This window comes from Callorhinus ursinus, unplaced genomic scaffold (assembly GCF_003265705.2).
Source record: "Callorhinus ursinus isolate GAN/ISIS: 27379988/994484 unplaced genomic scaffold, GSC_fseal_2.0 scaffold13, whole genome shotgun sequence".
Classification (NCBI taxonomy): Eukaryota; Metazoa; Chordata; class Mammalia; order Carnivora; family Otariidae; genus Callorhinus; species Callorhinus ursinus.
This window is the reverse complement of record NW_027397075.1, coordinates 15047191-15115201: the sequence shown is the minus strand read 5'-3', so window position 1 is coordinate 15115201 and position 68011 is coordinate 15047191. Positions and strand designations below refer to the sequence as shown.

The 68011-nt window shown below is 63.1% G+C and overlaps 3 protein-coding genes across 3 annotated transcripts; 1 reads left to right on the top strand and 2 right to left on the bottom strand.

Moving 5' to 3' along the window:
- Positions 1-14153: 14153 nt before the first annotated feature.
- On the top strand, positions 14154-21143 carry SSTR5 (somatostatin receptor 5). Its single transcript, XM_025877431.2, has 2 exons — positions 14154-14194; positions 18694-21143. The coding sequence occupies exon 2, from the start codon at positions 18744-18746 to the stop codon at positions 19839-19841; it is 1098 nt and encodes a 365-aa protein (XP_025733216.1). The 5' UTR covers positions 14154-14194; positions 18694-18743; the 3' UTR covers positions 19842-21143.
- A 6607-nt stretch (positions 21144-27750) lies between these two features.
- On the bottom strand, positions 27751-34693 carry C1QTNF8 (C1q and TNF related 8). The gene is made up of 5 exons (XM_073900265.1): positions 34676-34693; positions 34313-34371; positions 33478-33585; positions 29307-29517; positions 27751-28644 (listed from the first exon to the last, which is right to left on the bottom strand). The coding sequence occupies exons 1-5, from the start codon at positions 34691-34693 to the stop codon at positions 28132-28134; spliced, it is 909 nt and encodes a 302-aa protein (XP_073756366.1). The 3' UTR covers positions 27751-28131.
- Positions 34694-34723: 30 nt separating this feature from the next.
- TEKT4 (tektin 4) lies at positions 34724-40657 on the bottom strand. The gene is made up of 6 exons (XM_025878013.2): positions 40027-40657; positions 38043-38113; positions 37501-37644; positions 36759-36981; positions 35954-36108; positions 34724-34995 (listed from the first exon to the last, which is right to left on the bottom strand). Exons 1-6 carry the CDS (start codon positions 40555-40557, stop codon positions 34779-34781), a joined length of 1341 nt encoding a protein of 446 aa, XP_025733798.1. The 5' UTR covers positions 40558-40657; the 3' UTR covers positions 34724-34778.
- Positions 40658-68011: the final 27354 nt, after the last annotated feature.

Sequence of the window (68011 nt, the reverse complement as noted above, 5' to 3'; positions counted from 1 at the left end):
GAGAGCCCAGAGCCCAGAGCCCAAGCCGCCCTGCCTGGGGGATCAGTTACAGTGGTTGCAGATGCTTGGGGGATGAGGGCTGAGGGGGTGAAGAGGGAAGGAGGGAGAAGGAGCTAGGGGGAGGGCCAACATGGGGGAGAGCACAGGGCTGAACCCTGCCCATGCCCCCCACTCCCCAACGTGTGACACCAGCACTCCCCCTGGATGCGAGGCCGCATGGACACAGTTCCTGGGGCTGCCCCCGACCCCCAGGGCTCACAGAAAGCTGTCCCCTTGGAGCTGTTTACTCCCGATGATGTCTGGGCCTGAATCTGCTCAGACACCATGGCTGACCCCACCCCTGGTGCTGGAAAAACCCCTCTCCGGGGCAGTGCACATCCACTCCAAGCAGCTGCCCCCGAGCCCCTTCCCGAGGCTGACATGGGCTGACCCGTGTCCTGGGGCTGAGCAGCGCTGGGGCAGGTCTGGGGGCAGGGCAGAGACGGGGCGGCCTCAGGGAAGGGCACTGCAGGGATGGGGGTGCCTGGGCAAAGTGGGGGATGCTCACAGTTGTTGTCAGTGCCCAGGCAGGTCAGGGGTCCAGGAGGAGGCTGCCCCTGTGTGGCATGGCATGGTCACTGGGGGTCCCTTGGCTGGGGCCACACCGGCATCCTGCAGGTGCTCAGCAAATGCTCTGAGTAAGCAAGGATCAGTGCAGTGAGCACTGACTGCACAGCCTTGTGAACTTACTCCTGTCTTGCTTCCTGCAGCCTGAGTTTTGAGGGTCCCCACCATGACCACAGGCCAGAGCCTCCCCAGTGGCCACCTGACCACAGAAGGTCAACACCCCAGCTCCCCTCCTTCAGACCCGAGGCAACTGGGCAGTCAGACTCTTGCATGAACATCTCTACTCCTCTCTCTGCTGAGGAGTGAGTCAGCAGACCCTCCAGACCCACTCCAGCAGTGGGGGCATGCCCATCCCCCCAAGGGCCCGGGGTCTGCACAGTCTGGCCTGCCAGCAACCCCTGGCATCCTGGGATGCTGGGTGTTGTCCACCTGCCTACCTGGCCACAGTCCCGGATGGCCAGTTCAGTGAGGGACAGGCTGGTGGTCGGGGCCAAGGACTCCCTGGCCAGGCCAAATGGGGCTGAGCGGCCGGTTTTTGGGATTTGGGGATTTTGAACCAGCTGCTGTGGCAGGTGTGGCCAGCCCGGCTAAGCAGAGTCCACCAGCCACTGGGAGGGTCGCCAGCCAGCTGCCGGAGGGTGTGGGGCAGCCAGGCTGGCCACTCGCCCAGGCAGCAAAGCCAGCAGAGGGTGGACGGGGCTGGGGGCTCCAGGAGGGCCTTGCACCCCAGGTGGTTCCCCACCCCTCCCCACTGGAGCAGGGATGGCAATCCAACTCCTCTGAGTCCTGGGTCTTGGTCTGAAACCCCAGGTTCTCAATCTGGATGACGTGGGAAATCCTAGCCAGAAAGCAGAAAGGACACCCCCACTCCCCAGTCTTCAGATCTCAGAACGGACTAGATGGTGGCCCCGGTGTGTGAAAGCGTTTGTGAACGGCTTGCGCCCCCCCGTGGCAAGTGCCTGCTTTGTTCCGAGGGATTCTGCGGCTGGGGGCCCAGAGATCCGGGGGCCTGGGCCTGGGGCTGGTAGCACTGTGCTGCGGTCCACTGAGAGCACAGAATCACAGGGGTTACTGCACTGTCCCTCAGGGGGACACTTGTGGTAGTTATCAAGAGTCCCAGGCAGAGCACGTGCTTGGTGGGGGCAGTTGGGGGAGCTGAGGAGAAGGGGACAAAAAGGAGGCTTCCTCTGGTTGGGGTCCCCAAATCTGGCCCCAGAAGAGGGTCTCAGTGGCAGAAAGCAAGCCTGGGAAGGGTAGAGGATTTAGGAGCACTTGGGCCTTGGGCAGCTTGCCAGGCGTTAGCAGCCCTCCTCCTGTCGTCAGGTGGGCCCAGCCCTCCCCCAGGTGACAGGCCCCAGCTGTGCCCCATGCAGAAATGGGAGCACCTTCGGGAGGGGCTGGGGCCTGGCGGTGGACTAGTGGACGCAGACCTTCTGCCAGGTCCCCCTCCTCTCCTGGTGTGTCCGTACCACCTACAGCCAGGGCTCCTGATGCCCATGGCACTGACCCCCCCAGGGAAGGGCTTGTCCACCGACCGCTTGGGGAAGGGGGAGGCGCTGTGGGGGGCGGTGGGGAGGGACGCAGAGGCTCTCGGAGGTCTGGGGAGGGACAGACTTGGGCCCAGGGGCAGAATCAGGGCAGGGCTGTCCTGGAAAGTAGGGGCGGAGTGGACAGGTGACCGTGACCCGATGTGGCCGAGGAGGACGCTGAGGCTCAGAGAGGTTGAGCCAGCAGCTGAGGCCACACAGGAGCTGCCAGACCGTGGGCATGGCGGCGTGGCCGTGGGCCGAGCCGTGGGCGGGGCTGGAGTCAGTGGGCAGGGTCGCGACACACTGGGTTGTGCTTCGGCGGAGCGGGAGGGAGCGGGAGGGAGCGGGCGGGACCCCCCCACCCCGACCCTGAGCTGTCGAGGTTCCGCCCTCGGCCCCGCCCTCCCCGTGGGGGCGGTGTGGCTGGGGGCCGCCTGGCTCCTCCACCGCCCGCAGGCCCGGCTCCCGCAGTGACCAGCAGATGGTGCCAGAGGCCGGCTGACTCCAAGATCAGCGGGCTGGGGCTGAGCGTGCCCGCCTCCCAGGTGTCCCCCAGGGTCAGGGCTTGTCAGGGGAGGGATGGGATGCGGCCAGGGCAGCGGAGCAGGGGCAGTTGGGGGGCAGCCCCTGCCCGGGGACCAGCGGTGTGGGCTTCGGACCCTTGCTCTGGCACCCCAGGCTGCCAGTAGGTGGTCAGTTCCCCTCAAGGAAGGTAGAGTGGGGTCTGCCTGCTCCCAAAAACCCCAGGGGAGGGGAGGTGGGTCCTGACTGCCCTGCTGCTGTACCTTCTGCTCCCCCCAGTGCCCAGGTGGGGGTCCTGGCAGGGAGGGAGGTGTTAGGAGGAGGGGGAGGGCTGGGGCATCCTCTGCCCCCCGAGGCCAGGACAGATGGAAGGAATGCAGTAGAGGACACGGGAGTCCCAGAAAGAGGACCCTCACAAGGGGAGGGTGTCAGAGGAGGGGCTGATGGGCTGGGAACACCCTCAGGACCCCACTGAGAGAGGCATTGGGAGACAAGGTGGAGATGGGGGCTGGACCCTTGCGGCTGTGCCGCCCCTCCCCCAGCCGTGTCAAGAGCTTCTAATTGGTCCTTGGCTAATTGCCTTAATTTGCTTTTCAGTCAGTTTTCACAATGTCAGTTTGATGGAAGCATAGGCAGGGCTGGGGAGGTTTTTGATGGTTTTGAACGTTTCCTAGGGACACCTGAGCAACCCCCTCCTGCATCTGGGCCCACACCCTCCCCTCAAATGCCTGGTGTGAAGGGGTCAAGGCTGAGCCCCAGGAAAGTGGGCTGATGACTCTGGATGCCCCCTTCTGCCTACCCTGTCCAGCCAGACCCTGGAGGGTGGTTCCCAGACCTGCCCCCTCAGACTACAGGCTACTCCTCCAGCCAGAAACCCTGCCTGGCCACCCACATCCATCAGGGGGTGCTGGGGAGGGGCCATGCTGGGCTGGGGCCTTTACACCTGTAGCTATCCTAAGGGTCACAGATGTGAGCACTCAGCACGGGCATTTCAGGAGCTCCCACCACATATTTCCTGATGCTCCTCACTCTCCTGGTTGGGTCTAGGTCTCAGCTCATTGCTAATATTCCATTCAGCATGCAAACTCTTTGTTCTGCACCTCCTCCTCTGCTTCTCACTTGCTTTTCGGGGGTGGTGAGGTGTTGTCTGGGTGATCTGCTCAGGCCTGTCTCTCAACTCCCTTCCTCATTTAACTCTCCCACATCTATGCTATTGTGTAAGCCAGTTAATGTTAACTGGCTTCTCATCCTAAAGGTTCTATTTGGTTGTTTTTCACATCTGGGTCTTTGTTCATGCTATTACAGTGGGTTTGATTTCTACGTTTATCTTGTTAATCGTTTTGTGCTGGTTGTATGATTTCTTCTGAGTGTTCTGCTGTCATTATTTCTAGTTCTTAAAGTGCCCCCACGGTGTGAGCTCATCTTCATCAGGGATCGTTTCTTCTGGGGTGGACACATCTGGCTTTGCTGGAACCTGGGTGGGCTCTGTATCCCCTGTCCCTACTCACGGAGCTGCTGGGGGTGCCCCGAGGCCAAGCCCCCAGGGAGAGAAGCGGTGGCACTCTGGTAGAGGTATCGACCTCAGCGTCCCAGTCAGAATTCAAGCCTGTTGCTTATCAGCTGGGGCAGTGGGCAAGGCCCGTGCACCTCTAAGGCCCGTCTCCTCACCTGTAGTATCTCTACCACCTGTAGATGGTCCAGGCACCTCCCTCATGGGATAATGGATATGAAAGTCTCAGCGTGGAGCTGGGGGCTCAGAGTAAATACTGGTTCTTCTTATTGCTGGTTACTGTGGCCAGCAGTCCCTCCCACCCCCACAATCCCCACAGGCAGGTCGAGAAGGACCTGAGACCCCAGGGCAGAGCTGAACGAGGTAGACCTTGAAGAGCTGGTCCTCAGCACCCTGTCTCAGACAAGCATGCCCAGCACTGGGGGGTGACCCTTGCCTGGTGACACTGGTGGCGTGTCCCCTTCTCAATGGACAAGACCCCTGTGCAGCCTGAGTGCCAAGGTGGGGGAGGGTTCCAAAGCCCAGGCAGATGGGGGTGGGGTGGGCAGTGGGCAGCCAGACTCAGAGCTGGTCTAGCCGTTCCTAATGAAGTTAGAGACTGCGGCTCCTCCATGCCTCCAGAAAGCCACTGAAGGGCTCACAGAGCTAATGTGTGAATGGACTGTCGATCAGCCTCTGGGGACGCTGCCCAGCCACCCAGAGGAGGCTTCCCCATGCCCGGTCACTGTCGACCACCAGCCCAGGGCTTGGTTCTCGTGGAGTGGATAGCAAAGCTGGTCTGGCCCTTGGAGTGGGGGCATCTCAGGGGTGCCCCCTCCTCTTGGGACACCCTCCAAGCAGTTCCCTGGGGAGCCCAGCAGCCTGGCAGGTGGGGGTGGTGGGCATAGCCCCTCCCCGGGGCTTTATTTCCACTGGGGGATGGGCTGATGCCCCCACCCCACCCCCAGCATCCCACGTGATCCCTTGGCAGAGGTGGATGCAGGGAGTAGCTCTGAGCCCCAGGGAGGAGCTTGCCAATGAGCAGCCCAGCCCAGCAGCCACTGCAGCCAGAGGCTCTGGTACGCAGAAGCTGGGGGGTGTGTTCCCCAAAAGATACGTCTGAGTCCCCTCCCCTGTAACTGAGAGCATGTCAGGTCTTTGCAGATGCTATCAGGGTACGTCAGGGTCTCCCTGGATCAGGGTGGGCCCTGCCCCAGTGACCAGTGCTCCTGGAGGAAAAGAGAGCCCTAGACACAGACTCGTAGGGAGGGGGCCCTGTAGCGACAGAGGTGGAAGTCGGGGCTAGGGGGAGCAGGTACAAGCCAGAGATGGCCAGAAACAGGGGTGAGGCAGCAAGGGTCCTCCCCCGGAGCCCCCAGAGGGGGCATAGCCTGCCGACACCTTGATTTAGACTTTTACTCTCCAGAACCGAGACAATAAACCGCCCCCTGGTTTGCAGTCCTCGGTTATAGCAACCACAGGGGTGTAACCCAGGGGAGCCCCTCTAGCCCCCTTGCCACCGGGCCGGCCAAGACTCCCATCCTGACGCATCTCACAGTGAAGCCCAGGGCTTCCCCCTCCATCTCCTGCCACCAGCAGCTCAGCTCGGGCTCCTCCTGAATCAGCCGAACATCAGTGGCTCTGAGAGCTTGCAGCCTCCATGCATGGACCTGTCAGGGACACAGAGCAGCTTCCACTGGCCTCCCGGAATTCCTGGCTGCATGGTGTCTGCTCCCAGGGCCCCACGTTCTCCTGTCCTCTCCAGGCTGTGGACCCCAGTCACCCATCACGCAGCCTGAACACTGGTCACCCATCATGCTCTGGACCCCGGTCATCCATCACGTGGCCTGGACCCCGGTCACCCATCATGCTCTGGACTCCAGTCACCCATCATATGGCCTGAACCCCGGTCACCCATCATGCAACCTGGACCCTGGTCACCCATCATGCTCTGGACCCCAGTCACCCATCATGCAGCCTGGAGCGGGGAGCTGAGGGGACATGCTTGGGGCCTCTGTGGGGGTCCCAGGTCTCTGCGATGTGAGCCCAAGTCCTGAGGGCAGCATCCCCGTGTGGCGGCATCTGATGCGGTATTTTCTTGTGGTGGGAATTCCTTCTTCTTCAGGAGGCCTGTTCTGCTCTCAAGGCCCCCAACCAGCCGGATGAGACCCACCCACAGCACGGAGGGTCCTCTCCTTTACGTACAGCCCCTGGCTGGAGATGTTAGCCCAGTGATGCCTGCAGCAGCGTGGGACAGAGTAGCTGGAGACCAGAGCCTCCCGGGTGGACGCAGACAACTCACCACCATGGCTGGTACGGCTGTTCGTTCTCATGACATTTATGATTTCTGCTTCACAGATGGAAGCGCTGTCCTGCTCAGGGCCCCGCCAGGGCCCCCCAGCTGCGCCTGTCCCTGGGCATCCCTGAGGAGACCGGGATGCTGGGCAGGGAGCAGGTGCCCACAGAGACACAGCCCACTGGCCCGGACCCCCTGCAGGCCGGCTGCCTCAGAGGAAGGGCAGCTGCAAGGACAATGTGATGCCCCAGACGCACCGGGAGGCTCACAGCGGTTACACGTGGCCCAGGCCCGGGGCGTTTGTCCCTGGAGCTTGCCAACAGCACGTGTGAACCTTGCAGTGCACATAAAGAGCTTTTCTCCTGAGAAAATCAGGAGCTTTTTGCGGGGCCTGTGTTCTCAAAGGGCAGCCACAGGCCGGAGTTCAGGGGCCCCCCACTTAGTGGGGTGCAGGTGGCCTGGCCCCATACCTCTGCTGTCTGGGCGCTGAGGAGCTGGTCCCTCACCTTGTTCCCTGCCCGGCCCCCACGCACGAGGCACATACGAGCCTGCATTTGCGTTCCTCCGCTGGAGACGTGGCCACCTGGCTGAGGGGAGCTGAGGGTGTGCAGCGCCCCCACCACCGTCCCTGCGACCGTCAGACCCCACACTTGGCCCCTGAGCTAGAGCAGCGTGCAGTCCTGTGTTCGTGCTGATTAATGACTCCTCGGCTGAGGAACTCTGTCTCTGATGGCCATGTGACTTCCAGATGTAAATGGACGAGGTACGTTGATGAGTCACTCAGTTCGAACATGTTAGAAAAGAGAGTGTTCCGCTGGCATCCGATGAGCAAAATGAACTTTTTTGTGGATGTAAAAGTTGACTGATGTGGACAAATCAAAGACGCATGCTCCTTTTGATTTGCCCCAGGTGGGAAATCAAGCAACTCCCAACAGGCTTCATGTGTGTCAACGCCAAAACCCGGATATTGTGGAAACCAGCAATGTGCGCCCCGGGGCAGTGTCGGGGCAGGGGGACGGGGTGAGGGGGTGCAGGTGCTCCTCTCCCTGCCCCACCCGGGGCCAGCATGGCCCCCTGGCAGTCTCCTGAGTGGCTCCTGTTCTGGCAGCCAGCCACCCGCTTACTGAAGCGCCTCCGCGGGGTCCTCGGGGGCAGGGCAGGGGCGGAGGCCGCTGGAGGGGGCTCTGGATGGCGACAGGGACAGAGCAGGGCCGGGTCATCCCCGCTGGAGACGCTGGCCAGCCCACGCCAGCCATTGCAGACACAGAGCCCACGTCTTGCTGGGTTCCGGCCAAGCTGCAGCCCTGTCCTGGTGTTTTCATTTGGTTACTTAATGCTGCTCTAAGTCAGGACACATTAAAGGTTTAAATTATTAGTGTGAATTGTGCCATTCATCTCTATCCTTGTAAACGCGGCTGCAAGAGCCGTGCCCCGGTCAGCGACATCACCTGGCTCGCCCCCCACGCACCTGCGTTCTGTTGTTAGCCCGTGGCTCCCACGTGCCCGGTCCGGCCTGCGTGGGCAGGAAGGGCCCGGGGGCTGCAGGCGCTGTATCTCCCTCTGCTCTGCGTCACCAGGTCACTGCGGCTGGCACCCTAGTGAGAAGGGAGGCCACGGGGTCCCCGGCCCCTCGGTGTCTCAGAGCACCGCAACCTGCTTCCCGTGTCCCACGGAGGGTGGGGGGGCCCGGGCTCACTCCGTCGCATACATCCCATGCTCACCGTGTGGGGTGGGGGGAAAGTATCCCCACAGGTGTAAGTCCAGCTGGGACCTCAGGACGTGACCTCACTCGGAGACAGCACCTGGGCCGGTGTCATTAAGGGTCTTCAGGTGAAGTCATCCCAGGTTTAGCGGGGAGAAGCAAGGACTGGAGTCTGCCCAAGAGCCCTGGGGGAGCACAGCCCTGCTGATTGCTGATTTCGGACTTCTGGCCTCTGGACAGCGAGAGCACACGTCTCTCTTGTGTTGAACCCCTGTCGGTGGCCCTTTGTGCTGGCAGACGCCAGTACACCTGTGTGCCCAGGGGCATCAGGGTGCCACCCGCACGTGGGGCGAGGGGAATGCCCCAGGTCAGCCCCCCAGCACCACTGTGTTGTCAGATGTCACTTAGAAAACACTGGTTCAAAGATCAAATTAGGAAGGACCAGCCCCCTGTCTCTACTCCAACATTCCACTCCCAGTGCCCCGGGCACTTCCCTTCTGACCCGGATGTACCCGCACACGCAGCATCCCCGGGCCCCAACTCAGCTCTGACACTGCGCAGCCGCCGATCGCAGGGATCCCGCAGGCTCAGGGCCCAGCCCCACCAGAGCGCCCCCGCTGCAGATGCCAGTCCAGGCTTCTGCCTGACCAGCTCTAGACCCACAGGGGAACGGAGAGGCCGTTCATTTAGAGCTGCCCCACCGAGGAGCCAGCCCCCATCACCCTGTCCATGTCCATCCGGCAGAGACTCCAAGGTGCGCTGGGGAGCGGGCAGCGTCATGAGAGGAGAGTGGGCACCTGCAGATGCATTCTCATGAGGGCGGGGTGGCTGAGGCCTCCCACGTGATGGGTTTGGGGACACATGGGGTTGGCAGAGTGGGGACAGCATCGCATCTCCGAGGTGACTGACTGCACCATTGTGTGCAGAGGCTGTGGTTTGAGTTGGTGTGGGCGCCTTACGGGTCAGAGTTCTCCTATCACATGTGGCTGGCTGAACATCGGCCTTCGGTCTGTCATCCCCAGGGGGCTACCCCCAGACCCCTGGAAGAGGTGCCCTGCCGGCAAGCTCCTCCTTGGGCCTAGAGCTTGCCCTGTGCCTATTTCCTTCGGGTGTTTCCTGTCCCTGACCCCCGGGAGTTCAGGGTGGTGGAGGTGGACACCTGTCCAAACCCCCTCGGGGCCCGGAGACCCACCCCAACTCCAGAGCAGGCTGCTCTATGCAGCCTGTGGGTGGGGAGGGAGAGCCACAGTTCTGCCTGGTCACATGGAATGTTCTGGAGCCAGCTGCCTCTTGGCCTCTTCCCCAATGGGGTGTGTCGTCTATCCCTCTCCTTGTCACCTGGGTTCCAAGGTCAGGTCACCCCCCTCCATCTCCCTGTACCCCCTCGGCCAGTCGGCAGGACAGGCTCTGGTCTTTGCCATCGGGCAGGGCTGGATGCTGGCTCTGCTACCTTCTCCTGGTGCCTGGTGGTCATTTTCTGTGTGTCCAGAAAAGCAGTGTTCGCCTGTTTGTTCCTGAAGCCCCAGCCCCCGGAGCACCTCTTGGCTTGGGGCGGACGCTTGGCTAGTCTCTGCTGGATCCGTGCTGCTGTCGGTAAGCGGGGCAGTGATAGTCCCCACTTCATGTCGTGGCTAATTCTGGAAGCTCACCCCCTTCCTCCTCCCTGTCATGGCGCGTCTTCACACCCCACCACTGAGTCAGAGCTGACAGCCGTGCCCAGTGCCAGGCTTGGCCCTGCCCCAGGATCCGGCGTCCAGCACCCAGGCCAGGTGGCCCTGGAGATGGCAGCATCACTCCCCCACCCCCATCCGCCCAGGCTGAGCCCACGGCCCACGGGCTCGGCACAGCCGGTGGGGAGGTGGGGGAAACCAGTCCTGCCTTATGGGGAGTCTCTGGCAAGAGTGGGGCTGCCGAGTCATCCTGAGAAGCTGCTCCCAGGAAATCCAGGCTCTGCCAGAGCTGAGCCCAGGCCTGGGCTCTCAGGGACTTGGCCTCTAGGACATGGCGGGTCCCAGGGTCTGCAGGAGCCACACGCATGGCGCGACAGGCTAAGTCCTGCCCCTCCTCGCCCCTGCAGAGGCCCTCCACGCGAGGGACAGCAGGCTGGCCTGAGCAAGCCCCAGGCTGTGTCCAGAGACTCGGACCCAAGCTCACCGTTGCTCTGCGCCCAGCCAAGCCCCTTGCCCTCCCTGTTTCCCTGCTGTCTAAGGAAGAAGCACAAGGCTCTGCCTCCTGCTTCCAGCCCACAGGATGGAGCGGGTTCCACATGTGCTGGGCAGCTGGGCCCACCTGGTGTCTGGCCACCTTCTCTCACGGGCCCTGGCATATGCCCTCCATCAGGGGGTTCGGGCATGGGGCCCCACCGTGACTGTGCAGTGTCCGGGGAGGCTGTGGCAGAGCAAATCCCAGCTGGTCCCGACTTGACAGGCTCCAACTCCTTACCACCAGGGGCTGGGGCCCCAGCTGAGTCCATTAGGGTGCAGGGCTGGCCCGAGGCCTCACCTGGCCAGTGCAGCCCCCTGGGAGGGAAGAGCTATCTCGATGGGGGTGGGGCCAGGTGGGGGACGTGGGGGGTTCTCACCAGCGCCAGATGCCAAGTCTCTGGGGTGCATTCCACCCAAACACCTCATCTTCCTCTTCCCCTGAGCCGAGCCAGGCTGTTGTCCCTTTACCAGGGGCTGGGTCTCTGTTCCCCACTCTGTACCCACCCCTGGATGGTGCCGGGTACAGTGTGATGCCCAGTAAGTGCCCACGGGGTGAAGCCTCCCCCTCTGAAGGCTGGGGTAGCCTGGGAAGCTGCATTCCAAGTGCCTTGTCACATGGTGCCCACTGAAGCCCAAGACCGTGGCCAGAAATGGCAGCCAACCTCAAACCCCTGCAGAAAGCCTGGTGCCTCTCGTGAGCCCGCAGGGTGGTGGTGGGCAGAGACTCGCTCACCAACACTCACAACCTCTGCATCCAGGACAGACATCACCAAGGGGATGTGGTCTGGGAGCAGCAGGCGACAGAGCCACAAAAAACCTGGGTGGAGGAGCCAGGGGGTCTTCCTGGAGGAAGGGGCATTTGAGTAGCCAGGTTAATTAACTGGGGTGTGCTGAGCAGGGATACGGCTAGGACAAAGATTCAGTGGTGGAGGCGGCATGGCCTCCAAGGGGTGGAGAGAGGGCCCTCCTGGCCAGAGGACAGAGAATGCCTCACGTCTGCCTCCCGGGGCCCGCCCCAGCCCGGGGACTTTCCTGGGGACACACACAGGGGCCTCCAGGGTATCTCCAGGTGAACTGGAGTCAGCCTCCGTGGCTGGTGAATAATCACAGGGAGCCTCAGGGCCGGTGGCCCAGGCGGGGGCCAGCGCGGCTGTGAGGGGAGGGGAGGCAGACTCTGTGTCCACGGCTGCAGCCTTGGCTCCTACACAAGGGGGATCACAGGCCATGGCAGAGCCCATAGCCAGGATGGGGGTCCCCATGCAGGGGGGACACTGGGACTGTCCCTGGGGAGACCATCGGGCCATTGCCCTGTTGCCATGGCTCCTAGCTGCCACTAATCCTCACCCTTCTCGCCAGTGCTGGGCCTGACCTCTGCAGAGTGTACCCAGCTGTCCCCTCACTTGCTCCTCCTGGGGACGCATGCCAGGAGCATGGGCAACAGGGGAGAAGGAAGGTGGACAGGCCACCTCTCTGGGGCCCTTTTTTCTTTCTCATCGCAGCCCTCAGCAGCACCTGGGTGAGACCACCCAGGTGGGGGGCTGCCGAGGCATCCCAGCCTGACGCCAAGCACCCACCCACCCACCCACAGGGCTGCATCTCTGTTGTGCGCCAGGCCCTGACTCGCCCACGGGACCCTGCACCCCCAGGACAATGAGATCGAGGAAGCTGCTTGGGGAACCCCAGAGCTTTTGGGGGCCTCTTGAACTTGGGATCTGGCTGGCAGGAGCTGGATGCAGCCCATGGCTGAGACGTGAGCCACGAGGATACTGGGAAGAGGCTGAAGGGAGGGGTCAGGCAGATGGAGGGTTTTGGGGGGCCTTGGAGGGGTTCTCAGGGGATCTGCCTGGAGAAGCTGCTACTGCAGGCTGGGCAAAGGGAGCCCAGGTATCTCCAGAGAAGGTGGAAAGGCAAAGGGCTTACATGGGGCAGATTCTGGGGAAGGAGCCCAGGACCTGGCCTCTAACTCCGTACCCACCATGGTGCCTGGCCCTGGCCCAGGGACTGTGCAGGGAATAGACTCTGCATGGGGCAAGATGGTTTGAGCTCTAGGAGCCAGGTTTCACAGGACATGGCTTACAGGTGACCCCAAGGGGAGCACAACCTTACCCCAGGGCACTGCCACGGACCTCCATGGGCTGTGACCCAGAGACTCCCTGAGCTCCACGCACATGGAGGACAGAGCTGACCATTCGGGCTGGAGTGGCCCCTGAGTATGTTCTCCAGGTCACGAACCCAGTGGTCTCCACCATGCTTAGACCCCCCCCCCCCCCAAAGCCCTTCCTTTAGTCATTCTCAGCATCAGATCACACCCCTTGCTGGGGCCTGGCCCTAACATTTTGGCCCCTTTCCCACACTGGCCCCATTGATCACCTGAACAGCCACACGAACATGCCAAGTTCACTCCTGCCACAGGGCCTTTGCATCTGCTGTTCCCTCTGTCTGAGTCTGTTCCTCACTCACTAGAGTCAGGCCCCTCCTTACAGAGGCTGTCCCTAGCCTTCCTGTCCCCACCACTGTCTCTTCCTCTGCACCCTGGTTCTTTGCACACGGTATTTATAATGATTTAAAAGCACCCCCATTAAATACCTCTCTTTGCCACTCTGGGAGCTCGTGGGATAGGCCTTGCCTGTTTTGTCCACAGCGACCTCTGCATCATCCAGGGCAGGCTGGGCACCCGGGAATGCCAAGACCGAAACAATTCCAGAGGGTTTGTGCGAAGCTGCTGAGTTTGCAACAGGCCACACACATGTGCTCATGTGGTCCCCTTCCTAGCTGGTGAGCCCCACAGGACATGTAGCCCGGCTCTAGCTCGCCACCCCCGTCCACCCACGGGGCCCCCGCACCGGCCCAGGGGGACATCGGGACCTCAGCTTCGGGGCAGGCTTTGGGCAGGTACTGAGTGGCCAGGACCACATTACCTCCCATGGCCATGGGTTCCCGCAGGACATCAGGAAAGAGCAGCCTCCATGTGGGCAGCTGTGTCTCCATCGGAAGGCCAGCAGGGATCCACAGTGGGCGGACGGGCCTGTGGGGACTGTGGGCGAGGGCTGCAGCCTGTGGGAACGGGTCCCTCTCCCAGGCTCCATGTTTCCTTGGATGGGTGTCTGGCTTTGCATCTACAGGGGTGAGGTCTGTGTGGTCCCCTTAGGGAGCTGAAGGACACAGGAGATAGCCTGGGGTGGCAGAGGGAGGCCACCTCCTGAGCATGGGGTCTGAGTCTGGCTGGGGAGGGGGTACTGTGTGCTCCAGGGAGCAGCCCAGCCTCCCCAAATAGAGCCTGCATGAAAACAGACCCTAGGTGTGAGACCCTGCCTCTGTGTTTTGATCAGGTGACTGTGATCCCTGAGAAGGGGAGACCCTACAGAGTGAAGACAGCATCCTGGGAATCCCCAAACCATTCAGCCAGCTGGGGCCATCTGCTGCCCCTCCATCGTCCTGACCGCCATCTCTGGCCCTGTTCATTCCATCCGTCAGACGTAGGCCTCCAGCGCTTCTCCCGAGGGAGGACCACTTCCCCATCCTTAGACTTTCAGGAGGGCGCTACCAGGGGCCCCTCCTGCCCTGCTGGAGGCAGGACCCTCCAAGCTCAGGTTTGTGGCCAGGGCAGACAGAAGAGGGGTGCCGCTGTTCTAGGAGTGGATGGGGCAAGCGCTGCGGATGAACGTGCGTGGGCTTCGGGGAAGGACTGGGAACAGACCCGCGGGGGGGGGGCGCGGGGAGCCTACTGTCCGCCCCGCCCCGCCCCCCACCCCGCGCTCGCCCCGCCTCCCAGCCGGCGCCCCGAGCCCGAGCCCGGAGAGCCGAGCCGGAGCGAGCGCAGCGCCGGCACTTGGCTCCCGCCGCCGGGTGAGTGCCACGCGCCCCTGCCCTCCGCTCTCGCCGGGGCCCCGCGCAGATCCCGGTTATCCTCTGGGGGGCGGGCGGTGTCTCACTACCCTGCACGAAGCCCCGCGCGGCCCTGGTCCCGGGTCCTGCCGCGCGGCCCCTGCCTGAGGCTCCCCCTGTCCCCCGCGCTTTCCCTGCGTTTCCCCGGGGCTCACCTAACGCCGCCCCGGGGGCCTCCCCTGCCTTCCCGCCGCTCTCCCCGGTCGCTCCAGCCCCTCCCGCTCCCTGGCTTCCCTCACCTTTGCTGGACCCGGTGCACCGGGGTCAGGGCCGAAGCAGCGGGGAGACTGGGACAGCCGCTCTGCCCCCCGCGCCGCCGCGGGGCTTGCCCCAGGCTGGCGGAGAGTGGGAGGCGCGCCTGGGGTGGGTTCGTTAGGAGACTGTGGCTTGGGGGGGTGGGTGTGGGAAGCGGAAGCAGAGGGAACTGGAGGCGCGGGGCGCGCGGGGAAGCAGGTCCGAGGGCGCGTGCGCGCGGGGGCCGGGGCGCGGGCCAACCGAGGTGGGGTCTGCCATGGCGCACCAGGGGGAGGCGGGCGGCGAGCTGTGGGACCGAGGCAGGAAGAGCCGGCCCAACTTCTCGGGGTCCTGGGAAGGGAGCCCCCGCATGTCCAGGGCTTGGCAACAGTGCTCTGGAGTCCTCGTAGTCCTTAGGCAGAAGGGAGCGCACGCCCTGAAAGTTCGCCTGTGCGCTGGCTCCCTACCCCGGGGCCGGGGCGCCCTCGCCTGCCCACCTGCCTGGCACACTGTCCCAGGCCTGCAAGCTGACCTGGGGTCCTGAGGAAGGGCCAGGAGCCCCAGCAGGCCAGAGAGTGAGGCCGTTCTACAGAGAACAGTTTCCTGGGTGGGGGGGGGGAAGGACTGGGGAGCCTCAAGTGGACAGTGGATGGAGGTTGATAGCATCAACACAATGACCCTCCATGGGTTCCTGGTAAAATGACCCAGATTTCCCAGAAAGTGTGCTGGAGGCGGAATATGACCTTGGAAACATCTTGCAGGGCGCGGAATCCCTGCTGGGACTGAGGAGGGGGCTGCACTGGCCAGCCTCCTTTTGCTGCACCGTGCCAGCCGGCGCCCACCTTAGTCTCCCCGCCCCCCGCGGCTCTCCGTGGGGGAGGCAGGCCCCCACCTCACCCAGTGTTTGCCCCTGCCCCACTCAGGTGGGGGGACTCCCAGGTGAAGTGCGGATCCCAGGGGCACTGAGCCCACTCCAGGCTGTCACTGACCCTGGGTGGAGGAGGCAGGCACTCTCCTGCCGGCCTCCTGGGGGGGCCAGTCTGGAAGAGGCTGGGCAGCATGCAGCACTGAGGCCCCATCCCCATCCCCAACCCCAAGCCCCTGGAAGCTTCCGGCGCCCTTCTTGGAGCGCAGGGCAGGCCCCTTTTCGGACACTAGGGAGGAGACGCTGGGCTGTCTGGGGCAGGGGGATGGGAGCCGTTATTTGGCGCCCACTGCGTGGCAGGCACTGCACGCAGCAGCTTGCTCACCTGAGCTTATTTCACGCCATCCGCGACTTTACCTCTGCTGGGGCTCAGAGAAGTGGGCCAGGGTGTGGGGCGGGGTAGGGGGTCTGCTCCCTGGGCTGCGTCAGTGCGGACCTCTGGGTCAGAGAGCCCCGGTGCTGGCCCATGGCTGATTCCACATCTCCCCCCTCCGCTAAACCCCCCACTGGGAGAGAAAGGGCCCCAGGGACAATTTTCCACGAGTGTAATTTCTGTGACTAAGAAGATTGCCGCTTCTAAATAATGGCTCCTGTAGAATTATGTTCCCAGAGGCAGGCGCCACCATAGCGGCCTAATTTTGTTCCCTACCGCTGTGCAGTCTGAGGAACTGGGGGGCTTGGGGAGTTGGCAGAGCGCCTGGAAGCAGATCTCAGAGGAACCCTGAGCAGCCTCTTTAGGGTCAAACTCATGTTCAGCTGCCACATGCCAGGGACCCAGGCCCTGCACCAGAGATGCATCTGAACTGAGTCACCCCTCCCTCCACGGGTGAACTGAACACCTTTGGGGGGCTGCTGCTTCTTCCCCACCCAGCACCCTGGGGTCCCACGCAGAGTGAGCTGACAGTCCCTTCTTGAGTTTTTGTTTGTTTTTTTTTTTCCAAAATGTGAGCAGGGGTCTGGGGCAGAGACGAGCAGGCTGATCTCTACCTGTGGGAGCGAGCCTGTGGCCGGCCCTTGCCTAAAGGTCCCCAGAAGGCCCTCCTTCCAGCTGGGCACCCAGGGAAGGGTGGGCCCCCCAAACCCAGAAACGCCCCTTCCAACTGAGGGACCCCTGGCTTTGTCTGGAAATGCAGTTGTCCCTGGAGATCACATCTTGCCCTGTTTGAGTTACTGTCCCTCACCTCACCTCTGGTCACCATGTCACACTGGGGCGCTCAGCACCAGGAGCAGCAAATCCAGCCCAACACGGGCAGCCTCTCCTTACGCTTCCTGGTGAGCCCCCTCCCGGTGGGGACCCCAGCATGACAGCGTTTCTCCCCGGTGCTTGGCGTCCGGACACCACTGGTTCCTGCTGTCCTATTCCAAGTTCTGCCTGGGTTTCTGCCTGGTCTCCCGCCATTCTGTAGGATTTTCTCAGCATCCTTGATGTTCTGTGGGTGGACCCTGACGCTGTTTTATCTGTGCTCGTCCCTGGGGCCGCTCTGTGTTCTCCAGCAGCATCCAGCACCCGCCGCCGCCTATACCCCCTCGTCAGCCTGCCGTGCTCCCAGGGGGTCCCCTCAGCCCCACTCCCATTCCCCGATTCTCTCTTCAGCCACATCCAGACCTGAGCGGATTCTGACTTTTGTGGATTTTTTTTTTTTTAAGTCCAAATGATTTTTCACACCCAAGAGTTGTAACTTTCAAAAATATACACTTGTTCATTTTACTTCTTAGACAGGAGCCAAATTTGTTTCATAATATTTTTATCCCTGCCTTATTGAGGATCCTACACATATTTATTTAAATAGATCTTAAACATACTTGTAGACTCCTATTACTTTTATTCCGTTGGAAATAAATCCACTGACCCATCTCCCCACCGTTGATTTTCTGGGGCACACGTCCTAGTGGCGGTTAGCCGAGTGAACTTGGCGGTTCGAGCGTGTCTTCCCAGCGGAAGCTGAGGGTTTCTTTCTGATATGGTCACTGTGCTTTATTCTGGGTTCCCCGGCTTGTCTTGCCAGCCTGGGGGCATGCCCTGCTCTGATGGGAACCAGGGGCACTGCGGGCCAGCCTGGCAGGGCTCTGGGGTGGGGGGTCTCTGGCCCTGAGTGGCCTTGGCTGGGGCCCCCAGGGGAGCTGGGGCTCCCTGCTGGCCCCCACCCCCTGTACAATGTGGCCCACTGGGGCGGCAGGCACCTGTGCCCTCTCCCCTCTCCCCCCGTCAAAGGAGATGCTTGTCTTCTCTTGAGCATCATCGTTTTTATGAACCTCCTCAGACATACAGAGAAGTACAAAAACTGTCTAAGGAGACATGTGTGCCCATGACCTTGAACCAAGGATGTTAACATTTTCTGCTCTTTCTCTACAAAACCCCATGCACACCCCATCCCAGTGTCCGGCTCCCACTCACACACAAGCACTTCCTCCTGGTCAGTGGCACGGGCTGGGGTTATGCCGTGGGTTCTGTGTGTTCGCTGGCTTATGGCATGTGTGGAGGACCTCGTCTGCCCGTCCCCGCTCCACGCCCTCTGCCTGGGCCTTAAGAGATGCACCCGTCCATGGCTGTGGAGGTGCACGCCTGGAGTGCATCCCTCGCCCCTCTGATGACGGCCCCCGAAGGTTTCCCACATCATCTCCTTGGCCCAGAGACATCCTGCCACAGCGGCAGCACTGGGGAAACCGACTCCTCTGGCCAGTCTGTGGGCTCTGTGGGGGCTCTCGAGGGGACGGCGTTGCTGAGAGCCTGGTGGACGCTGGCAGAGCCTCTGCAGCCTGAGGTCTGGCTCCTCGGTCGTGCGGAAGGCCTGGCACCGTCCCGATGGCTGCAGGAGGTCACCCAGGAACGCGGGGCTCGGCAGGTGTAACTGTACCTCCAGCTGGCATTGGCTGGGCGTGAGGGGTTTGGCGCGCCCGGCTGCTGTCCCGGCCTTCCTGTCCCTGCACCCGTCCTGCACCATCCTCCATCCCTGCTGGCGAGACAGGGTGGAGAGGCCACCCCCAGGCCCCCCGAGGCCCAAGCAGACGAGGGAGGCGGAGGCCGCGCGGTGGGCTGTCCTGGGGCAGACGGGGCTGTGGGGACGGCCAGGTCTCTGGAAGCCGTCGGGGTCCCAACAGATGACACAGCGCTGTCCCTCTGCTCCTTCCTCTCTGGGCTGGTTTTCCAAACAATTTGCTTAATGTGACTCCCGGCCGAGCTGGACATGAGTAATACTGTTTACCCACCGTGGGGCAATCCCGTGCCTCCGGGCAGGCGGGGCCCCGGGGAGGAAGCACCGTGGCCCGTTAATCGCTCTGCCGCCCTCCCTTCTCTCTGCAGAGAGGACGCGTCGTGCTCGCACTCGCCCTGCCCGGCCCACAGTGGCCGCGATGGAGCCTCTGTTCCCGGCCCCCACGCTAGCCAGCTGGAACACGTCCTCAGTGGCCGCCGGCACAGGCGGTGGGAACGGGACGCTGGCAGGGCTGGCGCCCTCACCGGGGGCCCGAGCGGTGGTGGTGCCCGTGCTGTACCTGCTGGTGTGCGCGGTGGGGCTGGGTGGCAATGCCCTGGTCATCTACGTGGTGCTGCGCCACGCCAAGATGAAAACGGTCACCAACATCTACATCCTCAACCTGGCCGTGGCCGACGTGCTGCTCATGCTGGGGCTGCCCTTCCTGGCCACGCAGAACGCCGTCTCCTATTGGCCCTTCGGCCCCGTCCTGTGCCGCCTGGTCATGACGCTGGACGGCATCAACCAGTTCACCAGCATCTTCTGCCTGACCGTCATGAGTGTGGACCGCTACCTGGCCGTCGTGCACCCCATCCGCTCCACCCACTGGCGCCGCCCCAGGGTGGCCAAGCTGGCCAGTGCCGCGGTCTGGGCCTTCTCACTGCTCATGTCCCTGCCGCTGGTGGTCTTTGCAGACATCCAGGAGGGCTGGAACACCTGCAACCTCAGCTGGCCGGAGCCCGTGGGCCTGTGGGGCGCCGTGTTCATCATCTACACGTCTGTGCTGGGCTTCTTTGGGCCGCTGCTGGTCATCTGTCTGTGCTACCTGCTCATCGTGGTCAAGGTGAAGGCATCGGGCGTGCGGGTGGGTGCCACGCGGCGGCGCTCAGAGCGCAAGGTGACCCGCATGGTGGTGGTGGTGGTGGTGGTGTTCGTGGGCTGCTGGCTGCCCTTCTTCATCGTCAACATCGTCAACCTGGCCTTTGTCCTGCCCGAGGAGCCGGCCTCCGCCGGTGCCTACTTCTTCGTGGTCATCCTGTCCTATGCCAACAGCTGTGCCAACCCCGTGCTCTACGGCTTCCTCTCCGACAACTTCCGTCAGAGCTTCCGGAAGGTTCTGTGCCTCCGCAAGGGCTACGGTGCCGAGGACGCAGATGCCACGGAGCCACAGCCCGACAAGAGCAGCCGGCCGCAGGAGGCCACGCTGCCCGTGCGCAGCCCCGAGGCCAACGGGCTCATGCAGACCAGCCGGCTGTGAGGGCTGCAGGCGTGGGGGGCTCCCGGTGGCGTCTGGATCCCCTGCCAGGTGGAGCCTCCCCCCAACATTCCGGCGCCTGCTGAGGTGCCCCCTGCAATGGCCGGGATGCTCCACACGGTGTGAGGACCAGCGGTCCTGGGCAAGGCCATGGGTGGTCCTGCAGTGAGGCTCAGGGATGCGAGGGAGTGGGTGGGAGAGGCTGGGTGTCCCGGGCAGTGCTCGGGGCATCTTGACCTTCTTATCCTGCCCCTGGCCTGTGCCAGCCTGCCAGGCCAGGGAGTGACCACCGGTGTGAGCTGGGGACTGCTTGCCTCCGCCCTCCGGCCCCCCGTGCCTCCTCACATCAACCCTGCATCACCTGGCCGAGTCAAGTGTGAGTCTGTGAAATTAAAGACACCTGGATGCACTGGGCTCCCCAGCACCTGCAACTGTTGACTCTGGGGGGTGGCAGATAAAGGGGGCACAGCGGTGCACAGCCCGCAGACCAGCAAGGGCAGGCTGGGACCCCAGAGGGGACGTGTGGGACTGCAGAGCTCCGTTGCCGTGGAGGCTCCCCCCGCGGCCTGCTGCCCACAGTCACGTTGGTTGCCTGCTGCCCCACCCCCTGCCCCTGGCTGCCCACAGTCACGGTTGGCTCCATGGTGGGAGGGGGTTGGGGGAGCAGCTAGCAAGGTGGCTGAATTGGGGGTGCAGAGTCGGACCTCCGGGCTCCTGGGTCCCTAGAGTGCGGGGAGGCCGTCCCGGGGAGGGGCGGGCACCCACAGCCATCTGCTTTGTCGGGGGCTCTGGCCTGAGAGGGCGGGGAACAAGAGCAGACGAGGAGGCCTGCCACGGTAGCGGCGGCGGGGAGCGGCGCCCAACACAAGCAGCAGTCACTCGGAGGGAGCACTGTGTGGGTGGAAATGCCAGCAAATGCCAGCAAATGCCGGGCCCCTGAGGAATTCTGCGGTGCCCAGACCAGAGTGGTCTCGGCCACGCCCAGGAGCACCACCCCTCCCACCGCCCCTGGCCCGAGACTTGCTGGGGTCCCATGTGCCTTGGGCCTCTGTCCAAGGCTGGAAGGAGAAGGACCAGAATGTGGGGGCTCACTCGGCCTCTGTGCCCCTCCCCCCCTCGTCTAGACAGCCCTGCCTGGGGCCACCCCGGCTCACGCTCTGTGGGTCTGCCTGGAGCAGGACCTCCAACCCGCAGCAAGGGACAGGGAGCAGGTGCATGCCAGGCAGGGGAAAGGCCTGGTCAGCACAGCCTGGGCCTGCACCGACCCTGGACAGAGGCCAAGGCCTGGAAACATGAGAGCGTAACGAGGGCGCTTGTGTTTGACAACCTGATCTCCTGAATAAATTAGAGAATAAATGTTTGACTCTCTCCCAAAGCAAATATTGTCCCTGGAGCCGATCGAAGCTGGTGCAGATCAGGGCTCGTGGGTCACAGGAGGCTGGGATGGGGGTGGGCAAGCGCCCGCTGGACGTGGGAGCCGGGACACTCAGGTGATAATAGCGACAGTGCAAACAAGCAGGGTCTAAAGAAGGGCCAGGCATTTCGGTGCAGCCAGGTGGGCTTTCTGGGAGGTGGCAACAGGATGTGACCTCAAAGGATGCAGGGGGGCATCTGATCCTTCTGGGCCCCTGGGCGTGGGCAGCAGGAAGCTTGTTAGGGGCCCCTGTCCCTGGGTGTGTGGGGGCTGGCTGTCTACACTGCTGAGTTCCTGGGGGCTTGGGCGGCTCCCCCACACCTGGGGCCACGAAACCTAGCTGGTGACCAGACCCACCCCTTCCCCCACCCAGGGGCCAGCATCCCAGGGAGGGAAGGTGCCCTGGGAGAAACTGAGGCCCATTCAGCCTGCTGCTTAGGGCTGGCATTGGGATGCAAAGTGAACCCACTCAGAATGACTTTGGGGAGTGAGCAGATGGCTCGGAAATCTCTGCCCAAATCAATTTCTCCCAATTGATTTGACATTGTGAGCTGCCTCGCCAGGGCCACGCCAGGCCAGAGTGCCTGCGCTCACATGTGTGTGCACCTGCGCTTGTGCTACAGACATCCGCAGAGGCCTGGCTGGATCCTGCCATGCAGGGTGTGAGCATGTGCGTGCATATGTGAGCGTGTGTGCACGTGTGTGAGCGTGCGTGTGTGTGAGCGTGCATGTGCATGTGTGCACGTGTGTGAGCATACGTGTGTGAGCGTCCATGTGAGTGTGCATGTGTGTATGCACGGGCGTGTGTCTGAGTGTGTGTGCTGAGCATGTGTGCATGGGATGTCCCTGGAGATCCCAGTCAGCCCTGGGACCCTGGCTCTGGGTAGTTGCTGGGAACTAGGCTTGGCCAGTGTGGACAGCCCCCAAAGCCTTGGGTGAGAGTGGGGCCCTGAACAGGAGGCAAGAGGACCCAGACACCCCCAAAAGTCTGTGGGGGGACAGGAGCTGGGGGTGGGTTCAGGAGGCCAGGGGACACAGCCTTCCCACACCTGGCACAGGCTGGGGACAGTTGCAGGGGTCACAGGGCCGCCACGCTGCGGGAAGCCCTGAGTCCCCAGGCCCCGAGCTGAGGGGGGGAGCGGCACAGAGCAAATAAGCTCTAGCGGGGGTGACCTGCTTTATGGGCTCTCTCTCCGCATCGATGCGTTTTATTGGCCGCCGGGCTCCAGTGGCTCCCAGAGTGACCTTGCTCAGGAAATCCGGCCTGCAGGGGCAGGGTGAGGCTGCCTCCGGGCTGGGAGGGCAGAGGCAGGAGGGGTCTGTTTGCCTGGCAGGGCGGGGCAGGGGGTGGGAGGGGTATCCCCACAGTGAGGGAAACCGAGGCTGGCCACCATGGCCCCGGCTGACAACACCTCCTCCCAGGCCCGTCCCTAGCAGCAGGATCGATGTAGGGGTGCCCTGGGTGGGGCCAGGAAGGGCCCAACCCCCTCAGGTGTCCTGAGGCAGGAGAATGGGCAGAGCACGGATAGACACCAAGGAGGACTTCCCACAGGAACCTGGGGGTGGGGGCAGAGAGCTGTGATGTGCTTTGGGAGTGTCAGGGAGACGGATGTTGAGAATTGGGTCTTCAGTGGTCACTTCTCAGGGCATCTGCATACCACGGATATCATACCTGAGACCCTCTCTCTCACCCTGGCCGGCGGGGGGAGGTCCCCATCCTGGGCACTTCCACCTCCCCTCCCTGCAGCCAAGCACACTGTCCTGTCCTGTCCAGGTTGGCTGGTGCCATCCGGGCCCCGTCACACTGTCCTGTCCAAGTTCAACAACCCCGCTGTGTCTTCTCTCTTCCCTAACGTTGCCCGGGCCCAGCCTGTCCATGGGAAACAGGCAGCCCACTCCGCTAGGTAGTTTGAGAAGGCTTTAATAAACCGACCTTCTGCAGGGGTGGACAGTGAAGTGCCCTGGACCTGACCCCCTCTCCTCCATGCCTCCTGTACCCTGCTGGGCTCCCCATTGCCACAGTCTGGGTGGTTGCGATGTGGTCCATAAGGGGTGAGGATAAAGCTGGGGAGTGGCCGTGGGGGAACGGGAGATGCCCAGCACCCCCTACCCACATCCGTGTTCTGGGGGTCCATCGGGCCTGGGTTGGACAGGATGCCGGGAGCTGCCCTGGGTTACCCTCCAGAGCCTTCAATCCCTGCCCACGGGGTACCCAGCCTATGCTACTGGGTCTTCTCCCTCCCTCCTAACTCAGCACCCAGCAGTCATACCGAGGGATCCCTGGAGGCAGGCAGGGGTCTGCCCCATGGCCGGTGGCACAGTGGGATAGGGGACGGGGGTCACAGGAGAGAGGCTGCTATTCCCTGGGGCCTCCCGCTTCTGACACCTTGCTGTGGCCTCCCGTCCCTCTGGACGGAGGATCTGTCCACATGTCCTCTGGGGCCACCCTGCTGGGGCCCGACCAAGCTGCGGTGTCCGCCTGGGTCCCCTGAGGGGCGCAGATGATGGTGGTGACCAGGCAGCTTGCAAAGGAACGCGTGTGGACGCAGCCTGCCCAGGGCCAGGATGGTCCTCACTCCTTCCCACACTGAGGAGTCGTCCCCCGCCTCCAGTCTCACGTGTCCATGTGTCTTGTGTTTGGGTTTCAGGCTTGATATTTGCTATTTTTAGACTCAGTCGCTCGGCTACTTGGGAAATGCTTCCATTTTGGTCCTTAGATCGAGAAGTCTTTCCCCATCCACAGACTCGCAAAATATTTTCACATATTTTTAACTGTGGTAAAATACACCGTCTTTAGGTGCACAGCTCATTCCCGCTGTTGTGGGACCACGACCACTGTCCGTCCACAGAGCTTTTCCACCTTCCCAAACTGAAGCTCTGTCCCCATGAATCGCTGACTCCCCACCCACACCCGCCCCAGGTGACCTCCATCCACCTTCTGTCTCCAGGGATCTGACAGCTCGAGGGGCCTCGAGAAGCGGAATCCCGCCCTATTTGTCTTCCTGCCACAGGCTTATCTCCCCGAGCGCGATGCCCTCCGGGCCCACCCCTGTGGCCCACCCCTGTTGGTCTGTCTTGAGTAACATTCCATTGTGTGGATGGATCACGTTTTTCCGTGCCTCCCCTGTTTTGGCCGTTGTGGATCATGCCCCCGTGGAGAGGGTGTGTCCCACTTGTGTTCAGTGGCTGTCTTGCTGGTGACACTTTTACTCCACTGGAATGTGCGTTAGCACGTGGGATGCACGTCACGTGGAGGTGTCACAGCCTCCTGCCTCGTGGACACCCCGGCCACTCTCGTCCTCGGGGTGTCCTCGGTCTCTGCCACAGTGTTCACTACTGTATCTTCAGGCTCTGCTCCAGTGTCTCCTAGGCTGGGTCAGAATGTTCTAGAATCCTGTCTATTCACTTTTCCAGGTTGTGTCCAGCGTTAGTCTACAAAACTAAAACAGTGGGTTTTGTTCACAAACATTCATAATAGCACAGTCCATGACAGCCCACCAATGCTGGCACGGACACGCCGTGGTCCATCCACACAGCAGGATGGTGGGGGGTGGTCAGCCACCAAGGGGAATGAAGCCCTGACACGTGCTACAGCGTGGCCCCAGCCGGAGAACATGACGCTCAGAGACAGGAGCCACGTGCAAAGAGCCACGTGGCGTGGGATTCCGTTTCTAGGAAAGGCCCAGAAGAGGCAGATCCAGGGACACAATGCAGATCAGGGGTTGCCGGGAGAGGGGCTGGGGTCTCTCTAGGGGGAGAGAAAGTTCCGGAACTGCACGGAGGTGGTGGTTGCACTGCACTGTGAATGTGCTAAATGTGCCAGTTAACTGTTCACTTTAAAATGGTCAATTTTATGTTATATGAATTTCACCTAGATTTTTTAAAGAGATGTTTCACTGGAATCCACTGAACTGACAGACTTCTACAGGTAACTGGCTCCAGACAGGAGCCCCCTCAGGGGCACGTGGCTGGTGCCTCATACTTGCTGCTCCTGTCGGCTCGTTCTCTCTCTGGCTGCCCCGGCGATCAGGGCAGCCCGCGGCCTCCTACCTGGGCACTCAGCTGCACCTCTCGGCCTGGTCACTTTGCAGATGGTGACTCGACCCTGGGTCTCAGTTGTTCCTTTTTTTAAAATAAATGAACCTGGAGGGTGTGTTTTTGGGGGAGATGTTGACATCTTGTCCTGGACCCACCGGCAGTGTCCACTGGCTGCCCCCTTGCTGAGGGCCCTGAGCATGTCCCCCCATACCACCCCTGGTTCTCAGAGCACATTCTGGCCTCAGCACCTGCCTATCAGATGCTGTTCTTGGCCCAACCCACCCTGGCCTCCTGGGTCAGCACCTGGCAGGAGGGCCCATCCCCAGAGGCCCTGCAGCGCTGTCCCAGCACGGCCCTGTCTGGGCTCCGTCAATAGCTGGATTCACACTGTAAGGTTAGAAGGAGTGGCCACTGGGTCAGCAGACCACCCTGGACCCGGGCCTCTTGGACTCGGCTGCTCTGGGGGCCCAACCGAGGCTCTCGTCACCCACCTGCTGCTGGCTGTGGAGTTGAGGCCACATGGCAAGCCGGGAAGAGAGAGGCTGCCCTCTGGCCCATCTGGCCTGCTGGGCCCAGGGGTCCCGCCTGCAGGAGGGAGGGTGGAGGGAGGCCAACTCCTTCCAGGCTTCTCACAGCCGCCCCTTCCCTGTATGGGCAGCTTGGTCCCTGCCGCTGAGCCCTCTCTGCCCCCCACCCCCACCCAGCACTCTGAGGCTGCTCCTGAGCTCCCTGCCTGTTACTGCCGCCCTGGCTGTGTCCAGCTGTCGCAGCCGTAAAAGGGCACAGTGCAGTCTGAGAGCCCGCCCAGCTTGGCATCACTGGTCAGGGGACCCAGGGCCGCTGCTTCCCATAGTCCTCTCTGCCCCCGTCCTGCATGTAATTGGGCCACAGCTTCACCAGCCTGGCCCCCCACCCCGTGTCCTGGGCTGCCGCCTGCCATGGAAGCCAGCAGGGCCTGCTTGGGCTGGTGTGTTCCTAGGGGACAGGGGTCCCTGCTGAGCCCCCCGATGCTCTGCATCCTGGGGTGCAGATCCCTGCTGGTGCCGACCTCCTAGTCAATGACTTCCTCAGGTCAGGGCCCTGTTTGGTGTGAACATGGACCTGGCGTGGGGGGCCTGGGCTGGCACTTTGGAGTGACAGGAACCCACGCGCATGGGTCTCAGCTTCCTCATGGGACACCCCACTGGCTGGGATGGGCTGTGGGACCTGCAGGTGTGAGGGTCTCATACCTAGGGCCCCATGACCCACGCAGAGCAGGACCCAGACTACCCGTGGGGCGTGCCCACTTCTCAAGAGACTTCAGGACCTGGCCACAGGGTGGGCTGCTAGCAGGGGTCTATACCCCAGGCCTTGTATGGACAACAAAGGGGGTCCCAGCAGCCCCTCCCAGTGAGGCCCCCTTCCTCTGTCCAGGGCCGTACTTGGTGGGGATAGCCCAGCCCGTGGAGGGCCAGCTCCCTGCACCATACACACTTGGGGGTTCTATACACCCTTGCTGGGGCCTCGGTTTCTACACCTGTCAAGGGTATGGCCCTCTGTCTTGGGACAAGAGGAGCTCCTGTCTGTGTGTCTGGGACAATGGTCCCTCATGACCCCCCTTCCCCAGGTTCAGCACCACTTTCCCAGGGGTCTGCCAGGACCGGGTATGTATGGGGAATTTATCTCAGGCTGGCCTGGGTGCTCTTGGGGGGCCCCCAGGGTGGAGAGGACTGAGGGAACCCCACATCTGGCGCTGATAGCACCCATGAGGCCCCCGGCCAGGCCTGTAGGGGGCTGCTCCCTGTGCACCCACAGGGGAGAGGGCTCTGGGGCTTCCGGCAGCCACCTCTGCCTCCTCCCGCACCCTGGCCGGCGGCCTCTGGACCATCCTTCTGGAAGGCTCCAACATCTCCTGCCCAGTGCAGCCTGCCTGCCGCTCTAGCTGCCTCTCACCGCAGCCTGGGACCTCATCCAGCTCGTGGGGCTCACCGAGACCAGACAAGCTGCTCTTGCCACGGCCTCCGTGGCCTCATTGCCCCAAGATCCTTGCTCAGGAGGGAGCAGCTGCAGGAGGAGATGCAGGGGAGGCCCAGGGAGGGGGCGGTAGTGATGGGGCCCCAGGAGGGGCTGGGCAGAAGGCCCAGGCCAGGGTGCACAAGCCAGGAAAGGAACAGACTCACAGTGGCCCTGGGGGGTGGATGGAGCCCTGCTGTGGAGTGAATGTGGCCACCCTCCAGCTACACCCCTGCCTGCAAGGGGGAGGCGTGAAGCCTGCGAGAGGCTCCGTCTCCGCCACATCTAAGTACGTGGTGACACTGGGGTGTCTGGGGCTCCCCCGGGCTCTGGGGCACACATCGAGGTGCAATTTTCCTCTGCCATCCAGACAGACGGGGGATGCTGGGCCCTGTGTTCACCCCAAGGACGAGACTCTCATCCCTGGCCCAGGACCACACCCCCGCTCCGCTTGACGCCATCCTGTCTCAGCGCCTTGGCCGCCCTCGTACATCCCTGGGGTTCTGCATGTTTCTTGCTGGAATCGGCTCTGAGCGGCAGTGTCTACAGGGACCGCCTTGCCTGCCTCCCCAGCATCCGGCCAGCAGGAGCGCCACAAACGTCTCCGGGCTCAGCTATTTATAAGCAGAACGGATGTCTCCACCCCGAGGGCAAACCTGTGGCCGGGGAGCTGCCCCGCCCGCCCCGCCATGGCCCACCGCGTGCCAATGACCATGGGTCTCCCTCCCGAACCTCTCAGTGTGGACATCCGGTCTGTGTCCACCCCCCCACCGGGGTGGCCCCTAGTCTGTCTTGCTCTGGCCGCGTCCCTGGCGCTCCACTCAGTGCCTGCATGCAGCTGACGCTCAATCACTGCACACAGTTGGTGCTCAAACACCGCAGGCTGAACTGCCGCAGCTCCCCAGCTTCCAGGGTGAGGTCGCGTGGGGTGGCGTCCAGGGCAGGCGAGCCATGGGGGGCTGGGCTTTGTGGGGGGCTAGAGCTCTGCGGCCGGCTTGACCAGGTGGCCGCTGAAGGTGATACAGAGGTCGCCATGCTCACCGTAGATGGCGTCTTTGCGTTCCTGCTGGAACACGCGCACCCAGATGGTGTCTCAGGCTGCCAGGGGCAGCAGCAGGCTCTGGGTCTGCATGACACCGCACTCTCCAGCTGCGTGTAGGGCATGGCGGCAGCCCGCCCGCTGCACATGATGTGCAAGTACGTCTCCTTGTAGTTCCACGTGTGCACGTTGAGGCTCAGGAAGTAGACGCTGGGCACGGCACACAGGAAGCGACCGGACGCCGGGTGGAAGGCCCTGTCCAGGTTCACCAGCTCTATGTTGAAGGGCACGGCCTGGAAGCGGTGGGCACTGTGCAGGCCCTCCTGCCAGCCACAGAGAAGGCCGCATAGACACGCTGACACAGGGAGCCCGGCAGACCCTCCTTCCCGCTCCTACCAGAGGGACCTCTGACCCCCGGTTCGCCCTTCTCACCTGCAGGGGGGCAAGTGGGAGCCGTGGGTCAGGGTGTGGGGTCCAGAGTCATGGGGGCCAGGAGAAGCCACGCCCCCAGGCTGTGTCTGTTCTGGGGCCTGAGCCGCCTGCTGCGTGGTGACGTGGGGACGTGGGACGGTCAGGAGGGACCAGAGGAGGGGTCTGCCCTGGGCTGTGCAGGACAAGAGGCTGGGAAGTTGGCAGGTCCAACTAAGCATGGCTACGGCCCAGTTTCCCTGGGCGAGGGCTCCTGGAGCTGGCCTTCTTCCAGGGGGTCCCGGGTCTTCCTCCGGCCTTCCCTGGAGCCTGGGCCTGGGGGGCCGCCGCAGGGAGGCTGAGCAGGATGGAGGGGCCTTGGGCCCCCTTCTGCCACAGCCCCCTGCCCAGGGCGCCTCGCTTCCCCCTTTCCGCAGCTGTCAGGGACCCGAGGCAGGTGCTTAGTGTCCCACCCACGGGGGCCCAGGTGCCCCAGTCGGGGCTGTCCTGCCCCCTCAGCGGGGGTGTCCTTGTGGGAACAGGGGTGGCGTGGGGTTGCCTCTCCACAGATACTCACCTTTGAGGATGGAGATGTTGATGGCGGGCTACACGCGGGGCACCCACTGCTCCCCAGCGCTCCGGGGGGTGTAGGGGTCGGGGGCGGCCGGGGGCCAGGCGGGGCAACAGCACTGCACACATGGCCGTCGGGGCAGCCCCAGGCCGGGCCAGGCCCCCACAGGCAGCCCCAGGAGGAGCAGGAGGCCGGAGGCTGCCATCCGTGCCAGAGCCTGGTGGGGAACCAGAGGGGGGCAGTATCTCAGAAGGACGGTTCCCCACGGGGCCCCAGGCCCCACAGCTGCCTGGGCTGTACCCCCTTGTCTGTGGCAGATGACAGGTAAGGCCAGGGACCTGCCCATGTGGGGAGGGGCCTCGCTGGGCACCGGACAGGGTGCCTGGCTGTGGGCCTGCTGGATCCTCAGCGCCTGCCCCTGACGGACATCACTAATGGATCCCTGCACGCTCTCACCTGGACGTGGCCTCCGAATCCTCCTCAATGCAGCACTGCAGGGGCCAGCACGGGGGACAGCTCACACCTGCCCCTCCGGAGCCCCCCACAAAGGAGACCGAGGCAGCCCCACACTGTCCCAGCCGGAGTTTCCAGGCTCCTTCTCACCCCTCCCCACCCCTCCCTGCAGCCTTAGCTCAGGGCTGTAGCAAGTACCCTAACAGCCTGCAGCCCCCACAGCTGGGGACCCCACACCTGGCAGATTCAGGGGGAGCCGTCATGGGGGGATGGGCTCTGATTCAGCTCCCCAAGACCCCCACCCAACAGTGGCCGGCAGAGCCCTCGGGGAGGGGCAGCTGGGCTGCTTCAGGGAAGGGCAGGGCCCCAGCGCCGGGAGACTGGGCTCCGGGCCCAGGTTGGGTGGCGCCCTCCACGAGGCTGTTTCTCCCCGGCTGCCTAGCTGGGCAGAGGGTGGTACCCCCTGAGCTGCCAGAGGAGGGAAAGCAACTTGGGAGGCTCCCCAGGGTGGAAAAAATTGTCTTTAATCCCCACCAGGCCTGGGCCTCCTGCTTCTGCCTCCCCTCCCCCAGGAGACCCTGCCTGACACCTGGCCCATCCGTGCTTCCCCTGGATGCATCCGGGACGCTCAGCCAGGGCAGATCTCCTATAAGGGCAGGAGTGTGAGTTTGGGGTCCTCGCTCTTCCCTGTCATGCAGCCCTGCTGAGAAAAGACACAGGACCTTCCTCCAGGAAGCCCTCAGGGACTACAGCCCAGGACGTGTTTCTTCCTCTTCCATGGTGGGGGTGCGACCCACTCTCAGGTTGAGCTTTCCTGGAGGGGAGATCCCTTCTGTTTACCACCTCACCCCCTGGAGCCCAGTAGACCCTGACCTGCCCTCCTGGCTGCTCTGGACCCTTGGATTCCTCCCATGGAGGGACCTGACAGAACCCTCCGGGGGATCTCACTCCAAGGGCAGGCCTGTGCCTGGGGTCTCCAGCATTGTGGCTCCCTGGGCCTGCCCAGCAGATGGTCTGGGCTGGAGCCTCCCTCCTTCTGAGGCCTGGAGGGGAGCACAGACGACCCCCTCCAAACCCAGCCTGCCCAGGGTGCCTGTGAGGACGCCCTACCCACCCCCATGCCCCTTGTTACCATTACACAGTCGGGCGCCACTGCCTGCCTGGCTGTCTCTGGCGTCACTGCCCTGAAGGCCCATGAAAGAGCCCTTTCATGCCCACCCCAGGCACCCACGGCTTCCCCTGGACTATCCAAGACTAACAAGCCTTGAGCCAGCTTTAGAGCTCCTGGGCCGGCACCGCGTGGGGCCTTGCCCCCCCCCCCCCCCCCCCACCTGCCCTCTGCCTGCACCTGCTGCAGGGGCCGCGCGGCCCTGCCATGGGGGCCCCAGGGTCCTCCTGCCAGCCCCTGGGCAATGGCATGGGTCTGGAGGGTCTGGGGGCCTGGGGTGTCTGGGACTGGTGAGTCGGGGGACAGCTCTGTGGACTGGCCATTGTCCTCCGTCTGGGGTGCAGACACTTGGCAGGGAGGCAGGCTGGAGCTAAGACTGGGCGGAGTCTGGTGAGGGGCTGGAGACCAACGTGGGGGGCACAGGCCGGGGCCACCATGCCTGCACCAGGCCCACCCAGTGACAGGGACACCCTCCCATCTCTGGCCAATGTCTGTCCCCACCTCCCTCTGTGCCATCCCAGGGTTCCAGTGTCCAGCAGGGCAGATGTGCTGTGACTGCCCCATGGGGGTTCCTCGGCCTTAGCCCAGCCTTTCGGAATTTAAAGGGTGGACCCTGTGAGCGCCCTCCTCCCCCCAGGAGTGCAGGAAGGGGCTGCACCCACTGCAGGCTGAAGCCAAGCCCACACCAGGGCCTGGCCTTGTCCCTGCTCTGGGTCTGCACAGCTGGACACTGGGCCTGGGGACCAGGCCCGGCGCTTTGGCCTCTGGATGTGGGGACATGTGATTCCCTGGTAAGCATCCCCCCACCCAAGCCAGCAGCCTATAGGGGAGGCAGCAGACATGGCCTGGGGGACCGATGACCAGGGAGGGTCCCGGACAGAGGAGAGGGAGACAGGAGCGGCCCCGCCTGTGGGGGCTTCCCCGGCCAGGCTGAGGGGGTACGAGGTGTGAGGGCCGCAGGCAGGGCCGCACCAGCTGGAGCCGAGCCCTGGAGCTCCTGGCCCACATCGCAGCAGATGGCCTGGCGGCCCCCTTTGAGAACAGCTGTCTTCACTGCCCCCCATCTGCAGAGGGCACCAACGGAGGAGGGGTGAAGCCCAAGGCCCTGTGCCCTGACTCACCGGCCCCACAGGTCCCCAAACCGTGTCAGCACGTGCCGGGTGCGGGCTTGGCTCTGAGACCAGGCGGCTTCGCCAGAGCCACTCGGGGTGGGGGGATGGGGCGGCGCATGAGGCAGCGCCTATTCCCAGCACAGTGTCCCTGGGGGGGCTGGTGGGCCCAGGGCAGGTCAGGGGGGGCCTTTCTGGAAGTACCTCTATGGCTCTGCTGCCCGAGCTCTGCTGCTCCCTGTGTCCGAGCCTCAGTTTACCCACCTGTAAAATGGACATCGATGGGCTCAGAGGGGCTGGGGGCGTCCCCTGTGGTGGACAGAAGCAGGAAGAGCCTAGCCACTGGGGGTCTTAGCAGACTCTGGCCACGCTGCAGGGCCCCATTGTCCCTCGCCCTGCGCCTCCCCTGACACCAGCAAGCAGAGCTGCCCCCACCACTGGAGATGGGCAGTCACTGTACTTCCCTGGGGGAGGGGACAGTGAGCTAAATTTGCCCTGTATGTGGCAGGCGCGTCCTCAAGAGGGGCAGGTGTGGGGTGAAGGGCCTGGAAGGGGCCCTGGGGTCCCTGCGGTCTGGGTGGGTGGGTCCCCGGCTGCAGAGTGTTTGCTTGGGTGCAGGTGGTCAGCAGGGGCTGAGGGTGACTCAGCAGGTGGCGGGAGGACCTGGACAGAAATAGCCTTCCTTAGACACGCTGCCTCACATCTCCGTGACAACAGGAGCGTGGCTGAGCGTCACGGCCCCACGGGTCGCGGCCCACAGAGGGCCACAGTGTCAGCCGCAGGGGGGCTGGGCTCCCTCCCTGTCTCCAGCCCGCTGCAGCCCAGGAAGACCACACTGACCGCTGACTCGAGCCTGGGCAGGGGGGACCAGATGCCCCCACGGCCCTCAGCGCAGCAGGAGTCCTAGATGGGGGTCCAGAGAGTAGGCCAGGTGCCCATTACCACAGACTTCACCAAAGGGGGCCACGCAGGGGGTCCTGGGAGGCATGGACACGGGCTCCGGAACCTGGCACCATGCAGCCTCGCTCACTCACCATGAGAGTGACCGTGGGGCCAGGCTGGAGGGCTCCACAGACAGGGAAACCCAAGGAAGCCAGGGGTAACCCAGCTGTGCTGGGGCAGCTCTGGGGCATCAGGGGCTTGCAGGGGGTGCGGGGAGGGGGCGACACTGCAGCCCCTGAACATTCCCCTCCCCCCACCCCCACTCCACTTGCCCTGCCCCAGCCTACCCCCCAGCGCCCTGGGATCCCCTCCCCAGACGGAAACTGAAGTGCAGGCCCAGGGTGGCACCCCTCCTACTGCTCTGGTGGCCTGATGTGACCCTGCTCCCTTTCCCCAGGACCCCAGTGGCCTCAGGGCCCCAGGTCCACAGCTGCGCCACCGTGAGCCCAGCAGGGTCAAGGTGTCCAAGGCTGCTGGAGACCCCCGGGCTGCATCGTGGCCTCACCTTTCCCATGAGCCTGGCCAGGCAGTGGCGGTCGGGATTCCAGGAAGCCGTCCCTCAGCTCCACGGCCTGGTGATTTGTCTCCACAAGAGGACAAACTTTCCAGCTCACTGGCAGCCATGAGACAACCACGGACAATGAGCGCGCAGCCGGTAGCCCCCGGGGCCTGTGCTGTGCCCTCCCAGCCCGGGGCCCCCAGCCCACCTGAGATAATGAGCTGTGCTCAGCCCCGACCTCACCCCTCAGATCCCAACCACCACCACCGGGGGTGGGGACTGGACTAGAAGGCCCTCAGCACAGGGGACGCTGCCTCCTCCCTGGCTATGATGGGGCTGAGTGGCCCGAGCGCACACAGAGAGAGTTAACAGCTCCCAGCGGCAGGATGGACACCCGCCCTGAGTCCTGTTGATGAGCCGCTCTGGGCGGGTAGACAGTGACTGGGAGCTCTCTGTCGAGGGTGGGGTGGGGACAGTGATAGGGGCCTCCCTGCACGGAGCCCTGACACGGAGCCTTGGACACAGGGCGAGGGATGGTGCGTGGCCAGGTGGGCACTGGGAACCCTCTACCCACCATACCTCAGTCTGACTCACCCACTGGTAGAGAAGAGGCTGGACAGGACAATGGCTACCCGAGGTGACCAAGGTGGCTAGGAGTGGAGGGCCCCCCCAGCTCAGGGTCCCCAGGCATCTGTCCCCCTGGGTGCCCACCCAGGGCCAGGTGGAGGTGACAGGGAGAGGCCCCATGGGTCTTCTGCACACTCATTGTCCCAGGCCCTGCCTGGCGCCCTGCAGGAGCTTTGGGGCACTGCATGGACGCCTGCAACCCCGGGCCCAGTACCTCAGGGGAGAGCCAGCCAGCCGCACGGGGACAGTGTCCAGGGCACACAGAGGAAAAAGCTGGGGTTCTGGTCATTGCTGGAGTGACAAGTGCTGTGGCTTCTGTGGTGGCAGGAAGGGACACTTCCTCTGCAGGATCCTGCAGGCGGCTCAGGAGGGCAGAGGGCCCCTGTCTGAACCTCCACGGGCTCAGAGCTCCTGGGGGGGCCAGGCCACTGGTCCGAGGTGAGCAATGCAGGGGCCTCTACAATCCTCTCCAGGTGGTAACCAGGGTCACCCCAGGCAGCAGGGACAGCCCTGGGCAAAGGCTCTGAGCCCCCACCTCCCACCGGCCTGGCCAGGCAGGTCTGTAGGTAAAGCCCACCTGCCCAGGCTGCAGCATCTGGACTCCACCCAGAACCACACAGACAGGTAGAAAGCTAACGTGTTCTTTATTTGAGGGGCACGTGCTGTGGTGCCAGCCCCGGTCACTGGTAGCCAGCCAGCTGGAGGATGGTGGGGTAGCGGGCACGGTGGGTCATACACTTCTGGCGGTCGATGACAAGGCTGTTGGTCTTGACGGCCAGGTCCTTCTCCAGGTTCATGCGTGTGTCCTCCAGGTTGCGCAGAGACTGTTCCGCTTCTAGAAGCTTCTCCTTCATTGCCACAAGGGACATGTTCAGCTCCTCCACCTCGCTCACCAACCTGTGGGGCGGAGGGAGGGAGGTGTGAGCTGGGGCCTCCGGGCTGGGATGGGCAAGGCCCAGGAGCCCTGGTGAGGGGTCCAGGCCAAGCTGCTGGGCCATAAGAGGACCCAAAACTCCCAAAGGGAAACCTGCCAGCCGCGTGGAGTGGGCTGGGCCAGGACACCACACAGGCCTTACGGCACGTAGGGGAGGGCATGTAGCGGGCCCGCAGGGCCACGGCGCTGGGCCTGAACTGGGACTTCTCCTGGCCGCCCCTGGCCCCCCGGCCCAAGGGGAAAGCCCGCGTGGGCAGGACTCTGCAGGGCTGAGTGCAGTGACACCATGCAGCAATTTTATGCAATGCCAGGGGTGCACTGAGGCTCCTGGTTCCCTTTATTCCTGGGGCCTGGAGGCCGGCTGGACAGACCCCTGGCCCTGCACAAGGCCCCAGTCCCCAGGGTGTGCTGAGGGCAGGAGGGAAGAATGTCGGGCAGCGCTATTCTGCTGACGAGGGCAGCTGGTACTCGGTAGGTCAGAAACACTAGGGACACGATCCCACTTCGGCTTTGAACCAGGGCCGGGGCCACTCGTGCTGTTGGGGGTCTGGATGGCGTGCCCAAGGTGGTGTGGGCAGGGCAGCCAGGGGCCTCGGGGGCTCAGCCTCTCAGACCCCAAGATCCCTTGCAGGGATGATTGTGCGGCACAGGGTGAAGCAGGAAGTGCCACGCTGTCCCTGTAGTGCCCGAAAGGCACATCTGTGTCTAGTCGTGCTGGGTGGGGGTGGGGCGTGGGGACACCTCCACATGCAAGCCCGTGTGTCTCCGTGACAGGCCCGCAGGCTTCAGAGAGCGGGGTGTTCATGGGGCCCAGAGGCCAAGGGAGGCCCAGCTGGCGGGTGGTGGGGGGGACAGGCACGGAGCGTGGGTGGTGAGCTGTCCCACTCAGGACCGCCCCAGGAACCACAGCCACGGTGGCACCTGAACTGGGCAGCGTCCCGGCACAGCTCCACGTTGGGCCTGTGTGAGCGCTGATATAGACGGGTCTGGGCCACCTTCAGAGGCGCCTCCTTGTCCTTAATGGCCTGCTTCAGCGCTGCAATGTTGTGCTCCTGGTCCGTGATCTCCCGCAGCGTCTGCACACAGGACAGTCCCTGGGGGTGCCGGCATGACCCCCACCCCACCCGTCCTCCTCGCCGGCCCTGTCCACGGACTGGGGGAGACTTATGGAGGCAGGAAGATGTGTACAGCCACCTTGGCCCTGCCAAGGGCACCCAGAGGGCCAGGGTGGGACAGCAAAGCCTGATGTCCACAGCTTTGACCTGAGCGCCCCACTCCACCCTGCTGGTCACCAGGCCCCCTACCCTGGTGAAGAACCGAAGACATGTGGCAGCGAAAGTCACCCTGAGAGCCGGGGTCAGAGCCCTACCAGGCCCGGCCACCGCCTGCCACCTTCCCTCTTTCTCATGCCTGACAGGCACCCCCAATGTCACCTGGTTTTTCATTGGCTTAGTGAAGGCCCAGGGAGGAGTGGATGCCTTGAGCCTGGGGTCCCTCAGGAGGGACAGGACAGAGGTGGGGCCAGGACCAGGCCAGGGTGTGACCAAGCCAGGGGCGGGGCTGGGCCACAAGGAGCTTGGTCACTCTCTGTAGTTATAGATGCTCAGCTCCAGGGGCTGGCCTGGACAGGGGACCGGAGGTGGCATGGGTGGGGACGGGCCAGGGCGGGGCCCGGGCAGGCGGGGGCGGGGCGGGGCCGGGGCGGGACGTGGGGGCGGGGCTTCACCTTGTGCAGGTGGTTCTTCAGCTTGTGGCACGCGTCCTCCAGCTCCTCACAGCGGCGCCCGAAGGCCAGGTTCACAGCGTCGCACTGCAGCCGCAGGTCCTCGGCCGTGTCCCGCAGGATGCAGTCGATGAGCACCCGCAGGTTGACCGAGGCCAGGCGCTCGCGCTCCGCGCGGTACAGGTTTTCCTGGGTGAACCGGGCCCACGTCTCCGGCGTGGAGGCGCTGCGGGCAGGGACCGGCCGGCGCGGCGGTCGGTGGGGGCACTCGCCAACGGCTCCAGCCCAGCCGGCCCTCCCGCGCTCCCCGCTCCCCGAGACCACTGCGCCCCAGAACAAATCACCCCACCCCCAGCGCGGCCCCGCGGCCCCCGCACACACCGGACCCTGCGTCCCGGTGCCCCCCTCGCGCCGCCTGCGCCCTCGAGGCTGCGCGGCGTTGTGTGGTGGCTGCGCGCCCCCTGCCAGCCGCTCGAGGAGCTGCAGGTAAGCCCCCAGGTCCTGCCTCCCTCCGCAGTCCCCAAGGCCCTGGTGTCCTGTGCGGGGCTGGGCGCTTGCAGGGTCCTGCTGGCCGGCTCAGCCTAGGAGCAGAAGAGCTGCACCGAGGGCCTTCCGTGTGAGGGCGTCAGGGGCCGGGGGCCTGGGGGAGGGTCCCCAGCAGAGGGCGCAGGAGCGCAGGTTGCAGGGGTGGAGGCAGGTGTTTGGGGGAGGGTCCCTGGGAGGGGCTGGGGCTGAGGTGGCCCACCTCTCCTCGAACTTGGCCGTGTGCGGGTAGAACTGAACCTCCGTGCTCTGGTTGTGGTAGAGGGCGCAGGTCTGGTCGACGTTGTAGGCCTCCACCTTGTCAGACCAGTCCATCTCACACGTTTCCTTATGCTCACGGTTCAGCCTGGGGTGGGCGAGGTCTGCGTTTGGGGTGGGGTACTGGGTGCCACCCCAGGAGCAAGCACACCCCCGCATTCTCCACTGAGAACCAGGCCACCTCATCTGCCCAATATGGGGGTGCTCGGGCCACCCAGGCTCTGCCTGGCCAACAGCGCGTCCAGGAGCACCTGCTCCCTGCCCTGGAAAGCTGACCTGGGTTCTCAGTGGAGAACGCCCAGGCCCCCAGGCCATGCAGGAGTCTGCACCCCCACCAGTTGCCCCTACCTGCTCTGTACTCCTGGCTGAGACCTGGGACAAGCCCCCACCTCTCTGAGACTCCAGGCCTGCTCACCCCAACTTCCTGCCCAGAGCCAGCCCAAGGGGTGAGGAGACAGGGGCGGGCGTGGGACCACTGAGACCCACCGGATCTGGTTCACGGCCTGCATTATGGTCCTTTTTAGGAGCTCCTGAATGTTCCGGATAAGCTCGGCCTCCTGGGGGAGAAGACCCCACTCCCTGGTGAGGATCTGAGGATGGCCAGGCTGGTATGGGCCCATGGTCAGCCCCTTAAATGCCCAGGCCAACACCTGACCCCTGGCTGGGTAACCTCGGGCCGGAAAGCCAGCTTGTTGACCTCCCGTCTCTTTCCTGGAAGACAAGGGATGAGCCCAGCTCTTTCTCATTGGGTTTGTTCTGGGCTTTTGAACATTCTGTTTGGTGTATCAGAGCGTGGGGTTTTATCCGGGGCTTCTACCAGATGCTGGGACTGTCACCAGAGGCGGCTCCCGCTCACCTGGCACCCACCCAGCAGCCCCTGGGCTCTAGGGGCCCTCCTGGCCTGCCCCTCGGGGCCTTGGGCTCAGAGAGGCCCTCTATCCTCCACTGAGCGTTCAAGGGGGACCCTGTGTGTCTTTCTACAATGGCTCTGTTTTCTGTGCACAGTCCCCCTCCTCCCATTTGGATTTTGGCCTCCGTCTGGCTCTAAACCCACGTATGTCAGGGTCTGTCCCCTGGGTCTGTCTCCCTGTCCCTGGACCATTGGTGTTTTCACATTGGTGGTGGGGGGGGGGGGGGTTTTTGGGGCAGGGGGGGGGGGTTTCGGCCAGGGAGCTCGGGGGGGTTGTTGAGCAGCTGAGTATGGGGGTGGGGTGGTGGGGGACCAAGGAGGGGGTCAGGGTCTGGGAGAGGGGAGGGACTCAAGGTTCTGGGTTGAGCTTGGAGCGTGCAAGGAGTGCCCTGCTTCTCCCAGGAATGCCCACACCCTGCAGTTCACAGGTAAGCACCATCACCCCAGGCTCTGAAAGGTGCCTGGAGCAGGGGACTGGCCTAGGCAACTCCCTGATCCTTGTGGGGCTGCCCCAAGGAATGGTCCCACTGAGCGTGGAGTGGGAGACTCCTTGTAATGTGACCATGGCCTCCATCCCACCCTCACCCATCCGCACCTAAATACTGGGCTGGGCCTGGATTTCCACCACAGGCATCAGGGAAGGGAGCGCAATGGTGTGCTAGGCCTTCAAGAGCTCAGGGTCAGGCTTAATCTGCATGACCTACGGTGACCTGAGGGGCTGCCCAGCAGGTGCCAGGACCCAAGGGACCCAGGACCCTGGCCCTGCCTGCATCCCAGACCTCAGGCAGCTGCCTACAGGACTCAGATCAGGCCCCTCCCCATCCTTGGGGTGCATGTGGAGGGGCATCAGGGCTTGTGGATGGACCTGGCCAGACCCCTTGCTGCCTCAGTGGCCTCTGAGTGTCCCATCGTCAGGCAAATGTCCCCAACACACATCCAGGTGTGAATTCTGTCACCCTTACCCCAGGATAAGCCATAATGGGGGTGGGGGCACTGCAGGGGCCCTGGACATGGGATTGGGGTGAGCTGATGTGAGGTCCAGCTCCAGCCCCCATACCTGCTCAAACCCCTACACTAGGACCTGCCCCCAGGCCATGGTGTCCCCAAACCAGCAGGTCCAAGCTGGGGCCCACCTTGCAAGGAGCTAAGCCTCACACCAGGGTCCACTGTGAGGACCAGGCTCCGGGAAGGTCAGACCAGGCACCCTTCTGGGGTCAGGGATGGCACCTCCGTCCTGGATGGCCTGAGCACTGACCCCGCTGCCCCAGCACCTTGTTGGTCCCCAAACTATGAACAGAGCCAGCGTCTCTGTGCCTGGGTGTAGACCTGGGCGTGTGCTCTACAAGTATCTGCACGCGCCAAGGGTTACATGCTCTGCGTATTCCTGTGTGTGCAGGGGGGCATGGGCTCCCTGCACCCACGTGCACCCACCCGGTGTCAGCCCGCGTCGTGGGGGTGCACGTGTGAACCCGCCACCCTCGGCCCTGGGCAGGCCTCGCTCCCTGGAGAGGGGGGAGGGCAGCCAGGCCTGCGGCTCTTAGCATGGAAGGGGCTGCGCACCTTCAGCAGCTCCAACTCCACGTGGTCGCGGACGAGGTCGGGGTGCTGGCGGCGCTCGCGGCACTGCAGGTTGTCGGTGGCGATGGAGAAGGGCACGGCGGTGGCATCCAGGGTGCGCTCCAGCCTCTGCTTCTGGGCCAGCAGCAGGTCAGTCTCGGCGCCCAGCTCGCTCACCTCGTGCTGCAGCTGCGACTTCCAGCAGTGCATGTCCTGCAGGCGTGCGCCCACCTTCCTGGTGGAGTCCTCCTGCGTGCGCTGTGCCAGGGCCTCCGTCGCAGCCACCAGCTGCTGGCTCTCGTGGCGCTGCCGCTCTGACTGGTCGCGGTCGGCGAAGGCTTGGTGGTAGCGGGCATAGCAGTTCTGGAACCACTCGTCCACCAGGTACCTGGCCGAGCGGAAGCCAGCGGTGGCCAGGCCCGAGGACGTGTAGGCTGTGTTCCGGGCCACGTCGTACAGCTTGTGGGGCAGCTCGCAGGCTGGCACCGTCTGCGGAGCCGGCTGCTTGGTCAGGAGCACGTCCGTTTGTGCCATGCTGCCAGCTAAACCCACTCCCCTGCAAGGGACGAGGGATGAGGGAGGATCAGCAGGGCAGCTCCGGGCCACTCTGTGCCCAGCAGGACACTTCTGGTCTCCTGGCGACAGGTACACACAAGCCGTCCTGTTGCTGGGCAACAGGCCCCCTCCCCTAGCAGCTCTCTTAAAGAGCCAGGCAGGCCCCCACCCCACCACCCATCCTGGCCCACGTGTGACGTCTGCCCAGAATTGCACCTGGGACTGTGGCCTGAAGCCAGGTCCCGTTGTCCCCTGTTGTCCCCCCGACACGCAGGGGGGGTGGACTTGGCTTTGATGGGGAGTTGATTGAATTCAGCCTCCAGGGGATACCTTGGAGCCAGACACCCAGATCTTCCCCACACAGGTGGGCACATATCCCGACAGTGTCCCCAAGGCCACGCAGGTCCAGGCTCATGGCCGAGGCCACAGGAGCAGGAAGTACGCCTGGTCCCCAGGGCATAGCTCATCCCGGCCCCATCCTGGTCAGCGAGGCAAACGCCAGGGGCAGTGTCCAATATGACCAGCAGAGGGCAGCATTGGCCGCAAAATGTTCCGGGGAGGGGGCGGGACAGCGGCCGTGGTTGGGCGGGGGGTGTCTCCTCCCTGCGCGCCTGCCGCCTCTCCCCTGCCCCCCCCGCGACCTCGTGCCCTTTCCCCCCACCCCTCACTAGCCCCATGGGAACCCCCAACAGTCCACCTGCCGGATATGCATGCCCCCCCCATCCCACAGCCCCTGCCCCTGCACTCGCCCCACTGTCTGTCCAACTTGGGCCACACCAGCCCCAGACCTCAGATACACCAGCCTCAGCCTGGCTGTGCCCCCTCCTGGGGGCCTGACCTCTGTGCCCTGATGGCAGGGGCCATGAAGCCCAGCATCTCCACCACCTGGCACACAGTAGGTGCTTCATAAATGTGGGCCTCAGGGACAGTCGCCCCAGATTTCCCCAACCGAGAGTGAACCTGAGCCTGTCAAGGGCAAGAGGTCAGGGGGGCCTCTCTGTGCTTTGTATCTCCTGATGGCATTGGACACACAGGGCCCACTCAGAATGGGGCCAAAGGGGTGACCACTGGCCCCACCTGTCCACACAGCATCTTTTCCCGGAGCCCAGAGCTGCCTGGGGCGTGTCCCCCAAGAAATTGCTGACCCAGGGAGCTTGCTGAACACGGGGCCAGAGCCAAGCTCAGGAGACCCTGGGGACGTGACCGGACATGGCCCCCGAGGCAGGTACTCCGGGATGACCGGGCCCCATGGCAAGGCTGGTCCACAGGACTTGCCTGGGTGCCTGTCAGGGGCGCTGGGTCCCCCACCCCAGACAGTGCAGATCCCCTGCCTCCCCGCCTGTGGTCTAGAGACAGAGGTGAACATGCCACGGAAGATGGCTGAGTTGGAGTCCGGCCCTGCCCTTGTCTACCCTGAGGCCGGGCAGGTAGGTGGTCCCGCACCTTCTTCGTCTGCGCAGGTGGGTTACGCCGTCCGCTGCATGGGGCTGCTGTGGGTAAATGGCTGGCCCGGTGCCCAGTGCTGAGAGTGACCAGCACCCCCCGGCCCCTTCCTGCCCCCCAGCCTTGCAGGGTGTCTGGGCTTGAATCCTCAGTCAGGCCGATTGCCAGTGTTGGGGTTTGAAGCAGAGGCTGAGCGATATGCAGGCTTATTGGATTTGTTTCCAAATTGCATTTGGGATGAGAAAATTGAGTCTCAGGACACACTGAGGTACTCGCCCGCTGCCCTTTCCCCTGCCGTGTTCAGACAGTGGCTTGGGACCTGCCATGGGGTCAGGGAGGCCCTGAGGCCCCCCAACACTCCCTCCAGACTGTGCTTGCATGCTCCCAGGGACAGGGAGCTCCCTTCCTCCCAGGGCTGCTCTGGAGGACACCGCCTCACATGCCTCTGCCTCTGGGGTTGGTCCCTCTCATGAATCCCGCCTGTGGGCAGCCTGGCCTGGGCCTGTAGCTGGGGGCCCTGATCCCTAGAGTGAGCTGAGGCAGGGGGAAGCAGGGGAGGGGATGACAGAGTAACGATGCCCCCCAAGAGTTCCCTGGGGCCTGTACCTGTACATGACCCCAGGCTGCTACTCCCTCTTTGCACAGAGGGACACTGAGTCACGGCGGGCACAGCGGGTGGGGGAAGGCTGCCGACTCAGCCTCAGCTCCAGGACCACAGCGGGAGGAAGGACACAGAAAGGTTGTAGGCCCTGGCATTTCTGGGAAGCCACCCACAAGGGAGGGGGACCGGCGGGGCCTGGAGGACGGCCAGACACTGCCCTGACCCCTCCTCCGGCTCCTAGTAGGCATCCCGCGGGCACCTGGCCCCTCACCTTGGGCTCCCAGCAGGCATCCCACCGGCACCTGGCCTCCAGCCAGCCTGGTGGTGGCTGCAGAGCCCCTGACCCCAGCTCTGCAGAAGGGTGCCCCAGACACTGGGCAGCCCACGGGAGGCATACCCACACTCCACCAGTCTTCATGGAAGGCCTGCAACTCTGGTCAGTTGCAGGGGGGCCAGTCCGGAACGAGTATGATCCATGCCACGCCCGTCTCCCAGGCCCCCTGCGGGCACCAGGACTGGGTGGGCCTGGCAAGGAGCCCAGCCCACCTCAGGCCTGCTCTGTGCCCCCCGAGGTTGCCCAGCTTCACAGACTCCAGCCACCCCGAGGGGCCATAACTCAAGGAAGTGTTCAGCCTCCTAGCGCTTCCCCACCTGTCTCCCGGGGCTGCGGAACATTTTAATCACCGGAGGAGCTGAAGGGTCTTGGACAGCCCTGAGCCTGGCGGGTCCCACATCCCAGTCCCAGAAGGTGCCACCAGGGAAGGAGGGCTGCCCCCCATCCCGGGCAGGAGGGAGGAAGAGCACACTCCCTCCTCCTGGTCCAGCAGCTCAGAGTGTGGACGGGGCCGAGACCTGTGGAGATCCCCTTACCCGTGACAGGAGGGGACGAGGAGATGCGGGTGGGGGCCGACATGCTAGAGGGGAATGCGGCTGCCCGCCAGTCCAGGCTCCATGTCCGTCCCTGCACTTGGCAGGAGGGAGGCTGACAGAGGCTGGGGGCTTCCCCCCCAGGCAGAAGGTGGGCACTCAGGACCACGGATGCTCCCCTGTCCACCCTGCACCCAGGGACGACACCACTCACTGACTGGGTTCCCAGCCTGAAGCTGGCACTGTGTGTGGCCTCCACTCTGGGCAGCTGTGTCCCCATGAGGGCTCGGCCCAGCCCCTGGCAACCTGGAGACATCATGGCCCAGTCACCCAAGATGTCCCCTGCTCCGTGGCCTGGCTCTGCCAAGCGAGGCTTTGGTGGTCTGTGGCATGGACAGCAGATCTAGACCGCAGCACTGGAGGCTGCACGGACCATGCCTCAGTTTCCCCATGTGTGAGCTGGGGATAAGGGCGGTCCCTCCCTCATGGGTGTTTGAGGATGGAGTGACACCGTGTGTGTGCAGCTCCTAGTGTGGCCTGACCCCTGACCTCGTTCTCACTGGAAGGCTCTTGGTCAGCCTCAGTTCCCAAGAGGTCCTCCCGAGCGCAGTCTGTGGTCTGTCCTGGGCGTCCACCCAGAGAGGGGTCACAGGGGGCTGGGAGCTGGCCAATGTGCCCCCTCACCCTTCGTCACCCCCTGGGCCCTCTATCCTGCAGAACCAGCTCCCAGGACGTGGCTACGTGGATACAATATCCAGAATGTGAAGACGTCCATGTTAAGGGGTTTTTAGAAGACTCAGCGAAGCTGCAGGGTGTGGACCCGAGCTGTGGAGGCAGATAGCGTCGTGGCGTGGGTGGCCCGGGAGAGGCTCCAGGTGTGGGCCAGGTAGGCCAGTTAGTCCATGTGGACGCGGCGGCACACAGACTGATCCCCCGTCTCTGGTTCCAGAACTTTCTCAGCCTCCCGAATGGAAACGGTCCGCATCGTCAGTCACCCCTGCCCCGTCTCTGGATGTGCCAGTTCTGCCCGTGTCATAGAGTTGAGATCACACAAGGTTTGGCCCCTGCCACCAGCAGGCACGTCCACGGGGCAGCGGGTGTCGGGCTGCGCTCCTTCTCGTGGCTGAGTCGTATTCCCCTGCGTGAGCGCGCCGCGGCCTGCTTATCTGCGCATCCTTCAAGGACAACCTTCTGGCTGTCGTGGACAGAGCTCTTGTGACCTTGGGCACACAGGTTTTTGTTTGAACAATCATTTTCAATTCTTTGGGGTACATTCACCAGTTGAAGACTCCCGAAGCCCAGGACTTTGAAACCATGGCGATGTGGTGAGGGGCCCGAATGACCCGGCGCTGCCGCCCACACCCTATCACCCAGGGGAAAGCAGAGCACTGGATGCCCAGCGTGGGAGGGCTGTGGGGGAAGCCGCACGTGTCTATCCTGTGGCCTGGCCAATCCGTGAGCTTTCTAGAAGCACTTTGTCAGGTGGCCTTGAGAGACATAAGCCATCCCAGTCCCTTCACACCGTCCCTAGAGCATGATGGCAAATAGGGGATATTTTTCAAAGGAAAGGGAAATATCACGTTTCCAAACTACACAGCAGTGGGATTTATAGTCAGAACAAAGATGAAAGAGGCCACATAACCTACGACTGGGCAGGAGAGCCACTGGCAAGACTCGGCTCCATGGCCCCAGGGCATCTGGTGTCTGGACACAGACGGATGGTGCCTGAGATGTGAACACAAAACAGCGTTCCCTCAGACGTGGAGCACAGAGCCGCCTGGGGCTCTAATTACCCCGTGATGAGTACAGGCTCTGCTTCCCACAGGGAGTGAGCTCCTCGTCCTTGGAGGAGTTCAAGCCATCACTTGTCAGGATGCGGTGGAGAATCCTGGAACAGGACAGGCCATCTGTGTGGCCTGAGAGCTCGAGCTCCCCACTCCAAGGATGCCACGCAAAGAAAGGGAGGGCTCCCTCCAGTCTGTGTCAGAGGCAAGTCCTGGGGGCGCCCCCCCAGCTGTATTCCATCTGCCGGCCCCGAGGAGTGGCCGAGGCATCAGGGACAGTTCGGGGGACTCCAGGCAGCTCACAGAACAGCCACCATCCCTGCCAGGTGTTTTCCTGCCAATGTCCGCAGGACTTGGGCCCCTGTAGCCGTCCCGCACACACATGTTCCTTGCTCCTGTGAAGCATGTGCCCACCGGCTTCTGGGAGAGTCCAAGCAGCTGGGGGGAGAAGGGGACGAACCTCAGGTGCAGCATACCTGCCTCGCTCTGCTTAAACACACCTGCATGCAGACACAGCCGAGAGGAGCTGCACCTGGCCCACTGGTTCCTCGAGGCCGGGCGCCCACGCTCTGCAGCCCGTCCACACTCAGTGCCTGGTCCGGTCTCCTGGACCTGAGGGGCAACGGGCTCTGTCCCTTCAGCCCACTCCACCGTGGCCTCTGCAGGGCACACAGGGACTGAGACCTGGGGCTCCCATCCTCGGGCTCCAACCAACGTCCCCCGAGAATGTTGGCAGGTAGAACTCATCATGGAGCCCGTGGGGGTCCAGAGCTGCACTCCCCACTCCAGCCAGCACCCAGCCTTTGCCCAACCAACCCCCCACTCCAAGCCTCCTTTGGCACCTACCTACATCTGTCAGACGCTCACTCTAGGGGTGCTTTGGGTCCCCAAGCACAGAGGAGGAAACACACACGGAGCTGTGAAGTCACCCCAAGGTCAGACAGCAGGGACCAATCAGAGGACTGGAAGACTCCAGAACCCTCTCCCGGTTCTGAGGCCGGGGCCGCTCTGGGCGCAGCTATGGGGGGCAATACCCTCCCTGTGTTTAATTCCCACCTTCTGGGGGTTGGGGGGCTGCCACTGCTCAGGAGCTGAGGGGAGAGGGGGACGAGGGCCAGCCCTGGGGCCAGCGTGGGCCCAACCTCCCCAGGAGCAGTGGGGAGGTACAGCACATCACTTCACTGGCCTCCAAAGTCAGTTTTAGCGGAATGTTCCCATCAGGAGTTTCAAGGCAGATTTTTCCATCAGGTTTCTTTCTAGAAAGTGAGTTTCCTGCGGCCGTGAGGCTTCTTGTCCTCATTGACCCCAGGGGCTGAGGCCAGAGCTCAACTCCAGTGGGGGGAACCTGCAGGCCCCAAGTTCCCGGATGGACCCCAGGCTCCACGCACCTGATGGGGGGCACCTGTCCCCTCCACTGGGGCCGAGGACCCAGCCTGGTGCTCAGGGAGCTGGAGCCAGACCCCAAGTGGCCCCACATCCTCTGCTCTGCTGTAGGCACAGGGGAGCTCCCAATGGCCCTCTAAAGCTAGGTGAGGCTGTGTCCCCGCTCGGGTGGATGACATGGGGGAAGGGACCCAAGTCCCTCGTGGACAGAGCATTCAAGAGCTGGTCCTGATTCTCCCTCTGCCCTGCCCCTGCCAGGGGACCTGTGACACACCACGTCCCTGAATGAGGACGTCATGGGGCCCGCGACAGCCCATGGGGGACCTGGGGCAAGACAAGAAATAAACCTTTGCTATGGGAAGCCCTCGAGGTGACCGGACCTCTGTTACCACGAGGAAACACGGCCCATCCCAACTGACTCAGGCCCAGCCAGGATCCAGGTCATCCCGGCTTCTCACACCCACCCTCCCCACAATCGTACGCTCCCGGGCCCACCCTGGAATGCCCTCAGCCCCACTTCCTGCGAGTTCACCTCTCCTCAAGGAGGTATGCCCTGATTGCCTCTCCACTATCATGTCTCCTCTGTCTGCCTTCAGTGGTCCAGAGCACACAGGAGCATCCTGGCATTTATAAGCCTTCGCTGGGAATAAAAGGAACTCAGACCAGCTAACGAAATGAAAGAAATGCCCAGGGCAAACCCAACAGTAATGAGGAAACCAGACGGAAACTTCCGTACCCCTGGGGGTTTTTGAGACCATGGGTTTCAAGGCTAACAAACCCAATGCTCTCTGAGTCACATTAGAAGAGGTATCGTGTCCCATATGAGGGAGGTGATAACCCTACTCCACACCACACTGGCCAGAACATGCTTGGGAGATTGAAGGAGAATGTTGCAGAAGGTGGGTGTTGGCTAAATGGGGCATACCCGAGGCACAAGGCAGAGCAGTCCGCAAGGGCAGGGACTGACACCACACCCTTGGGGAAGGATCTACAGAGGCACAACTCTGGGAGGAGGGCTCAGGGCTGGCTGAGAGCATCAGCAAACTCTACCATGTGGTTCAGCCCCCCAACTTCTTGCGATGCATGGACCCACATTATAACAGCACCTGGGGGTGTCCCTTGTGGTCTGCCCCCCCATGTGTACCATCATCACCCCGTGTCCTTCAACCTGTCACCCCCGGGGAGCCTGCTGACCTAGTGTGCTGGTGGGGGCCCCGTGATTCACTATGCGGGGGTACCTGTGCAGGGCCCGGCTGACCTGGGGAACCCGGGCCCGCTACTCACCCCTCATCCAAGAGTTTCTGCAAGAACAGCCAAATCCCTGATTTATCAGCTCAGCTTTATCTCCAAAACCTCCTTCAATTTCCCAGAGAACAAAATTAAATACAGGATTTAGGAGAGCTTTTGTGTCTGCCCAAGCAGGGCCAGGAACAGGCTGACGTGGTGAGGCCACTGGTGCTGGGGCTGTGGGTGGGCAGGGGAGGGGGCGCCCCAGCCCCCCACCTGGCCCAGCTGCCTGTCTCCAGGGGCCTGAGTGAGGATGATGGGTGGGCGGGACCCCAGGCCCTGTTGGGGTGGATGCACGCATGACCCTGTCACGGAGAGGCCAGGATTTCACTTCACTCCCCAGCAGCCAACCCAAGGCCTGGCCAGGTCAGGGCATCTCCCGGCCCTCAGACCCCAGGCAGGTGACAGGGGCTAGGGGGTGGCCTGAATGCACCCTGATCTCAGGGACCCAGCCCTAGGGACAGCAGAGGGCCTCCAAAAAGGCACAACGCACAGTATCCCCAGGGGAACCCTGGGCCCCTGGGCTTTGGGACCTTCCCTGGTTGACCCTGACTGCGTGCCCTCAGATGTCCATGTGGGGGGCCGTCGGGGAGGCTCTGCACCCCACCCCCAGCTCTCCAGCAGCCCCAGGACAGTTGTGGCCCCAGTGACCTTGGACCGCCCGGGGGGGGGGGGGCGGTGTCAGGAGGGAGCAGCCCTGCTCTGAGCCGCTTCTGGTGCTAAGAGCCTCCAGAAACATCATTTGCAAATGCTTTTGTGGGTAATGGAGCCGATTAGGGGTGTGTGGGCACCAGATAAGAGCCAGGCGGGTCACTTGGAGGGCAGATACAGAGGATGGCAGGGAATGTGTTCTCTCCCATTCTCCCTGCTCCTGACCGCCCCTCCCTCTCGTCCTGTCCCTGCGGTGCTAGTGGTCAAGGGCGCGGAGCTGCCCTGAAGTCAGGCCGCCCCGCAGGCCCCACATTCTGCCCATGTGCTGTGTGACTTCCAGCAAACCCCTGGCCTCTCTGTGCCTTGTCTGCAAACCAGGAGCCATGGTGTCCTGGCCGGGGTGTCCACGAAAGAGTGTCTAGCCCTCAGCCTGGCAGGCTGCAGGGCTATGGGAAGCCCAGCGGTTCCTGTCCCCCCACCACTGACCTCTCAGTTCCAGGTCCCAGGGGCCCGTTAGGGAGCTCGATGGAGAAGTCCATGGCCCTCCCACAGCCTGCAAGGGTCAGGGGCTGTGGGGACCCCCGCGGCGGGCCCTTCCTCTGGCAGGGGTGGGGTTGGGAGCCCGACCTTCTGCAGCAGGGTTCTGCTCAGAGGCAACATCGCCCCCAGGGGACGATTAGCCACGTCTGGGGGCATTTTGGCTGTCACAGTGGTGGGGGAAGGGGTGTTGCCCAGCCGTCTCCAGTGCCCAGGACCGCCCCACCACGAGGGATCGTCCACCCAGAGAGCTAGCAGTGCTGAGGTGGGACAAGCCTGCCCCAGGAGGGGCGCATCGGCTCTTTCCTGCGGGAGGTCCTGAGAAAGAGATGCTCTGTTCACAGACCTTCTCTCTAAGATAACGTTCGGCCAGCAGGAAAGAGGACACGGTGTTCCCTAGAACTGCCAGCCCAAGGGCATCCCAAGGGCATCTGAGGGGCCGGCAGGCCTATGGCAACACTAGGAGCCCAGACCACGTGCCCGTGGCCCCAGAGACAAGCAAACAGCCCCGAGCTCCAGCCCCTCTCAGGACTGTGGGGGCCGGGCTCCGCCCAGCACTTAGCCTGAAGACACCCTGGAAATAGATGCAGAGACATCGGCTGGACAGGGGCACTGAGCCCAGACAGTCCTCGTGGGAGCGATGGACACGGCGCGGAGCCACGTAGCAGGTGGAACCCAGGCCGCCCGGAGTCATGGTGTTTCCACCAGGAGAAGGAGCAGCAGGCCAAGTGCTGGGAGGACAGGGCAGGGGCCCTCCGCCCACCAGGCCTCCCCGTTCACCCCAGCCTGGGCCCTCCTGCCCTGCCAGCCCCACCCCTGCCCGGAGTCCTGACCGCAGAGGTCAGAGGTGGAGCTCAGGCCCCAGGTCATCTCCCATTCACATTTCTCCAATCCTGATTTGTGTGTTGCTGTTTGCAGTGGCCTCAGATGTAGACGTAGCTCCTGGGCATGGATGCCCCCCGCCAGGCAGGCCGCCCAAGGTGAGGCCGGGACCCCTGGATTGCTGGGTCTCAGAGTCCACGGACACCCCCCTCCTCCGCCTGGCCTGGCTGCTGGAGGAGCTCCAAGGGTCAGTGCAGGCACAGGCGTGGTCCCCAGAGGGACAGGGCCCAAGAGGCAGGGGCTCTGTCACTGCCCTCTGCACGCCAGGACCTCTGCAGGACCATCCCTGAGGGCGAGCAGGGGCCATGGGGGCACCCAGGTCCCGGTGCCAGGCCCTGACCCCACAGACCCACTGCAGACCTGCTATCTGCCCACTGGAGTCCCTTGGCTTGACCTCGGACCCAGCTAATGTCCACCCTCCGGGACCCCTGCAGGGCCGGCTGGTTCCTAAGGATTGGGGTCTTTGTGGGAGGGGCACGTGGGGCGGCAGCCCCCCAGTAGGGACTCCCTGCCCTCACTGCCCCTGGGCAGCTCTGAACAGCCGACGGTGAGCCATCGACCGGCCGCCATGCTGCCCGCACGAAGGTGGTCAGGGCTGGCCAGCCGGTGGGGTGGGCTCAGACCTCCGGCCGAGCTAATGCACTTCGCATTATTGCCAGTCCTGCTTTCCTGGAGGAGAGTGAGGCCCTCTGGGGACCCTGCCTCTGTGAGAGAGCGGCCGCCTCGTGCTCACAGACACCATTTGCTCATATTTACTGGAAGCTCCTTCCTGCTGAGCTCCCCCCCCCCCCCCCCCCGCTCCGGCTTCCACCTCCCACAGCTCCCTGGCCTCCTCCTCTGGTCAGGCTGACCTCGCGGGCCCAGAGGGCCCAGGTCACTGTCTCCAGCCCCTCCGCCCAGGATGCTCTCCCTCCCACACCGTCTTCTTCCTCCCATTCTCTCCATCCTCAGGACTTGGCCCTGGGGTCTCCTCCTCCAGGAAGCTCTCTGGACTGTCCTCAGCTGGGCCTCCAGGGCCGCCCACACCTGTCTCCCACAGTAAGTGGCCCCATGAGCACAAGGGCCTGACAGGCAGAGAGACCTACAAGACTCATGGGGCCAGAGGCTACCGCCCCCCCTGCGCTGAGCCAGTGTCCCTCCTCCACGCTGTGACCATTGCCAGAGCCCTGGAGGGGCCACGGCTGGCTGATTGAGAGCGGCCAGGGGAGGTGAGCAGGTGTGAGGTACATTGGGGCTGGCAGAACCCTGGCCACCCCAACCCAGCTGACCGGCCAGCTCACGGTCACAGACTGAGACCCCAGCCAAGCACTGGAGCATCTCCTGCTGCCCCGAGGGCTGGCACGGAGGTCCAGGGGGAGGCCTGGGGGGCAGCTAGGAGGGCCTGTCTGCTTGGAAAAAGTGCAGAGGGAGGGTGGGGCTGTCCTGAGTCCACAGAGTTTCCTTTGTATATTACAAATTAATAAAAGCAGTGAAAGACTTAAAGACGCATTTATTCACATTCTACATAAAGTATTAGCTGTCCGTGTTCAAGATTACCACGATAACCATTATTTAAGAAGACACGTTAGCTTGCAAGGGCTGTCATAACAAAGGAGCAGGAACGGGATGGCTTGACATAGAAATTTATTTTTTCCCATTCTGGAAGCCGTAAGTTCTGCATCAAGGTGTCACGGGGCCATGGTCCCTCTGGAGGCTCCAGGGAAGGATCCTTCCTGCCTTGTCTGGCTTCTGGTGGCTCCTGGGGTCCCTTGGTTTGTGGCTCACACTGGTCCTGAAGCCGGGATGGGCTCTGGTCCGGGGTGTCTGCCGGCTAGCTAGGACCCGGGCCCCACGCAGTGCCTTAAGGGGACAGAGTAGAGCAGGGGGCCTGTGAGATTTGATTCCAGCTTGATGGGAAGCTATAGCACCTGTGGGCATGGAAGCCAGGACAGGACCCTATTTGTCCTGTTAACAGATCTGGGCGGGGAGAGGCCGCCTGTCCCTACCCACTCCCAGCCCTGGCCAGAGAGGGACACAGATGGCCCTGGTTTACTCTGGGAATGCGGCCTGTTTCTATGACGACGGGTCTCCGGATCTTGGTGGAGAATTGCTCACCAGGCCCGGGGACGGGGGTGGGGGGGGTGAGGGGGCAGAGGCCAAGCCCTTGTCTCTTCTCCCGCCCCCAGGCATGCCCTGCTTTCTGGGCGGGCTGGATGCCCATGAAGTGGGGGTGAGGAGGGGCCAAGCTGCCTGGGGAGACAAAGTCCCCACCTCCGGGGGGGGGGGACCCAATCTACACTATCCCTGCCCCACATCAAAGGGGCAGACGCCTTTATACAACCAGGCGCACAGCATCCTGCCCTGAACTTTGGCCCGCCAGTGAAGTGGATGAAAAATTGTTATTTTTAAACTCTTTAATGGTACATGAGGACCTGATGGGGTTTGCCATCGAGCAATGGTCCCCAGATCAATAGGGAGAGGAAGGGTTTAGCAGGGCCACTGCCAGGTCAGCCGCCACCTCAGTCCCCACCATCTGCCCCAACCCCCAGCTCAGCCCCAACACTCTGGAAGGTTCTGGAGACCCAGTGGCCCAGGAGATCATCTCTGGAAGGACAGAGTTGGGGGTCAGGAGGACCCCCATGTCACGAGGTCTGGGGAGCTGGATGCCATGGGCCTGCAGCCCCCACCAACGGTCTCTGCACCTACTCTGACTCTCCTGGAGGCATCGGAGGCCTCAGGACCCCCACAAGGTGCCTGTGGCAACTGGAGAGCCCAGGAGAGGAGGGGTCACAGGGCCTCACTGCCGGGTCAACAGTGACAGCCACAGAGGGTGGTGGGCAAGGTGGGCAGGCACTGATGGAGCCAAGAGTGTTTCATGGCCCCGGGGCTTCCGTGGGGCATCTGCTGCTGGGCCAGCAGTGGGGGGGGGCGTGGCCCCCACATTGGGCCTGCCAAGTGAGACCTTCCTCTGTTTCTCCATTCAGGTCTAGAAGCACAGGCTTGTCCCCAGGGCAGCGCTTTGCCCACAATTTCCAGGGTGAGTAGGGCCAGTCGTCAGCCCAAAGGGAAACTCCTGAATCTTCTGCCCTAGGCCACAAAGGCCTCGTCCCAGACGCCAGCCCCTGCCGGAGGGGAGCATAGGACGGTCTGCAGGGGGCTTCCCAGAGAGGCCCCAGGGCTGGGGGAAAGGGTTTGCCAAGCCCCGCACTCACCCTTGGGAGCCAGATCAGGCTGCTGCTGGCCGAAGGGGCCGAGGATCAAGAGCCTGGGCTCTCTGGGCCTCAGCTCCTGCCCCCTCGCCGACCAGCCTCCTGACTAGCTCTTTCCGGGCCCTGACAAGGCCAGGGCCCCGCGGTGCACGGTCTCCAGGCGCCCAGACTGCGCCCTGGGGCTGTAGAAAGTGCCCAGACATGCTCACTAAATGTCCTGAGGGAATAAAAGCCACAGAACCCGAGGTTTACCCAGAAGGCTGGTGCCAGGGGCTGAGAGCCCCTCAGTCAGAGGCCAGTGAGGGGGAGGGCTCCCCATCAGCACATGGGCAGCAGAGCCCACCCCCGGCCTAGACGCAGGCCAGCAGGGGCTGGGGAAGCCAGTGGCAGCGGGCCAGGCAAGCGGACACTCCCGGCCCTGGACGGGGCGGGGGCTGGTTGGGGCCTCCTCCGCACGGACACCCCCAGTTCGGAAGGGTATCGTCAGCCGCCAGCACCCAGGACCAGACAGAGCGAACGTGTCCTGTTTGAAATCTTAACGCAAGCATTTTATGCTCAATAAAGGGAAAATCCCTAATCTATCTGACTCACATGTGCAAATCAGCAGCTCCACCTCCTAAGGGCCGCGCAGCGCTTGGTCCATCTGCTCGTGTGGGGCTGTGACTTCACAGGTGGGGGTGTTGGGAACCCCCGGGCTCGATGAGGGGGCCTCCGCTGAGCCTGCCAGCCTCGGAGGGACCAAGGCCTGGATGTCTGGATGTGGCTCGGCCAGACACTGTGTGCCAGGACCCCAGGACACTCTGCTGACCTTGCTCCTCGGTGGGGGTGCCCGGGTGCTCAGCCCCTACCTCAGGGGCACCTTCAGACCAGAGACGCCCTGGTCTACACAAGGATGTGGAAATGAAGGGGACGGGGGTCCCGGTGTGCGTGGGGCACAGTGAGCCCAGGGCCCGGGGGATACTCAGTGGGGGCAGATCAGGCACGGCCAACCTGCTCAGAGGGTCTGGGCCCATGTGACAGGTGGGGAGACCGAGGCAGTTGTGGGGTGGTCAAGGATATGGTCACAACCGGTCAGCCCCCTCCCACACGAGCAGACTTCACCCTCCTCCCAGGCCCCTCACTGCCCAGCGGGTCAGCAGGGAGCACCGGATTGGCGGGAGGCCCAGGTTGGGGAGGATGGGGATCACAGAAGGTGCTGGAGAACCCGGTTGCCCGCAGGGTCCCGAGTGAGCGGGGCTGGGCCATCTGGTTCACCTGGCCAGGTGCTGGGAAGGGCCCTGCACCCGGCGCTCTGTCATCATGGAGCTTCCCAGCCCGTGTCTGAGAGCACAACGGGGGGCCCAAGACGCGCATCTCCCCCTGCAGGGACTCTGCCACCCACACCGAAGGACACTGTCCCCTGCTCCGTCCACTGACAGTGCCTTCGCAAGCGGCAAAGTGTGAGTGTTGGAACCCCGAGCTCCTGGCCCCCAAGAGCCCAGATGCCGCCGAGTCACCGCGGTTGCCTGGCAACCTGGCTGCCTGCGCCCCAGCCCCCACGCCCACGCAGGCCGGCCTGCTCTGTGCAGCACCTCCAACTCAACCCGTCTTGGGGGGACGGGGGTGGAGGCCACCGCAGCCTCTCAGATGTGCCCCCGAGCACCCCTGGGCCAGGCTGCAGGGTGGAACGGGCTCCTGGGCTGGTGGGGGGCATGAGCGCATTGACCCCCCATGTTCAACATCTGACGCCCGACCCCAAAAAGAGGAAGAGGGCGTCCGGCCCGCCTGAGCCCGGAATGACCCCTGGTGCTCAGGCCTCTGGGCCATCCTCAGACCGGGAAACCAGAGCAGAGCAGCCGGCCCCGTCAAGGTCAAGGGCTGCCTGGCCTGGATCAGAGGCTGAGACAGCTCCTCTGAGAGGTGGCAACCTGATTTTAGGCCAGCAGTGGCGTGCCCCCAGACGCGCCAAGTGTGATCAGAGGCTTACCCGCTCAGGTGCGATGCTCCCAGTTAGAGATCTTGTCAGAGCCAGGGCCAGGCTCCCTCCACCATCAAACCCGGAGGTGACCCCGCAGCCGGAGCTGGTACTGGGCCCCGAGACAGAGGAGTGAGTGAGCTCCCTGGGGCGGAGCTCACCCCTTTGCCCCATTTCACCTCTGCACCCACTCTCCAGCCCGGGACGCCTAACCGCCTCCGGCCCCCTCTGGCCCAGAACCTGGGCCCTCCCTCCCTGCAGCCCTGCTCTGACTAGGGGCTGGGGGCTCTTTGCTGAGGTCCTGTCTGGAAGCAGGCTGGCCACAGATGTCTTAACCCCACCGTGTCAGGAACATGTGCCCCCTGGTGCCCTCAGGCCGTGGGGCAGGAGGCTGATCGTTCCTGATGCTTGTGCCCTGCAGACAGCGGTCGAGGGGCTGTCCAGGCCACACCTCAGGTCTGGTGGGGGGCTGTGGGGCCCTGCATTGTCATGCTTCAGTCCTCAGCGACAGACCCCACACACCTGTCCTCTCTCTGCTTCCCCCCGGGGGGGGGGGGGGGGGGAGAGGGGGAGAGGGGGGCGGACAACGGAGCACACACCGCCCCAGAATGGGCTTCAGAGAATGGGCCATGTGACAATGCGGGGGACCCAGAGGCCACTTGGCAGGCTCCAGAGGGCCCCTGTGGCCCTCCGCGTCCCCCAGGTCGCCCCTCACCACCCATGCTGCCCAAGGCTGACCTCTGCCCTCCAAGGGCTTCTGGCTAGGTTTGAGCAATGGGTCGGCCTCCGGGTCCCCAGAGGAGGGGGGTGGGGTCTCACTCCAGGCTGCTACCTGCCCAGTCATGTGGTGTCCCAGCTCTGAGCCACAGCACCCCCACCCCCAGCAGCCCCTCCGTCCCTGTGGCGCTGAGGTCCCCACAGCCTGCCCACGTGTGGACAGGCACTCCACCCAACACCCCAGGGCAGCGGTGGGGAGGGGCCTCCGGGGGTGGGACCATCTGGCCCACAGTCTTGCAGAGATGGGCCGGTATAATCCAGTGGGCCAGGCTGGGGGTGGGCCTCCTGAGAGCCTACGGGTCCTGAGATGGACTTCCTAAGTCAGAGCCAGCCTCCATTTCCTAACCTGTTACACAGCTGGGGGCCCCACACCCACTTCCTGGATTGACATGGGGGTCGGAAAAGTGGCCCCTGCCTGGCTCCCGTGAGGGGCAGTGGACACTAGGCGTCTCGGCCAGGAGCCGGCACAGGGCTCTGGGAGGCCCAAATGTGACTGTTTGTTGGAAACAGAAAAGCAGTATTTGCATTTCAAGGCCATCAGCCCTGGAAACCAAATATTTTATTTTGGGATCAGGCCACGTGTGCCATGACAAGCAGGCACCCAGAACCCATTTGGAGGAGGAGGTAAGTGAGGACTGAGCCAGGGGTCCTTGCTGCCTTGGTGTGCCCACCGTGACCCTCATGGCTGACCTCTGAACACCGAGGGGGGCTGCCTATGCACGGGGGGGTAGCCTTGACCAGCCACCGGATGATTGTCCCCTGACTGGGACACTAGTGCTCCTGGGTCCCTGTCGTGGCCTTTGCACTTGGCCTGGCCTACTTCGCTTCCTGTCTGTGCCCACCCAGCCCCACCCCACCCCCAGCCCCTGCAGATTTTCCTGGGAAGCCTTCACCAGAGCCCTCTTGTCCGAGTCTGCTTCCGGGAAACCAGCCTGACACCAGCCTCAGCCTCCCTGTGCTCCAGGTCCTCCCTGCGCCTCCCCAGCTCCGCGCTGGCTTCTGAGAAGCTGCTGTTTGCAGACACCCCCTCCCCAGGCTTCAGTCTGTGCTCAGAAAAAAATACCAAGGCAGAAGCGTCCTGTGCCTCAGGGTGTTGCAGCTGAGTGGAACGGTGTGGGCAGCGTGGGTCCCAGAACAGGGGACTCTCTGGGTCGCCCACCTGAGAGAGACAGCTGGGGGGCAGGGGGAGGCGGTTGCCGGTGTTACCCTTCAGTCCCCACGAAAGGGAGCTGGGAGGGGTCCTGCTTTCCTGCTGGCTGGCTGCTCCTGGGGTCCTGGGCTGAGTCTTGACTCTGCCTCAGTGCCGGCTCCGGCCCCTACCCCTCCAGGCCTCCCTGTGTCCATGCCCACATCCCTAGCTGTTCTGGGGACAGACCCGCAAGTGGCCAGGTGGGACGCTGTCCAGAGGCGGAAGGCCGGCCAGAGAGGGGCTGGGCCGGGGCCCTTTCTTGGTCCTGCTCCTGATCCCAAGTCCTGCCATTTATTTCTGAGCCGGCGGATGGACAGCACTGTGGTGGGTTCAGGGGTGGCCCCAAGAAGGCACATCCACATCCTGATCCCAGGAGCTACCAAGGGGATCTTATTTGGAGAAAGGGTCTTTGCAGATGGCATTAAATGAAGAATCTTAGGATGAGATCATCCTGGATGAGAGTAGACTCTAAGTCAACGACAGATGTCCTTAGAAGAGGGGCGAAGGCTGGCAGGAGCCCCATAATGATGGGGGGATCGGAGGGACCTGGCCACACACCCAGGGTCGCCTGGATCCCGCAGGAGCTGGAAGAGCAGGAAGGACCCTCCCGGAGCCTCCGGAGGGAGTGTGGCCATGCCCTGCCGGCATCTCTGACTTCTGGCTCCAAACCTGTGAGAGAGTGGATTTCTCTTGCTCTGAGCCCCAGCGTGTAGAAATTGTTACAGAAACCACAGGAGTGCCACGCTCAGCTCTGGCTCACACATGGTGGACCGAGGAGCAGAGTTTCATCAGCCACAGCCACTGGCCTAGGGGTCCCCCATCCTGTCCACAGAGAGGCGGCATCCGGGAAATTAGGAGTCAGCCCTTCCTCCTTCCCGCTCAGGGAGGATCCCAGGGGGACTGAGTCTGGGCCTGCCATCCCCACGGGACCCCTCGTGCCAGGGCCGGCCCTGGGGCCATCTGCAGCTTCTGGAGCCGGAAAACTCATGAGCAAGGTGGGCGCACCCCCAGTCAGCACCTCTGGCACGTTCCCTTCATGCCTGGGCCTGTGCTTCTGCTGGGATCTGGGGCTCCCCCCAGTGTGAGCAGGGGGGCAGGCTGGGGTCCCGGAGACATGCAGGGCTGAGGCTGTCCTGGAGGCTGTGGAAGAAAAACGGCACCCAGCACTAGGGTACTGGGGTGAGGAGGGTGGGGGACAGACCCAGAGGGTGGGGGGCAGGCAGGTGACCTGAGGTCCTCCCAGGGGGCACAGGGGAGGGTGTGGCTGTGTGGGCAGGAAGGGTTCCTGGCTGGGGCCCCTTCTCAGGCCCTCCCACAGCCCCAGTGCCCCCTGCCCTCTCCCCTTGAGGTCTGTGTTGGGGGGTGGCTCCTTCACCAGGTCACTCCCAATGACCTTCGTCCCCCAACTGGCCTGTTGCCCCAAGAGTCTTCCTCCTCTCACCACAAGGACCACAGGGACCAAGGACCCACCAACACCCCTGCCTCGTCCTAGGCACCCACAGGGGTGGCCAACCATCCCCACTAGCCTACAGCCCCAGCCCAGTACTGGGCAGGACCTTGGGGAAGATAGGCAGCAGGGACTCGGGACAGGCCTGGAGTTGAGAAGGGCACAGGGGATCAAGTCCTCCCAGGAGGGGCCCTCGCCCCCAACACCTCTGCCCCTGCCGGGTCAGCACCTGAAACAACCCTGGGGGTGGAGCTGGACCATGGTGCGGGTGAGGGGAGGGGCCACCGACCAGCCGTTCCCACCCCCTCCCTCTGCCACACCTGACAACAGTCCCCCGCCCCCGCCCCTCGGCTCTGGAGACCTCAGCATCGATCCAGGGCCGAGTCCCTGGACTGGGGCCATTGCCACAGTTTGCATTGGTCCAAGCAGGAGCCCTCCTCCAAGGGACCTGCAGCCCTTGCCAGAGCCTGGGCAGGAGGGGCCCATCCCGTGCCCTGTGCTTGAGAAACTCTTGTGCTGGCCCTTCTAGACTGAGCGCCTCTCCGCGGGGTGAGGATCCATGTGGACCCCCACTCCTGCCCCCCGTGCCCTGAGGGCTGATGGCTCGGAGGAGCAAGAATGCCCCAACAACACACTCCGGATGCAGTCTTGGTGTCCTCTACCCTCAGACTCATCTCCATCTGCCAGGTAGAACCGTGGAGGCCAGCCCCACCCGTGAGAGCAGAGGGCCCCCCATACAACACCTCCCAGATCTCGAGCCCCCCCATGCCTCTCCCATCTGATTCCCCAGCCCTATAGGCAGCTGCCCCACTGGGGGGTGGACACTAGAGGCACCAGGGTCCCCTGGGCGAGCCCTTGGGTTTGGGTTGGTCCCACCAGACCTTACCTGAACACACCACTGCTAGGGTTTCCCAGGAGAGCCAACATCCACCCATCCATCCTTCCATCCATCCACTCATCTACTCATCCATCCATCCATCCATCCATCCATCCATCCATCCATCCATCCGTCCATCCATCCAATACTGGCTGGGTGGCCCCCACATGCCCAGCAGACCAGACAGAGCAAATAGCCAGGCCATTTCCTCCAGGGGGTGGTGGTGGTGTCATGGTTCAGCCCCATGAACACCTGCTTGCCATCTGGGTCACAATCCTGCCCGCCCTGCCCACCATGTTGGCTCTAAGGGGCCATGCCTCAGTTTCCCTCAGCGGGCTCCTGGCTGACCGTGGAATCCCAAGGCTTCCTTGGCCTTGCCCCTTCCTGGTCACTGGCTGAGTGGGGTCCTCGTGGGACCATCCCTAGGCCTGGCCAGACTGTGGCCCACCTGCTCACTCCAGGACAGGTGGGGGAGGCCTCAGCAGCGGAGGGGGCCTAGCCCACCCAGGCCCACCCCCCTGGGGCAGCCTTGTCCTGGCCTCCCTCCCACATGCCCAGCCTGGGGGCCACAGGATCCAACCCCAGCCTCCTCCTGCCTACACCCCTCCCCGTAGCCTCCGAGGAGCCCCAGGCAAGACCCCAGGGCTGGGGGCCTGCAGAGCAGGTCGAAGCCCGGAATGAGGGCAGAGACTCCGTGAAAGGCCTGGATCCCCAGGTGTAGAGGAGCCAAGGCTTCGGGGAAGTGAGCAGTCTCCTGCTCTGAGACCAGCAGCATCGAGGAATCTGGGTCACGGCTTTCCCCAGGCATCCAGGGTGGGGGTGGGGCCTGCAGCAGACCCCCAGCAGCCAGGCCTCCCTCTTGTTGTCCCCCTCTATCTGTGTGTCCACCCCTCCAGCAGAAAGCCCAGAGAAGACCGTCAGAGCACTGTCCTCTGCTCTCGGCTCGTGTGTTTATGGCCCACGACACCCCCCCACCCCGCCGCCGCCCCAGCAGCAGGGTCAACCTCAGGCTTGCCTTGCAGTCCAGGAAACTGAGGCTCGGGTGGACAACGTGTGCCTGCTGCAGAGCACCCCCTGTGAGGATTCAGGCTCTGTCTCAGCCTCTCCCTGCCTGCTCTGTCTTGTCCTTCAGCCCTGGCCATGCCCCCCGGTCCAGCCCCAGACCTGGATGGACTCAGGAAGCCCTGGGTCCACCTGGAACACCGCCATCATCCTGGGCTGGGGTTTGGGCTCTGTCTCTCTGGGTTTCTGGGGTCTGCAAGACATCACGAGGGCCCGGCCGTCCTGCTCACTTCCTCCCGCAAGGAGCTGACATTCCACAGACCTGGCTCTGCCCGGCCACGTGGGGTGCTGTATGTGTGGGAAACTGGGGGCCCGGCTGCTGGGCAGTTGGGGGACAGGGATGCGGGACACCAGGTGCTTCTGCCTCCTCGGCCCTGCCTGGCATGGGGTGGCCGCCCAGCTGCCCACTGCCCTCCAGCCGCGGAAGAGGGTCCGAGAGCTCTGAGGGGCCATGGGCCCTGGAAATGGACAACCACCTGCTGGCCACGGAGCTCAGCTCAGGACACCGTCACAGAGGAGTAGGAGGCCGGGACGCCGCCACCACCTGGGCACCTGGAACAGCCCCGTCCCGTTTTGCCTGCTTTCCGGGGCGGAGCGGGGCAGGACCAAATGTTCTAAAGTTGGGAAGGAGGAACGATGAGGCTCAGCAAGGAGGGCTGCCCTTCTTATCGTCTGGGGACAGGTGGGGGCCACAGGCTGACGTCTTTGACCACCCGCGGAGGTCTCTGCTCCCCAGCCTGGTGCCCACGTCCTGCCTCTCGCCCCACCCCCACGTCATCCACCCACTTGAAGTCAAGGGCCGGCGAGCACCGGCTCGGCTCAGCCTGCCCAGCCACATGGAGGGAGGGGCCGCCACGGGCTCTCGAAGGCCTGGGGAGCCTGCTGCCCATCTTTCCGAGCCCCCTGCCCTCGTGGAGGTGACCGCCGGAAATGGGGCGAATGTGTCCCCGCAACAGATAAGTCCACGTCTTAACCTCCAGTGCCTGTGAATGGGACCTTATTTGGAAGTAGGGTCTTTGCAGACAATCGAGTTAAGATGAGGTCACTGGGGTGGGCTCTAACCCAAGGGCTGGCGTCCTTATAAGAAGAGGGGATTTGGACACACACCCACCAGGAGGCAGCCACGTGACTGTGGAGGCAGAGGTTGGGTGATGAGGCCACAAGCCAAGGAACGGCCACAGAGAAGCTGGACAGGGCAGGAGGAACCCTCCCCCGGGGCCTCCGGAGGGAGTGCAGTCTGGGGGCACTGTCATCTCAGACCTCGAGGGTGACCTGGCCGCACCGGGAAACCCTCACCGTGTCTTCACCCCATGCCCTGTGGCTGTCCCTTGAGTGCCCCCCCCCCAGGCAGCCTCCCCGAGCCGGGTCTGGCCCTGCTGTGCCCTCCCCACTGGCCTGAGCAGCATGCCAGAGCCCCGGAGCCCTAACTCCGGCACTGCCTGGGGAGAGCTGGGGGCAGGGAGGCGCTGGGGCCCGGGCCACCTGTGCCGCCTGCTGGGAGCCCCCGCTGAGGCCTGGGGCACTGACCGCATGCAGGGTGCTGGCCCCATCAACACAGCCCACATGCAGCTGTTCCCGCAGCATTCTGTCACCTGGAGCCAAATAGCCTCGATGACAAGGGTGCAGGGGGACAAGCAGGAGGGCAACAATGTGTGTCATGGGGAGCTGGCCCAGCCCAGGTGGGCTTCCTGAAGGAGGCAGCCACTCATAGCCTCCCAGGGCAAGGCAGTCTTGTCCCCCAGCCCTGCTTGGCATACAGTTGGCGCTCAATAAATAGGGCCTGGTGGAGGGGCTGGAGAGTCCTCAGTGCGTCCAGCCAGCAGAGTGCAGGAACCCCCTGGTCCGCCCTGATACCCGGGCCGTGGGCCTGGGTGTCTGAGGCTCTCCCTCCGCGGGGCGGGTGGGGGTGGGGCCTGTCCCCCCATCTGCAGAACCTGTCAGCTGCGTCTCCCGGGGCTGCCGGGCGCCCTGTCATCTCGTCCTGTTTAAATATTTAATCCAGTTAAATATTAAACCTCTTCCAAATCCTGGTTACAATCGGATCGATTCCAGGCTGTGGCCAAGCTGCCGAGCTGGCACGCTGCCTCCTCGACTAGCCCGGGAGCGTGCGGGACAGGGCCCGGAGGTGGGGGCTGCCCTCACCCAGGGTGCCAGGCCGGCCTGGGTGTGCTCAGAGGCCCCGTCGAAGGTTGGGCAGGAGGCCGCCAGGCCTAAGTCCCCGGGAATCTGACAGCCAGGGCCACAGAGAACGCTTCTCTATGAGCCTCTGCCCTCCCTCGGGCGTGCAGGATCACCTCACGGCCTTCCTGCGTCCCTGGCCACAGCCGGAAGTGGGTGGACACGTTCCCGTCCCATCAGGAGGGGGCACCTCTGTCCGAAGCCAGTTTGAAATGATGCGACATTTCAAGCACGCTGAGAAGCACGGAGATTAGCCAGGGGCGCCCTGGACCCACCTCAAAGATGAAACACCCGCGTGCGCCAGAGGGCTTGCAGTGTCCGTCTGTTCTTGCAGATGGTGGCCTTCTTCAGGGACCCTCTGCAAGTTGCTGTCTCCCAGGGAGGGTCACCGGGCAACTCACAACTGTCTGCGCTGACGTACGTGTAGCCACTTACCACAAACATTACTGAGACCAAAAGTGTGTAGCACACGATTCGCAAAGAGTAATAAAATCCGGGGCCCTCTTGGTTGTAAGCCCCGCGTGGCTGGCAGTTCCCAGGAGCGCCCATGTGGGCTTGCCCCGCTCCTGCACCCAGAGCCGACCTGTGGTTGCAGAGCTCGACCCCCGACCCCCCCAGGTGTGTTGTCATTCAGTTTGTCACGTGGCCCTGTTTCTCCCCCTGGTACAAATGATGCTCGTTAACCAGTAGCTACTTGCCCTCGAGCACTTCACTCTCTGGAGCCGCTGGGTTGGACAACCAGCTCAGCAAATCTGGGACGGGTCATCCTGGTCCCCACGGGCCAGCACGTGGCAGCTCCAGCCACACACCTGCTGACCCGGTACCTCCCCATGCGGGGCCGGCCATGGGGCGACCCCCCGCTTGCCATCCGTCCATCTTTCCTCTCCGGCTTGTCTACCCAGGTGCTCTAACGACTGGGGCGTGACGGGAAATCCTGACATCGGGGTGAGGAGTCCTCCCTATAGTCCTTTCTGGAAATAGGCTTGGCTGCTCCTGGCCCCCATCCCACCAGACACTCTGTAGGTTCCCCTTGTGAAGGCTCCCAGGATGTCCATGGGGCTCCTGATGGAAATGACGTTGAATTTATAGAGTTAATTTAGCGGAGTTTCCCTCGCCGCTGCATTGAGTCTTCCCAGGCGTGAGGATCAGAGTTCTCTGTGTGCTTAGATCTTCTTTTGTGTCCCGAATAACGTTTTTATTCTTCTGATCTGTCCCGCGTGTCCCCCTCCCGGCCTGGGCTTGTCTGAGCGGCTTCCTGTCTGCCCCGTGCCCGCCTGGGACACTACCCTGGTCTCTGGCCTCTCCCAGCTGGTGAGGAGTCTGCGATCTGTCACCTGCCATCCCTCAAAACCAGCAGACTCTCTCTCTACCTTTCCCCACGGCTTCTCTTCGCTTGGGGTCCCGAGGCTGAGCCGAAGGGGACTGACTCAAATGTGTGTTTGGGATTTGCTGTGTTTCTGAGTCTGGGGGTCCACACTCTTCATGGACTGTTCAGAAGCTACTTGTCCTGGGGCGCCTGGGTGGCTCAGTCGTTAAGCGTCTGCCTTTGGCTCAGATCGTGGTCCCAGGGTCCCGGGATCGAGCCCCGCATCGGGCACCCTGCTCGGCGGGAAGCCTGCTTCTCCCTCTCCCACTCCCCCTGCTCGTGTTCCCTCTCTCGCTGTCTCTCTCTGTCAGATTAAATAAAACCTTTAAAGAAGAAGAAGAAGAAGGAGCAGCAGCAGCAGCTACCTGTCCTGTCTCCAACCAAACCACCTCCTCTTTCCAGAACTCCTCGTGGAGCAGGGATCAGAAACATTCTCTGCTTGGGGGCCACCTCCTCACCTCTTGTGTTAGCGGGAAAGCAGGTCTGCCCCACGCACGGGGCGTAGCTGTGCCCAGTAAGACCCCGAGCACGAGGCCTCACAGCCCCGGGTTGGCAGCGCGGTGGCCCCTCACCCTCTGCTTCCCTTACTCGCTCCACCAGCATTTCCAGGCGTCACTGGTTGGGATTTTCAAGTGCCGCTGCCGTGTGCTTCCCGTGTATCCCTGCAGACCTGGTCTGGGGCCCTCAGCCGCATCTGGACGCTCCCAGAGACCAGGACCCCGGGGACTCAGAGCATGTTTTTTCCACCCCACGGGGACGTTAAACATAAACTGTCTACATTCCAAAATAAGAGACAGAAGGCGCCAGGCCTGGCAAGGCGCACAGGTCCCCCGCCAGGCGGCCGCTCGATAAAGCCACAAGGAAGTTGTAATGAAGCTCTGCCCATCAGCATCGGCAACAGGCATTCCCCGGGGGCACCCGAGGCAGCCTGCCCTTCCCCAGGCCGCAGACCCGGCTCTGTGAGGGGCTGGTGTCTACAGGTGCGTGCGTGGGCTGAGGAGACTGGATGCCCGCAGTGACTCCCGACGGCCAGGCGACGGCCCACCCCCGGGCAGGGGCCCCGGACAGATTTCTGCAGCTGTGACACGGGCCAGGCGGTAGCCCCCCAAAAACAGGTCTCCATCCCGATCCCCGTAACCCGTGACTGGGACCTCATTTGGGAAAAGGGTTGCAGATGAAATTAAGTTAACAATCGTGAGATGTGATCATCCTGGATTCGCCGGGTGGGCCCTAAATCCAACGGCAGTGTCCTTATAAGAGAAAAGAAGAGGGACACACGGACGCACCGGAGGGAGGCCGTGTGCAGCAATGAGGCCACAGGGCCGGGGACACAAGGGTCGCACACCAGGACCCGTGGGAGCAGGAAGCATCCGCCCCTAGAGACGTCCAAGGGATCGCGACCCTACCCGCACCTTGATTGCGGATTTCCAGCCTCCAGAACTGGGAGATTATATTTCTGTTGTTTTAAGCAGCCCCCACCCCCCACCCCAGTTTGTGATGGTTTGTTGACCGCCCCAGGCACGCTAACACGATGCTTCTCACACGGACACCACCGTGGGGGCGCTAGGACCTAATGCTATTTTTGGTCACTCGCCCAGTGCCTTGGGCAGCATAGGCTGGAGATCCTTCGATGTCTGAGCGGCCCTGTGAGGGTCGGTGGGGAGTGGCTGGTACCCCAGCCTGCAGAAGGGAAACCAAGGCTCACAGAGGTCGGCACCTGGCCCCTGGTCGTGTGGCCCCAGGGACAGATTGGAGCACAAACATGGGCCTGCTCTCTTTGCTCCCTCCACACGCACAGAGGTCAGACCCCCAGCTGCGAGGCCCCAGCCTGCGAGGCCCAGGTCCCATGGTGGGGGGGTCCTGTTCCTCTAATTTCAGGTTGGAGGAGTGTCCAGCCGCTGGAGGCCAGGTCAGTCTGCTGGGCTGGACATGCAGGGCTCTGCTGGATCGCTGGGGGGAAAAGAGGCCTCTGGGCAGGGAAGGACTGGGCAGGGCCCCGTCCTTGTGGAGGAAATACTCTTGATTTTCCCCGACCGTGTGAGCCTCCCTGGGGACCCTTGCCCACCACCCACGTCCGGTCGGGGGTAGGAGGCCTCTGGGAGGGCTGCACGCCTCCACCCCCGGCCACGGAAGCACCCGGCTGGGAGGGCCGCCCAGCAGGAACCCTGTGACTGCTCTCGCTTTGTCCCAAGCGCAGTTCCGGGCTCTCCCGGAGCTTTGTCTCTGACTTCCAGCCCCCGGAGCAGAGGAGTTAACCTCTGTTGTATGTAAACCACCCAGTTGATGGTGTTTTGTCACAGTAGCCAGAGCCGACAGAGAGCTATCCCGAGGAACACACGCTTCCATTTGTCCAGGACAGACACCCAGCTGAAGAAAGATGCGGTCTCGCCATGCGCGTGCACAAATTCTTGTCCCAAGAATTGGGAAAACGGCCTGGCTGCTCTCTAGCCCCCAGCCCAACTTATCAATCTTTTTCTTTTACGCTTTCTGCATTTTCTTTAGGAAATATTTGTCTCTATCAAAGTGAAGTCACAACAATAGCCTCTCATAATTTCTTAGGGAAGCCTCACAGTTTTAGATTTAATGCCGGCTCTGTGATTCATTGCAAATTAATTTGTGTGTGGCTTGAATCAGGGATCAAGGGTCATTTTCCTCCAGCGTTTGTCCACTTTTCCCAAAATGCGTATCGAAGACACTTCTCTTTCTCCCACTGAGGTACCCTAGCCCCTTTGTCAAAACTCAGTTGAGCCTCTAGGGCCATGTCTGCCCTCGAAGCACGTGGCTGACCTACCGCCCCAGGCTTACCCCCTTCCCATGCTCTTGATCCCTGAAGCCATGTAGTAACTTCCTAAGAGTTAGTGTGTCCTCCAGCTTTCTTTTCAGGACAATGTTAGTTCTTCTGTGCTCTTTGCATTTCCATACATATCTTTAATTCAGCTGGTTAATTTCTACAAGTAGCCTTTTGGGGCTTGGTTTGGGATTTCCCTGAATCTCACAGAGCAACATGGGGAGAAGTGATGACCCGCACACACAGTGTATGTCTCCCTGTTCGCTTCCAGAGGTCCGACTTCTTTTTGGTTCATTACTGAGGTCTGACACATCTCTTGTTAAATTGAGTTTTACGTGTTTTAAGACTTTATTTATTTATTTATTTGAGAGAGAGAGAGACAGCATGAGCAGGGGGAGCAGAGGGAGAGGGAGAATCTCCAGCAGACTCCCCACTGGGTGCGGAGCTAATTTGGGGCTTGATCTCACGACCCTGAGATCGTGACCTGAGCCGCCACCAAGAGTCGGACACTTAATCAACTGAGCCCCCCAGGCTCCCCACGTATGTTATTTTTGGATGACATTTTAAAAGGAAGTTTTCCAAATTTTATTTTGCATTTGCTTGTTGTTGGCCTATACTTTCATGCATTGTCCAGAGCCCTAAAGAACCTCTGTCTTCGTTCTAGCTGGACCGTGTGGAGGGGGCGGGGCCAGAGCAGGTGCCCTTGTCTTGTTCCCGATCTTAGCGGGGGAGGGGGGGAGCTTCAATCTCTCACCATCAAGCGGGACGCTCGTCGCAGGGTTTTCCCAGACGCCCTGATCGGGTTGAGGAGGTTCCCTGCTGTTCGGGACGCAGTGGGACATCTGGCCCCGGGGGGAGGCCGCCCGCCCTGGCCCTGCTGACTGGAGGCCTTGCTGTGCTGTGCAGGAATCAACTATATCGGTGTTTATCTGGAGGGCTGGCTTCACATCCCCAGTGGAGCCTGACAGTGATGGGCTCCATCCTTATCTCAGTAATGAAACCACAGGAGAGGCCATAAATCCAGGAAAATTAAAGCATCAGCATCCGCTGAACAGAAATCAGTGTCTTCTGCAGCTGCTCTCTGGCCAGGGGAGGGGGCAGGAGCTAGACAAGGCTCCTGGAGGGGACGTGCCCCCCAGCCTCCACACTGGTCCTCCTGGACAGTACTGGGG

What these genes read in the sequence shown, in the direction of transcription:
- SSTR5 (XM_025877431.2), top strand. Translation starts at nt 18,744, where the DNA reads ATGGAGCCTCTGTTCCCGGCCCCCACGCTAGCCAGCTGGAACACGTCC.
- C1QTNF8 (XM_073900265.1), bottom strand. An exon ending in TGGCCAGGCTCATGGGAAAG is followed by an intron (nt 29,518 to 33,477) that starts GTGAGGCCACGA and finishes GTTCCCCACCAG; the next exon opens with GCTCTGGCACGGATGGCAGC. An exon ending in CAACATCTCCATCCTCAAAG is followed by an intron (nt 28,645 to 29,306) that starts GTGAGTATCTGT and finishes TGTGGCTGGCAG; the next exon opens with GAGGGCCTGCACAGTGCCCA.
- TEKT4 (XM_025878013.2), bottom strand. Translation starts at nt 40,557, where the DNA reads ATGGCACAAACGGACGTGCTCCTGACCAAGCAGCCGGCTCCGCAGACG. An exon ending in TGGAGTTGGAGCTGCTGAAG is followed by an intron (nt 38,114 to 40,026) that starts GTGCGCAGCCCC and finishes CTTCTCCCCCAG; the next exon opens with GAGGCCGAGCTTATCCGGAA. An exon ending in TGAAGAACCACCTGCACAAG is followed by an intron (nt 36,109 to 36,758) that starts GTGAAGCCCCGC and finishes TCCTGTGTGCAG; the next exon opens with ACGCTGCGGGAGATCACGGA.